General features: G+C 54.0%; 3 protein-coding genes and 1 long non-coding RNA gene across 8 annotated transcripts in view; 1 reads left to right on the forward strand and 3 right to left on the reverse strand.

Annotated features, from left to right (window-relative positions):
* Positions 1-2,238: 2,238 nt before the first annotated feature.
* Positions 2,239-25,571, reverse strand: FGD2 (FYVE, RhoGEF and PH domain containing 2). Of its 4 annotated transcripts, none has more exons than XM_036074335.2 (16): positions 25,316-25,571; positions 21,627-21,861; positions 19,691-19,771; positions 18,842-18,990; positions 16,985-17,141; positions 16,632-16,770; positions 16,031-16,089; positions 15,639-15,785; positions 14,844-14,936; positions 8,428-8,507; positions 8,312-8,342; positions 7,733-7,825; positions 6,985-7,116; positions 3,723-3,869; positions 3,031-3,177; positions 2,239-2,676 (listed from the first exon to the last, which is right to left on the reverse strand). In XM_036074335.2, exons 1-16 carry the CDS (start codon positions 25,378-25,380, stop codon positions 2,461-2,463), a joined length of 1,971 nt encoding a protein of 656 aa, XP_035930228.2. In that variant the 5' UTR covers positions 25,381-25,571; the 3' UTR covers positions 2,239-2,460. The 4 variants fall into 4 exon arrangements, with proteins under 4 accessions (XP_035930228.2, XP_035930227.2, XP_077911521.1 ...); XM_036074334.2 differs by having other exon boundaries at positions 8,428-8,510; XM_078055395.1 differs by lacking the exon at positions 25,316-25,571 and adding an exon at positions 23,098-23,141.
* A 4,456-nt stretch (positions 25,572-30,027) lies between these two features.
* LOC144379088 (uncharacterized) lies at positions 30,028-40,173 on the reverse strand. The gene is made up of 2 exons (XR_013441276.1): positions 39,813-40,173; positions 30,028-32,223 (listed from the first exon to the last, which is right to left on the reverse strand). It is a non-coding gene; the product is annotated as an uncharacterized LOC144379088 (long non-coding RNA).
* On the forward strand, positions 40,163-58,688 carry MTCH1 (mitochondrial carrier 1). Of its 2 annotated transcripts, none has more exons than XM_036074341.2 (12): positions 40,163-40,508; positions 44,383-44,467; positions 48,462-48,568; positions 49,076-49,153; positions 49,539-49,596; positions 49,944-49,995; positions 51,708-51,767; positions 53,873-53,966; positions 56,138-56,185; positions 56,375-56,442; positions 56,735-56,810; positions 57,867-58,688. In XM_036074341.2, the coding sequence occupies exons 1-12, from the start codon at positions 40,188-40,190 to the stop codon at positions 57,936-57,938; spliced, it is 1,119 nt and encodes a 372-aa protein (XP_035930234.1). In that variant the 5' UTR covers positions 40,163-40,187; the 3' UTR covers positions 57,939-58,688. The 2 variants fall into 2 exon arrangements, with proteins under 2 accessions (XP_035930234.1, XP_035930233.1); XM_036074340.2 differs by having other exon boundaries at positions 40,165-40,508; positions 53,873-54,017.
* A 2,683-nt stretch (positions 58,689-61,371) lies between these two features.
* Positions 61,372-68,520, reverse strand: part of PI16 (peptidase inhibitor 16) — an 11,948-nt gene continuing 4,799 nt past the window's right edge. Inside the window, exons 2-6 of the mRNA XM_036074339.2 lie at positions 68,250-68,471; positions 65,811-65,920; positions 65,226-65,314; positions 63,812-64,489; positions 61,372-63,620 (exon numbers count right to left, since the gene is read on the reverse strand). Coding sequence (XP_035930232.1) covers positions 63,499-63,620; positions 63,812-64,489; positions 65,226-65,314; positions 65,811-65,920; positions 68,250-68,471 — 1,221 coding nt within the window. The 3' untranslated portion in view covers positions 61,372-63,498. The remainder of the gene's footprint in view (positions 63,621-63,811; positions 64,490-65,225; positions 65,315-65,810; positions 65,921-68,249; positions 68,472-68,520) is intronic.

The raw sequence follows: 68,520 nt of genomic DNA on the forward strand, positions 1-68,520 counted from the left end.
GCTTCCACCCTCACCCCGTTCAGTCTAATGCAACAAGAGACAGGAGGGAGTCTGTCAAAACAAATCAGATGTCCCCCCCACCCCCACCCCAATGACTCTCCATCTCACTCAGCTCTCAGCGGGGCCAGCATCTGACTCCCCCAACCTCACCCCTAGTTTAGCGATTATCAGACGTCTTCTCCTCTTATCTCCTTCCTGCCCACTCTGCTCCAGCCACACTGACCTCTTCAGGTTCTCTGCATGTGCCAGGTAGGCTTCTACCTCAGGACCTTTGCACTTGCTGTCCCCTCCTCCCAAAATGCTCTTCCCTCCGATATCTGTGTGGCTCTCTTTCTTACTTAAACACACACACACACACACACACACACACACCATTTTCCTGTTTCCTTTCTTATTCTTTTCTTCCACTAGGGTGATCAACTATTGTGGTTTGCCTGGAACTGAGGGGTTTCCTGGGACCTGAGAACTTTCTGTGTTTTTTTTAAGTTTTATTTATTTAAGTGATCTTTACACCCAACATGGGGCTTGAACTCACGACCCCGAGATCAAGAGTTGGATGCCCCCCTGACTGAGCCAGCGAAACGCCCCTGAGAAGTTTCAGTTTTAAAACTAGGAAAGTCTGGGATGATTTGTCACTCTATTTAAGCACTTATCACATCTGATAGGCTCTACATTTTATTATATTTATTTTGTTATATAAGAATATAAACTCCATGAAGGCAGACATTTTTGTCCGTCTCATTCACTGCCATCTCCCCAGTGCGGGAACTGCATTTGGCTCCTATCAAGATGCTCAACAAATATTTGTTCAATGAAAGAATGAACTCATGGCCAGCCTGGTTCCAGAGAGATTGTGCCAATGAGGTTTTCTTGGGCTTTTTAAAATACCCTACGGCAAGGAGGTAGCCTCAGATTAGGGGCAGGCAAACTGCTGGGCCAGGAATGGGGCAAAGATCTATGGCTTGTCCATTTTGCCTTTTTTTTTTTTTTAAGATTTATTTATTTGAGAGAGAGAGAGCGTGGGGAGGGGCAGAGGGAAAGAGAAATGTTAGCCGACTCTTCCCTGAGCTCAGAGCCTGACGTGGGGTGGATCCCACGACCCTGAGATCATGACCTGAGCTGAACGCCTAACCGACTGCGCCACCCAGAGGCCCCCCCGGTCTTGCCTTCTTTAAGGGCAGAGCCCAGCTGTGGCTCGCTGGCCTGACGGAAGGGGCAGCGCGTCAGGGCCCACACTGGGACCACTGCCACCCCCTAGTGGTCCCTTACGGAAAAGCAGCTTCACCCCCAAGCCTTGGGCCAGACAAACGCGATCCCGTCCTCTCCTCCTCCTCCCACCTTTTCCCTCTTTGCCACTCTCCTCCCCTCTCTGCTTGCCTGGTGGAAAGCGCTTTGACGCGGCTCTGTCACCCACCAGCCGTAGGACCTCGAGCTAAACCTCTTCGGGACTCAGTGTCCTCATCTGGAAAATGGGGATTATAACCCTTGAGGGTGAAATGAGATAATCCACGTGACACACCCAGCACAGTGCCTGGCCCAGTAGATGTTTATTATTTATTATTCTAATTATTATCATGTCTGGCACTTGACAGGTGCTCAACCATTGCTAGTTTGCTCACTCTCTTCATCTGGGTAGCCCGAGCTGAGATTCAGGATGATACTCCTAAAGCATTCCCGTGCCTCCCTCATCCCAGACCAATGAAATCGGAAATCTTTGTAATGGATATGGGCATTGGTATTTTTTTAATTTTTAGTTTACTTTTATTTATTTTTATCTTTTTTTTTTAAAGATTTTTTTAAATTTATCTGAGACAGAGAGAGAGCATGCCCGAGTGGGGGGGGGAGGGGCAAAGGGAGAGGGAGACGCAGACTCCCCACTGAGCAGGGAGCACAACATGGGGCTGGATCCTAGGACCCTGGGATCATGACCTGAGCCAAAGGCAGACACTTAACCGACTGAGCCACCCAGGCGCCCCTTCATCGTTTTTTTTTGAAGTTCCCCAGGTGATGCTAATGTATACAGCCGAGGAGGAGAACCATACTGGTGACCAACAGTCCTGGGTTATCTGGGACTTTCCAGGTATTAGCACTGTAAGTCCCACACCCCAAGAACCCCCTCAGCCCTGGGCAAACAGAGATGCTTGGTCACCCCCTCCCCCAAGGAACAGACCCACGTTTTCTGAATCCCAGATCAAGACACACAGTCTGGGCGCCAATGACTGGAAATCGGCTGCTTGCTTGTTTTTTCAAGTTCATTTATTTTTTTTTAAGTAATCTCTACACCCAGTGCTCAAACTTACGACCCGGAGATCAAGAGTTGCATCTCTACAGACTGAGCTGCCCAGGTGCCCCTGGAAATCCGTTATTTGACAGCTCAGCTTAGAGTGGTGGATCACAGAGGCCGCAGGGTCAGCCCGGGCCAGGAGCCAGGTTCTGAAGGGGAGAGGGGCCGGCTGGGGGTCAGTCAGACAGGTCTCCATCATTGGGTCCCCTGGGGCTCCAGCCACTGGCCGCCCGCTCCATGGCCTTCACCCAGCGGTCCCTCAGCTCCTCAGTTTCGGCCTTGAAGGTGTAAAGCTGGCCTGACTGTTGCAGCTGGAAGACCCGGGGGTCTGCCTGGGTCCCTGCAGTCACCTGGTAGCCCAGCAGGGGGACGGAGGTGTGAGCCCGCATGTCCTGGGAGGGGAGGAGAGAGCCATGGGCCACTGTCTTTCTGGTCAGCCCCACCGCCTAGGACAGCCAATCTGAAGGTAACAGCCACATACCCACCTCTCACTCCCCAAACACCCATGAGGCAGGGTGGACTGGTGGGAGGGCTTCAAGGAGGAGGAGGACTGGCTGCCCGCTGGGCAAAGCTGTTGTGACCTGGAGTCTGGGCCCAGCTCTGAAAGCCACTAACCCTCTGGCTGGAGGGAACCACATCCTCATTGGGTCTCAGTTTCCTCCTCTGGCATATGGGGCCAACAATACTCCCCATACCCATATATACCGCCAGAAGGCCGAGGTTTGGGAGGTAGGGGGTGGCATTACCTGAGGGGCAGCGTAGACATAGAGGACGAGGGGGTCATCCCTGGGGATCACACACCAGCCCCGGGGGCCACTCTTGCCCCACTTGTCCCCGACCAGCTGCAGGAAACTGCACATGAGGCTCTGCTCGGACCCTGTCGTGGACCCTTTCTGAAAACCAGAGAAAGAGAGAGACTGTTGGGGAACGGAGCACCCACTGTGTGACAGACACTGGACCGGGGGCTTGACAATCCCTATTTCTAATCCTTGCAGCACCCCTACAAGGAGGGGTCATTTGTCCCTGAGCCTCAGAGAGGTCCCATCAGGGCCTTGTCCGTGGCAGAGCTGTGGTCAAGCCCCAGCCAGCCCGAGCTTGGGGCAGGTGCTGGGGCTGCTTATCACCTGTGAGTTGCCCCAGGGAACAGAACTGGGGCCTGAGAAGGGAGAGGCCTATGTGGTCTAGTGGGCAGGGAAGGCATGAGCAGGGAATGGGGAAGACTGGAAAGTGGGCAGAGGTCCGCAGAAGGGAACCGCCTTGAAACCTGGGAGCTGCGTTCAGCTGAACGTGCGGGGTCTTCCCCCACCTCCCTGGGACCGCGGGCAGACAGAGGATGGGGAGTGTGACCACGGCTGGCTCATTGCTCAGCCCCGAGGACAGGGCCAGCACGTGGTGGGTGCCCGCACACATTTGCTGAGTGGGGGCCCTTGGCCCTCACCTCCAGGATGCCCCGCCTCTTGTCCTCCTTGTCCTCAGGGAGCACGTTTCCAGTGAGGAAGGTGTAGCAGTGGAAGCAGACGCGGTTGGGCCTGTTGTCATCGTATTTGAGCTCAGCCCGGTAGTCAGAGCACTTGGCGCACACCACCTGGGGGCGGACGGGCAGGAGGGGCTTGGGGTCTCAGGTGAGGCAGGGGAGGGCGGCATTGGTGCCTTGGCCTGGGAGGTGGGGGCATGAGAGCACCCAGGGACAGGAGGAAGACAGAGCAAACTTCGGGAGAGGAATGGACGCAGACACAGGGGGTGCCCAGCCTGGTGGCCATGGCTTTGGGGGGAGAGCTCAGACTGCGCTCCCCCCAGCTGGGGGCTCAAGAGCTGGCCCCCCCTGTAGGTGCCTCTCAATTCCCCTTTTGTGAGGGTGGCTATTAATCCCAGGGGCTTCCCTGCACACACCCCTGCATCTGATTCACTTCTCCAAGCTCTCTCTCCCCTCTGCCATCTCCCTTGATCGTCCCAGACTCCCGACCAGGTGGGCAGCGCTGGCGCGTTCATCCTCACCCAACAGCAAGGGGGCAGTGACCTGCCGAGGGCCACTCCACTCACAGGCAGCAGCTGGCCCTCCCCAAACAGGACAGGTATTTAAAGTTCCATGGTTTAGCTTTAAGATTCATGCAAATTTTGCATTCCACTCAAGTGTGTTCTAATATAAAATTGAAGGGCTGGTTGTTTTTGCCAGGAAGGACTGTCATGTGCATTCGGTGGAATGCCTCCCCCACCCTCCCCCCCGGCCAGGGTGGAGAAAGCCCCCAGGCAGACCAACATGGATCATGCTGGGGAGGCCAGAAGAAAGAGGCATGGCAAGACTCGGAGAGAAGCATGGGGGCTGCAGGATAGAACTTCCAGGGAGACTGGGCTGTCACCGTGAGCCCAGGATGTAGGGTTGGAAATAAGGGGCCAGACACAGAGACCAGGGGGCTCATCTGGGTGCCCAGTACAGCACACGGCCTGGGAGGGACCCACAGGAGAAGGCCTGGCCTGCCCCACCCTCACCAGGATTCCCGTCTGGCAGGTGGGGAGACAGAAACTGGGCACCCAAACCACTGAAAAGATGACTCACAGAATACAAAGGTATGTGCAGGCATGAGAAACCCCGAAATTGGACCAGGGATCTCTCATAGAGCCCCACACAGGGAGCTTCAACTACCTTGGGAATATTTTATTTTGTTGAGATTTACATTTTTTTTATATTGCTAGTGTATTTATTTTCTCCTCCACCAGCTTTTTAGTCTGAAAAATTTCAAACCTACGGACAAGTTGGAAGAATAATACAATGATACCGCCCCCACCAAACTCACTGATTGTTAACATTTTTGCCATATTTGCTTTCTCTCTCTATATATATATATGTATTTTTTTCTGAATCATCTGAGTATAAATTACAGTCGTCATGACACCGCACCCTCAAATAAATAGCTGGTGTCTCCTAAGAACAAGGGCATTTTCTTGCCTATTCATTATGTCATGATCACACTGGGGAAATTTAACATCGATATAGGATTACTGCTTGTGATCAAATTTTCCCCAAATTTCCCAGTAAGGGCCTCTGTGGCTGGTTTTGTTTTTCCCATCCATGATTCGATCAAAGATCGTACATTTCATTTAGTTGTCAGAATGTTATATTTCTTCCCTGTACCTTGAAAGTAGGTACATGGGTATTGTTATTTTTTGTGCCTCTTTGTATTTCTTAACTATTTTAAATAATTTTTTAGGAACTACTTACTAAATTGCAAATGTGAATTGACTCAACCCTTATTTACAAACGTGAATCACCAAGAACAGTAGCTAATCCCCAGAACCTTTCTATTTGGCTCTGATAGAACTCATCGCTTACACACACACAGGTGTGTTCCCAGTCCTTGAAATTTACTCTATGCCCCAACTGCCATGTAATACATTTTGGGGACACCTCCCTGACCAGCCCCAACCTGCCTGGCTGGTCTCCTGTCTCCTCATTAAAGACTGAGGTCGTAAAGGGCTTCTCTGTTTGCAGAGTAAACGGAGGGGGTTGTCAGGTCAACAGAGAACAGCTCAAGTACAGCAGGTGCTTAAAAAGCCAAGCAAGATCTGCCTCTGATAACCGGGCCTGAGCTGGTAAGAGGAGGGGACAGGTTCCTTCCTCAATCAGCTGGTGCTGCTCCTCTGAGTGAGCCCCGCCTGAACTGTTGAGGAAGGAAAGGAGGAGCTCACTATCACCCTGGAGGCAGGTATTATAATCCCCACCGCCCAGGTGAGGAAACCGAGGCACAGTTAGCCACAGAACTGAGCAGGGGCTGGAGGGCCGAGGACTTCCCCGGAGAGGAAGGGCCCGTTAGCCAAGGTCGCTCAAGAAGACAGGAGGATAGGCTTGGGGCTGGTGGGGTGGTGGGTGCCAGGCCTGAGGGGGGCTGAGAGGTGTGCACGCCCCACCTAGAGTGGGAGACCGTCTCCTGGTGCTGGGTCTGGGGCTCTCGGGAAACGGTGGTAAGAGCAGATGAATGCGTAGGGCCAGCTTTGGGGAGTGTCTCGAGCACCTCGTCTAACGCCTGCGAGCCTCATTTCCCCACGTGCAGAACAGGGATCACAGAAGCCCCTGCGTCACAGGGGGCCACCGTGAGGTCCACACAAGGCCCCCCACGTACCTGGGCCAGAGTCAGTGCCCAGCGCCTCTCGGTGGCATGGGTTCAAGCCGGCAGAGTTGGCGGGGAGCCCTGAGTGGCCAGGAGCCAGGAAGGTGGAGGCAGAGGGGGGACAGGTGAGGCGGGGGGGACAGGTGAGGCAGAGGGGGGACAGGTGAGGCAGGGGGGACAGGTGAGGCAGAGGGGGGACAGGTGAGGCAGAGGGGAGACAGGTGAGGCGGGGGGACAGGTGAGGCAGAGGAGACAGGTGAGGCAGAGGGGGGACAGGTGAGGCAGAGGGGGGACAGCTGAGGCAGGGGGGACAGGTGAGGCAGGGGGGACAGGTGAGGCAGAGGGGGGACAGGTGAGGCGGGGGGGACAGGTGAGGCGGGGGGACAGGTGAGGCGGGGGGACAGGTGAGGCAGGGGGGACAGGTGAGGCAGAGGGGGGACAGGTGAGGCGGGGGGACAGGTGAGGCAGAGGGGGGACAGGTGAGGCGGGGGGACAGGTGAGGCAGAGGGGGGACAGGTGAGGCAGAGGGGGGACAGGTGAGGCGGGGGGACAGGTGAGGCAGGGGTGGACCGGACAGGTGCTGCCGGGACTACTCACGTAGCCGCAGGCTCGGCAGTGGTGGCGGCGGCGCGTCAGGGCGTTGAAGGGCTCCCGGCAGCGCATGCACATGGTCACCATCTTGTCCCGGACCCACTGCGGCGCCCGGAGGCCCAGCTCCTCGGACTGCAGCTGTCGGGCGGTAGGGTGGGCGCTTCAGGACCCCCTTCTGGCCACGCGCCGAGGCCCTGGGGCCCTCTGTTCACCTGCTGCTGGCAGGGGTCACGTGTGCTGTGCATTCCAGGGGCTCCCACGTGAACTCACAAAGACTGTAACGCTGGGTCAGGTACTATGACCGCCCCTCGTACAGGTAAGGAAGCTGAGCCCAGAGAGGTCGAGGGACTCAGCAAGGACACCCAGCAAGCCAGAGTTCGGAGCTCAGAGTGGAAATCAAGCCCCAGACACTCTCCCTCTCCCACCCCCTCCGCCTCCCACCTTCCCTTGGTCTTAACATTCCTTGGGCACTTTCAACCCAAACCTGCCCGCCCCACAGCCCGAGCCACCTAGACGGGAAATCCTTCCTAGGGAGGGTTGCATAGAGAGGCCGCCAAAGGACATTTTTGCTAATGGGAGAACCTTTGGCACTGAGCCTCTGATGTGGGGGTGGGTGGGCTTTCTCGGGTCCCTTTAAATCAGTCCTGGTGGGTGACACTCCCCTGCCCTCCAGGCCAGGCTGGGCAGAACAAAGAGAGGGAATAAGTTTGTGTGAGGCTGGTGGCTCAGCTAGGGAAGTAAAGTCCTCATTTACCTCCTGCTCCTGGGTGTCTCCCTCAGGGCCCTGGACCGCAGCCTTGAAGGTTTCATTCCGCTTCTCGATTTGGTCAATGGCCGCTTGGCAGGCCTAAGGGGGCACGGGAAGCGGTTAGGGGGCGGCAGGGAAGGTTCGCTCATCTGTCCGTCCACTCACGCTGTCAACACACATTGCTGGAAGCCTACTGCGTCCCAGTTGCTGGATTCTAAACACACCCTGGCTGACTCAGGGGAGGAGAAGTTGTTGGCCCCAGACTACGGATGTGAAAACTGAGGCTCAGGGACATTAAGTGACCTGCCCAAGGCCACCCAGCAAGGCAGTGAAAGGTCTCATTCCAAACTACCACAGAGCGACTCCTGAGGAAGCACAGGGAGCAGCTGGGCACGCATGCACACGCATGCACGCACACACACGCACACACATGCACACACGCACACACATGCACGCACGCACACGCACACACACGCACGCACATGCACGCACACGCACGCACACACACACACTCCCCTCCCTCCCCCTCAGCCTGGGTGGGTAGGCTGGGTTCAGAACCCCAGAGGCCCTGGAATGTTCTGATACCTGTATCCAGGAAATCATTTCCTCCTGGGACCTGCTCGGAAAGTGAACACAGGTGTTGAGGAGAGCAGCTGCTGCCAGTTTTCCCGCCCTGGCCCGGGCCCCAGCTCCATGCCTACCGGGCTTGCAGCTCCAGAGTGCGCTGCTTCCCCGACACCAGGAAGGAGTAGGGGAACTCCGCATCAGTCAGCTCCCGCACCTGCTTGGGAACCAGAGGGAGATAACTCGATCAGACTTGTCACACCCTGCCCCACTCCAGGCACCGTGGGGTGGATGGAGGTGGATCATGCCCAAGGAACAATTCGAATTTGAGGGACAGGGATCAGGACCTTCTCCGCGGCCTCCCAAAATCTGCAGGGCCAGGCAAATGCACCCGCAACAAGGATGCACTCTGAGCAAACAGGATGTCAAGGCTCCTGGAATTTTAGCAGCAGCTAAGTTGACTCCATGTGAGGTCGGAGTGACAGTTCCCGACAAAGGATTCACCAAAAATGGAAATTGGGTCATAAATTGGGCTTGGAGACACAGCTTTTTCAAGAGCAGACCTAAGGCCTAGAATAAGACCCTCTATCTCATACAGTGAAGGAAGAAATTGGTTGCCCAATCCAGAGATCCGACAGACCCCCCACTTTCCCATCTTTCACTGTCCTCCCAGAACCCCACAAGTCCACGGCCATCGTGAAGGCTGCCAGAGAGAGAACCCTTACTACGTGCCGGCCACTGAGCTCAGGGCTCTCCATACACGTTCGCATTTAACTGGTACAACTGCGGATCCCAGCGATCAACCCTAACGCTTAGCCACTAAGCCTCCCGAGGGCAGTGGCAGCCAGTGGTCATCTTGCAGAGGTCTCTAGGCTATCTGCCAGTTTACAAGAAATATGGGGGGCCGTGGGATGTGTTGAGTGACACCTCAGGGGTGCAGTCAGCAAAATCCAGACTGTGAGAAACGCTCCCGGAGAATGAGCCGATTTCTTCAATTACTACATGAGAAGAAAGAGGAAGGAGGGGATGTGTAATGATTAGAAGGGATGTCAGAAACACATCCCAAGTGATGCAAACATATCAGCTGTGAGAAGACATTTACGAGGATCTTAATATCATTAAATAACTAGTATTAATTTGCTAGATGTGATAATGGTACTGTTGTCACCTTTTATGGCAAAAAAAAAAAGAGTTCTTATCTCTTTCAGACACATACTGAAGTATTTATAGGTGAAATGATTATGGGTCTGAGATTTGCTCTTAAATAATCCCGTGGAAAGAGGATTAGGAAGGGGATGATGGAGAAACAAGACTGGCTTTGAGTTGACAATTGCTGAAACCAAGTGATGAGCATACAGGGGTTCACTGTGCTACTTTCCCAGCTTAAAACTGTCCATAAGAAAAAGTTAAAGAAAATCTTCACAGTGATCTTGGGAGAGAGATGTTACTGCTCATTTAGGAGATGCAGAGATGGAGCCTTAGAGAGGGCAAGAGACCTGCCTGAGCTCACACAGCAGGTAAAGGACAGAATGAGGATTCGAATTCAGGGTTTTGGCCCCCAAGGGGAAGGGGGAAGAGCATCTATTTCCACCCCAACCCCAGAGTCCTGTAAGCACAGACCTGTCCCAGTGTGAAGGGTCACAAAGGGAAACTAAGACGTAGACAAGAGCCCTGGTGTGGGGAACTTTGTTGTTCTACCTGCCACCTGAGCCTTTCTGCTGGATCCCTGCCATGTGGTGACCAGGCCTTCACACACCCTCAGGGCGGCCCACCGTGTCCCAGGGAAACAGTCGGGGTATGTCCTTCCTCATGTTAGGCCCGCTCTACCCTTTGGGCCCACAGAATCAGTCTGATCCCTCTAGAAGGGGCCTAATGTGATTTGGACTTGAACCCATGGCAATGGGGAGGCTCTGAGGGTTGATAAATGGAGAAGCTCATGTGGAAAGAGGTGTCTGGGAAAGCCACACCAGCGGCTGTGTGCAAGGGATGAAGAGGGGCTGGATCTGGGGAAAATGGGCCTGCCTGCGCCTGGGAAGAGAGAAGGTTTCTCCCTGGAGGACGATATCAGGGAACCTGGCAAGACTCCATGACTAATTGGTGAGGGAGAGGGAAGAGGGAAAGAAAGGAGACATCTAAGGTTTGGGGCCCAGAGGTAAAAAGAAATATGTTGCTTTTAAGTAGAAAAAGGGGAACCAGAGGGGCCGGGACCACCTCTGCAGAGGGGCAGGATGAAAGCTTCTAGAGGGCATTCCCAGCATCTGCTGTGCCCAGTCTCGACCACTCCCCAGGTTTGGACCGGTTCAGGCCCCTGCTAACCCATACAGTGCCTTTGTGCTAATTAGAAAAAGACACCCCTTCTTCAAAACACTTTACTGACATCTGTTGGCAAACTGCATGATATTCAGATTTTGTTGGAACAAGACGCTTGACTGCCATCTGCCGGACAATGAGAATTGTAAATAAACAATCCACGATGTCGGCTGTGGATGAGGTGAGCTCATCTTAGGGCAGGTGTGCTTGTGCAGTGCCCAACCTACGTAGTTGTACATGGAGACTCTAGGTATGGATGCGCCTGCACCCCTTCCTTCTTCCCAGGCTGGCCTTGTGCAGGATGGTACAATGTTAGGACCAACTCGGACCTGAGGGAGAATCTGCTGCTGAGAACTAGGCCTCCCTGCTATCCAGAAAGGAGGCGGCCAGGGGGTCATAGGCCAGTGGGAACCGTCATGGGGGTCAAAGGCCAGACCTGCCTTCAGACTGCAGACTCGGAAGATGGTTCCTGCCTGGCCTCTGCCATTCAGGAGAAGGTGCCGTGCAGCCACTGGAGAATCCAACACTCCGTGCGGGAAATGTGCTCACTGGGATTGGCAGGCGCCAGGAACCCGGCATGTACTCGTGCTCTTGGTCCTGTCTCTGTATTTTCTCTTTAGGACTGTTTTGGCCTCTCTATTTCTTGGCTTTTCTTTTTTTTTTTTTTTTTTTTTTTTAAAGATTTTTTATTTATTTATCTGAGAGAGAGAATGGGAGACAGAGAGCATGAGAGGGGGAGGATCAGAGGGAGAAGCAGACTCCCCGCTGAGCAGGGAGTCCGATGCGGGACTCGATCCCGGGACTCCAGGATCATGACCCGAGCCGAAGGCAGTTGCTCAACCAACTGAGCCACCCAGGCGCCCATATTTCTTGGCTTTTCTATCTGTCAATCTCTGCCTCTTTTTTTCTATGCTTGGGTCTCTGCCAGCCCTAAGACAGGGTTGCCTGTCTCCATTTCTATCTGTTACTCTCCATAAACCTGCCTTTCTCAATCTCACTCACCAAGGCTCACGGACACACAAGCCCGCACACACCCTGGCCTCTGGGACATTCTGACCACTCAGGAAGGGAAGCTGGATGCCCTGGGGTGAGGGGCTGCATTCATAAAAGACCTCAGTCAGGGGCGCCTGGGTGGCTCAGTCGGTTAAGCGTTGGCCTTTGGCTCAGGTCATGATCCCAGGGTCCTGGGATCGAGCCCCGCATTGCGTCCCTACTCTGTGGGGAGCCTGCTTCTCCTCTCCCTCTGCCTGCAGCTCCCCCTGCTTGTGCTCGCTCTCTCTCTCTCTCTCTCTCTCTCTCTGTCTGTCTGTCACATAAATAAATAAATCTTAACAACAACAACAAAAAGACCTCAGTCAGCTCAGGCACGGGGAGGAGGCTGGAATCCCCACAGGGAGCCCAGTTCCCCCCACTGGACTTCATCATGCTCAGGCTTCACCCCATTTCCAGGCCCTTAATTGGGCCCCAAATGCCAGGCAAGCCCAGTCAGGAGCAAGGGCACGTTCCTCTCTGCTGAGGGCTCTCAGAGGCCCAGGGGTTCTCCAGAGGATGGAAGGTCCTGGCTCAACTCCTACCTGCACCTCCCTCCTGGGGCAGATCCTGGGAGAGGGAAGAGAGGGGGTGACAGGGATATGGGATGGGGGAAATGGAAGCATACCAGGATAGGCCAGACTTGACTTCTCCTTCTCCCAGCCCCAGCCCTCAGGACACACTGGGGCTCATGAGTGATCCGAGAGTTGTCAAGAAAGATCCCCCCTCCCTGACTTACTCCACTATGAATGCAATTCTGCACAAGCTTTGCCCCTCTGACTTGAAGCCTTAATAGGAGACAGTCCAGTATGGTGATTAAGGACTCTAGACTCTGTTTTACCTGGTTTGATTGCTCAAACCAGGATTTGCTGTGCGACCCCCAAGCAAATTATAACCTTTCTGGGCCTTGGTTTCCTTTCAAAAGACTTTTAGGGGAACCCTCTTACACTGTTGGTGGGAATGCAAACTGGTGCAGCCACTCTGGAAAACAGTATGGAGGTTCCTCAAAAAATTAACAATTGAGCTACCTTACGACCCTGTAATTGCACTACTAGGTATTTACCCCAAAGATACAAACATAGTGGTCCAAAGGGGCACCTCACCCCAATGTTTATAGCAGCAATGTCCACAATAGCCAAACTATCGAAAGAGCCCAGAAGTCCATCGACAGATGAATGGATAAAGAAGATGTGGTGTATATATACAATAGAATTACTCAGGCATTGAAAAGAATGAAATCTTGCCATTTGCAATGATGTGGATGGAGCTAGAGGGTATTATGCTAAGCGAAATAAGTCAGTCAGAGAAAGACAATTATCATATGATTTCACTCATATGTAGAATTTAAGAAACAAAACAGATGAACATAGGGGAGGGGAAGGAATAATAAAATAAGATGAAAACAGAGGAGGAGACAAGCCATAAGAGACTCTTAATCATAGGAAACAAACCGAGGGTTGCTAGAGGGGAGGAGGTGGGAGGATGGGGTAACTGGGTGATGGGCATTAAGGAGGACACTTGATGTAATGAGTGCTGGGTGTTTTATGCAACTGATGAATCACTAAATTCTACCCCTGAAACTAATAAAAAAAAGACTTAATTTTTTTAGAGCAGTTTTAGGTTCACAGCAAAAGGGAGAGGAAGATACAGAGATTTCCCATATACCCCCCCTGCCCCCCCCCACAGAACCTCCCCATTATCAACATCCCCCACCAGAGCGGGACATGTGTTAGAATTGATGAACCTACATGGACACGTCATGATCACCCAGAGTCCACGGTTCCCATTAGGGTTCACTCTTGGTGTTGTACATTCTGTGGGTTTGGCCAAATGCGTGATGACAAGTATCACTATAGTATTGCACGAAATAGTTTCATCGCTCTTAAAATCCTCCGTGCTCCACCTATGTGTCCCTCCCTCCCTGCTAACCCCTGGAAACCACCGAGCTTTTTACTGTCTCCACAGTTTTGCCTTTTCCAGAGTGTCAGATGGCTGGAACCACACTGTGTGTAGCCTTTTCAAATTGGCTTCTTTCACTTAGCAAAATGCACTGAAGCTTCCTGCCTGCCTTTCCATGGCTTGAGAGCTCATTTCTTTTTATCACTGAATAATATTCCATTGTCTAGATGTGCCACAGTTTATTTCCTTATTTTTTTTTATGGGACTAACTACAGATATCCTCACACACAGGCATATACCTAGTTATTCATTTGTAGTTATTCACTGAAAACGATCTAGTCGTCCCCCAGTAGCGGGTGGGCTGAATGAATCACGGTACTCTGCACACACGGGGATGCCCCGCAGCTACCTGCAGAAGGGGGAGGGGGCTCCTAGTGATACTGACGTGCACCGATCACCAGAGGTAGCACTTAGTGAAAAAAAGCAGAGTGCAGAACAGTGTTCATGGAAAACGGTTTCACTGTATGTGGAACGTAAGTAAGGAAGCAATAATAAACATATAATTAGTTGGTGTCTGTAAAGACTGCCCCCGGAAGGCCTCTGAAGAAGCAAAGTCTGTCTCCAGGAAGGGGACTAGGGGTTAGAGTGGGGAGGAGACTTCTCATTGTATACACTTTTTATATTTGATTTGGGGATGTGTATCATCTATGTTCTTAAGTAACAAAAGTGTTGTTTTTAAAAGAAAAAAAAACCCAAAATGCAAAGGAAAATAGCCCCTCCACTATAGGGATACATGAGAGTCTGATGAGGTGATGCAGGGCCCGATCCACGGGGACCAGCCAGTCAGTGCACTATTATGGGCTGCTGTCCATTTGTAGCCATTTCTGGCTGGCGACACACAGGGTCCTGCGGTGGAACTGACAGGGTAGCCCCTTACTACTCCAAGTGTGCCCTGGGAGCTGGTTAGCAATGCAGAGTCTCAGGCCCCGCCCCAGACCTACTGAATCAGGACCTGCATTTTAACAAGACTCCCAGGGGCCTCATGCACATGTTAAAGTTGTCAAAGCACTGGGGTAGTGGAGAGGGAAAGCAGAGAGAGGCCAGGCCGGGGTGGGCGCTGCCCCAAAGAGTGGGCCGGGCCTGTGGGTGCCCCCATGGGAGAGCTCCAATCCCAAAGGTTTCCACCTCCATGTTGGCCCAGGATCTGCCAGATTTAGGTTCCTGGATTGAGAACCCAGCACGGACCCTGCTTCTATTCCCCATACTCGAGCCCACCCTCGGGATGAAGCCTGACAGTGGGCGGGGTGCCTCTCACCTTCATTCCGGCCACGTCGATGCGGGTCCTCACCTGGAACTGGGCGCCCACCTGGATGACCTTGGGTATACAGTAGAGCAGCATATTGTTGAACTGCCGGAGGACACAGAACAGTGAGTGGGGGTGTAGTGGCGGGCAAGAAAGATAAGGGGGGCAGGGCTTCCCTGCGAGTGGGGGGAGCACCCCGCGTCTCCCTGTCCTCTCGCCACGTCCCGGGCCAGCTCACAGGAGTCACAGGTGTGATGAGGAAGGGGTTGCCTATCTAGCCTCCAATCCAACGAGGATGGTCACTGAAGGGTCGCCTCGTCTGTGGGCATCAGACTTATAAGGCCTTACTCACGGGGGCTCAGGGCCGCAGGGGCTTATGGGACATTGCAGCTCCCTCCCCCAGACCTCCAGGCAGGACCAGTTTCCAGATTTCCAGGAGACCCCCTGGCTTCTCTAGTGCAAATCTGGGTAGTTCTTCTTAGCAGCTAACGTGATTCTCTCCTGCTTTGAACTCCCTAGAGCACAGTTTAATACTCAAGGTTTGGAGCCAAACAGACTGGGTTCCAGTTCTGACTCTGTTGCTTCCTAGGGCCTATCTGAGAAACCCCTCGGGAAATCCCTGAGGCCTAGAGGCAGCATGTGACTTGTCTAAAGTCACTTGGGTGCCAAAGCAGAGAAGGACAGAGAAGCAGGCTCTTCCCTGTTTCTCCTTCGGTGCCAGGTAGACACCAGGCAGGCAGGACCTGGGGCGGGGTGGTCCCTGGACTGCCCTCTCCAATGCAAGGGGGCCACTTAGCATCCCCGTACCAAGAAAAGGTAGCGCTCCATGGGGTCGCTGCGGCGAAAGGAGATTTTGAGGACCGGGCCTTCGCGGAGCAGGGTGTTGGAGGGGTCCACTATGTCGTCCTCGAGACCCAGGCGCTGGTACACGTCCCACAGGTCCTGCAGCCGCTCCTGGGACAGGGAGTGCACCCTCAGCCACGGCCAGGCAGGACCCACCTGCTTCTGGAAGGTTTGCCTTGTGTGGACAGGGACGGGAGGCGAGGGGGAGGACAGCAGTGGGCCAGGTATCCCGGGGTGGGATCAGGGGATGAGGGGAGAGAGACCAGGCTGGGCTGGGGGAGGCCGAGAGCTGCAGGGAGGAGGTACAGGGCCCCTGGGGACGCCTGCCGCTCCCACCCTGAGGGCCGGCTGCTCACCATCTCTGTGATGGCTGCGTTGGAGTGCTGAGCGGCTGAGAAGATCATGTCGAGCGCTTCTGAAGGGAGGTGCAGGGCCAGAATTACCTCCTGAAAATGTGGGGCTGGGGGCTGAGGCAGGAAGTCCTTGAGGCTTAACAAAGTGGCCTCAGGGCCTGCTATGAGTGACCATAGGACCAACCTGGCCCGGCACATGAAATGACTGGATGATGGGGGCCATTTCCCACCCAGAGTGGAGAGACTGGAAGCCACTGAAAGACAAGGCTTAGGCATTGGGCTTCTGTGACCATCTCATTGCTCCCCAAACCAAGACAGACCCAGGGGGTGCTGTGGAAAGAGCACGGGCTTTGGCATAATACAGGCATAGCTTCAAATCCCAGCTCTGCCCCTTTCTGGCTGTGTGACCTTGGGCAAGTCACTTGATCTCTCTGGGCCTTAGTGTCTATAAAAAATGGCTAATAGTATAGATAATGTCTATGAAGTGTCAGCAATCAATGTTGATAGCTGATAGTTATTCCGACCATTTTAGCAGGTGCTCAATCAATAAAGGGGAGTGGCTCAGGCCTCCCCAACCACGTGCATTCCCGGGGGCTGTCCTCACTCTGAGCATCAGCCCGGTCTGGGGCCTGGGCTGGCAGCTTCTGGACGTACTCCTTGAGCAGTAGCTCGTAGCGTGGGATTCTCTGCACAGGTTCCAGCATGTGGTGTTGCAGAGTCAGGCTGCTGGAGGCCTCGCTGCTCTTGGGGAGGGATGGGAGGAGGAAGAGGGTGGGGTGAGAGTGGGGAAGGGCGGGTTGGGCTGCCAAGAGGGTTGGGGGAATGGGCGGGGCAGGCTGGCGCGGGAGCCCGTGCAAGCAGCTGAGCCGGAGGTGCCCCAAATCCCTCGGGGAAACTGAGCCAGTACACACTGGGGGTGGCGGTGCGGGCTCGGCCCCAGCCCTCACCCAGCCTCACCTGAATGCGGGTGATCACCTCCTGGAAGGGTGCAGACTTGTCAGTCCAGGTGGCCAGCAGCTCAACCGCTCGCTCAAAGTTCTTGACATACTCACTGTACATCTTCAGGAATGGAGCCAGTTTCTGGATCACGTCCCCGATGCGGGGGGTGGCGGTCCTGCAACAAGGCCACCCAGGTACTGCCTTCAGCCTGAGGACCTCCTCTGTTGACTTGACAGGGTCAGCTTAGGCCAGGCTCTCTAAACCCACCCCCCCAAACAGTCCTTCCGCTGCCCTCCTGGGTGCAGGCATGGGGGCACGTCATCCTCACCCACACGTGTGTGGTCCGACCCCCTCAGACTCTGGGCCCCTGAGGGCAGATGCTGTTCTCTTCCACCCAAAGACCCAGCATAGTGGGCCCACAACACATATCCTGTGACCACTTGAGGCTTCTGACATAATGGCAGCAGAGACCACAAGCCAAGCACTGTCCAAGACACGCGGCAGGTTGGATCCCACTTAATTCTCACAGCTCTGTGGGGGGTGGTCATCGGCCCATCTTAGAGATGAGCGAGCAGCCTCAGAGGGGTAAGAACATATCCAGGGTCATACTGTGGTAGGACCGGAAGGTCAGGCCAGGGGCTGTGACAGCAGAGCGATGAGGGGCCCCACGATCACTGAAGCTGGCCTGCCGAGTTTGATTCCCAGCTATTCCACTTACTCTAGCTGTGTGTTCTTGGACAAGTCACCTAACCTCTCTGTACCTCCACTTTCCCACTGGGAAAAAATGGGAATGATGGTAGGCATAGGGTCATCTTTAAAAACAACAACAACAAAACCCAGGGGTGCCTAGGTGGTCAGTTGGTTAAGCGTCCGACTCTTGGTTTTGGCTCAGGTCATGATCTCAGGGCCATGGGATCAAGCCCTTCGTCCAGCTCTGAGCTCAGAGCGGAGTCTGCTTCAGATTCTCTCTGCCTCACCCTCCTGCTCACTTTCTCTCTCAAATAAATAAATAAAATATTTTAAAAAAAAATCTTTAAAATAAAAAAATAAAAATAACAAAAACAAACCAACCATTTTATTGTGAAAAACTTTAAGCCAAGGTAAAGGAAAAAGAATATAATAATGAAACCCTAGGGGCGCCTGGGTGGCTCAGTCAGTTAAGCGTCTGCCTTTGGCTCGGGTCATGATCCCAGGGTCCTGGGATGGAGCCCCGCATCGGGCTCCCTGCTCCACAGGAAGCCTGCTTCTCCCTCTCCCACTCCCCCTGCTTGTGTTCCCTCTCTCGCTGTGTCTCTCTCTGTCAAATAAATAAATAAATAAATCTTCATAAAATAAATAATAATGAAACCCTATATATCCAACACTGGATTTAACAATTACAGACATTTCTGTTTGGTTGAAGAATTTTAAAGGACACCTCAGTCCTCACAGCATTTCTTTAGCAAAATACATAAAGCAAGTAATTCCATCACCAAATGCTTCAATGGTCGTCTCTGAAAATGAAGAGTTTCTTGCATCATTGCAGAGCGGGTGGGTTTGAAGATTCAGTGAGTTCATAGGTGTGAAGCCCAAGGCCGGGAGTGTAGGAAGCCCTCAGTTAGCACTGGCTCTTTCCACTGGCTCCGAAGTCCCTCAGCCTAGTGGGGACTTGACCCCTCCCCTCCCCCAGGACACACATACACACATACACACAGCCCCTCAGCACTCATGTGTCCAAGCCCCTTACTGTGAGGACAGACTGAGCCCAGAGGAGGAGACTGTCATGGCCACACAGCAAGGGTAGGGGGCCAAACAGGCCAACCCCTGTGCCCCGGGGGGCAGCACCCTGACCCGGCCAGGGCTGCGGGGCTCAGGGGTTCGTGGAGGCCCTCTCACCAGTCGTCCAGCCGCCGCTGCAGCTCTGGGAGGAAGAACTGTGCGTGGAACTGGTAGATGGAGGAGATGTTGGAGAAGATGAGCCTGACCACATCCTCGGGGAAGGCCTTGCTGCTGCGGGCCTCCCTCAGCAGCTCCTGGAAGAACACCTGCAGCCGCCACGGCCAGTCACTAGACCCGTGGCAGAGAAGAGCCACCCGCACAACCGCCCAGGGGGAGACGGGCACAGCCTGGGGGCTTTTGGGGCCACTCCGCGGTCTACTGGATGTTTTTGCTTTTTCAGTCTCCCATCATCCTCAAAACAGCCTCAGGAAGGGATAGAAAGGGCTGTATTCTGGCCACTTTACAGATGGGCAAACGAAGGCCTAGAGGCTCAGGGACTTGGCCAGGGGCTGGCAGCTGGTGAATGTCAGAAATGGGCCCATCTTGCCCATTTCCAAGGTCTTGGACTTCCCCAAGCTAAAGATCCTGTTCCAGATGCACAAATATTTAACCTTCTGGCTTGGGGCTTTCTTAAGAACGTGTGAAGGGGTAATAACGGTGAGGATGTTGGGCGTGGGGGTGAGAGATGAAGATGCTGTGTGGGGCCGGGAAGGCCATGTGTGCTCTGCTATACGCAAGGCCAGCCCAAGTGCCGGGGCTGGAATGGTAAGTGGCATGAATGCCCTAAATCCTGATTTCTGCCCCAACTCCAGCCAACAGGGGTAAAGGACTGAAGCTTCCTCGGATCACATCCCAGGTCCTAACTCTCAGCACCGGTGAGGCATACAGAAGGGACAACAGAGGTGGGGTGAGGAGACCTGGGTGCTGGGGCTCGGGGCAGGATAGGGTGGTGTTCTGACCACTGACCTGGTCTAGTAGATGGAGGCGTGCCACATAGGCCTTCTCTGTCTCCAGGAGCTCCTGGACGATCTTCTTTTCCTCAGGCTCCTGCAGGTGGGTCGAGGGGGAGAAGGAGAAGGAGAGAGACAGCTTTGGTCTCCTCTGATGGGGACCTCGGGTGAGTCTCCAAAGATGTCCCTGTGAATGCCCACCACCTGGCGCTCATGCCCTCCCACAATGCATCTGGGCTGGTGCTGGGATCGCTTTAACAAAGAACGGAGCAGGAGTGAGGCTGTGCCAGTTCTGGGCCTAAGGCCTAAGAGGCCTGGAAACTTCTTGGAAGCTTATGGTGTCTTGGGACTCATGAACCACCACATCTGGAGGTCTGGCTGCCCTGATGGAGAGGCCACGTTGAGAGGAGAGGCCCAAAGACCTCACTCATAGACAGAGAGCCAAGAGCCCAGCCGTGCCAGCACCCCAGCTGAACCCAGCTTCTACTGTCCCTGCCCAGGCACCAGGCTTGAGAATTGAGATACCTTGGGCACTCCAGCACCGGCCACCATCTGACTGCAGTCATGGGAGAGACCCTATTATGGACTGAATTGTGTCCCCCTCCCCAAATCCATAGGTTGAAGCCCTAAACCCCCAATATGACTGTATTTGGAGATAGGGCCTTTGAGTTGATAATTACCGTTAAATTTAGAAGTCATAAGTGTGAGGTCCTAATCCAATAGGACTGGTGTCCTTAGAAGAGGAGGGACAGACACCAGGAGAGTATGTTCATGAGGACACAGTTACAAGACAGCCATCGATAAGCCAGGACAAGAGGCTTCACCAGAAATCGACCCTGCCAGCACCTTGATCTTGGACTTCCAGTCCAGAATTGAAAGGAAATCTAGTTCCGATAAGTCACCCAGTCTGTGGTATTTTGTCATGGCAGCCCCAAGCTGACTACCACAAGCCCCAAGTGAGACCAATAGAAGAGCCATCCTGGAGCATTCCAGTCAACCCACAGAATTGTGAGAAATAATAAACTATATTCAGCCACCACATTTTGGAATGCTTTGTTATGCAGTGACTGGTAACCAGAACATACTACTATGATCACCCTCCCCATTTTATAAATGAGGGAACAGGCACAAAGATGTTAAAGTGCTTTGCCCGAGGTCACACAGTTAGGAAGCAGAAGAGTTGGGGCACGATCCCTGGCAGTCTGGCTCCAGAGTACCCGGGATCATACAGCCTAGCCCTTAAACTCCACAGACGACCAAACCGACACCCTGACCGGGGAGGTGACCTGTCCAGGATCAGTCTAAGGGCAGGATTAGCACTAATATTCCTGGACTTGGATTAATAACCCCCTCAAAGGAGGATTATTTGCCTCCTTCGGTGGGTAAACTGAGGACACACCTGGGAAGGGTACCAGGTTCACAAAATGGAGACCATTCTAAATTGTGTGGCCTTGGACAAATTCTTAAAGCTGAGTTTTTTTTGTTTTGTTTTGTTTTGTTTTTTTTAAAGATTTTATTTATTTATTTGAGACAGAGAGAATGAGAGAGAGAGAGAGCACATGAGAGGGGGGAGGGTCAGAGGGAGAAGCAGGCTCCCTGCCGAGCAGGGAGCCCGATGCGGGACTCGATCCAGGGACTCCAGGATCATGACCTGAGCCGAAGGCAGTCGCTTAACCAACTGAGCCACCCAGGCGCCCTTAAAGCTGAGTTTTAATGTCCTTGCCTAAAAGACTCCCACAGTGAGGGAGACTGAAATCATGCCAACAGTGGAGTGCATTGTAGGCATTTAATCTAAGGCCATTAAGAGGGGAGAATCTAGCTTTCAACTGATCTCTGGTGACACAAGACCCCCACTTGGGGAAGTGCTGGCTTTGGCTGGGAGAGAATTTGCCGGGAGGAGGTCAGTGAAGGGGTCCCCCCAGCTCCCCACTTCTGCTCTAGCCCCCAGGCACCTGCGTCCCTGGCCCAGGGTGGGTCCCAGGCTGGCAAGATTTCCTCCAGGCCCCACTGGACAGCTTGTTCTTCAGGGAGCTCAGGTACCTCCTGCTGACCGTCCTGGGCTCGGACCCCTCAAAGGTCTCCCCAAGGTTGGGCTCCGTCCACGGCTCTGCAGGTGGGGGACACCTGCACCCAGGGTGGCAGTGTTCAATCTCCAGCTTGCAGACTCTGGATGCTGCTCCTGGAGTCCTGAGGTGAACAAAACAGATCTGAGGGTTTCCTGGCTATAGAATAGGAAGAAGGATAGCAATTACCTGGTGGGGATCGAGGGGTGATTAATGCAAATCACAGGTCTGAAGTGGCCCCGGAGTGCCTGGCACTCAGGAGGAATTTGCTAAGTAAAACATCCACTTCCTTCCCCATCAGCTTCTTGGAGGGAACTCCAGTCTTCAAAATGAGTCAGCATAGACTTTTGTTTTCTGTGCAACTACATACTTCCCTCTTTAAAATGCAATGAGGAACCCTCTGCATACAGTGCTTTCTAAGTGGCCCCAGATCACCCTCAGCTGTACGCCTCACATCTGGTTTTAGTCTCTGCAGCAGGAAAGGCCCTAAAATCTTAGTAACTTATATGGAGAGAAGATGGGAGCCATGGAACAGTACAGGGAGGGCAGAGTTGCTAAAGCTGGGGCTTTCCAATGGGAATTGTGCCCTCTCTATACCTCTAGTGGGGGGAAAAGCCAGTCTGGAAGCAGTTTCCTTGTTCCTCCAGGAATGGGCCTTTGGAGTGTAACTTTGTGTGTGTTTATCCTACCTACAGGGTCTATAGGCTAGTTAAATTCTTTAGATAAAAGAGGCCACGCTTACTGAATATATCCCATGATTTGGGCTGTGCCCATTCCCTTTGGTATGGAAAGGCTTGCAATGAGACAGACGGGCTGGTTGGTGGAGGACACAGACAGGTACAAAGTCTCCAAAACTCTGAGAAAGGTTTTCATTACTCTTGTTTTGCAGCTAAGAAAACCGAGGTACAGAGAGCCTAAGTAACCTGCAGCTAGGGGGTGGCACAGGTGGGATTCAGATCAGGCATGCTGGCTCCTGAGCCATCGCCCTAAACTGCCCCTCCCCATTTGAGTCAAGGAGAAACAGGTCCAGAAGGTCAACATATCCGCCCCAAGTCACACAACTGGTTGGCGGTAGAGAGAGGATTGGAAGCCAGTCCCCAGTGGCTCCTCATGGGCTCTTCCACCCCTGTCTGGCACCCCGGTGCCCGGTTCCTCAGCCTGCGGAAATAGCTGGGCCTCAGGCTTTCTGTTCTACATTTGGTTTCAGCTTCTGCATTTCCCTCCAAGTGCCCCAGGCCAGCTTCTGTTTCCTTTTCACCTCTCAGTTTCAGATCAGCTAAGGTGTTAGGAGACCTCACAAGAAAGCCAAAACCAAGGCTGCTGGCACGGGGCCCCTCACATGGTAAGGGGTGGCTCTCACCCTGCGGACAAGGCCTCCTCTGACCCCATTCTGGTCTGCGGGCTGCCTCCTCCTGCCCAGTGTTGCATGGGCACAGCACACATGCCGAGGGTCTCCACCGGGCATGCCTGGCCTGTCGAGTTGGGTGGTGCTCTCTCCCCACACCCCAAGGGGCGGGTGGTGGGCCAGGATGGCGGTGCCTAGAGCTGTCCTCGGTGCTGAACTAGACCGTGCTTGGCAAAGAACCCTGGGAGAGGTGGGGTAAGGTCAGCAGCTCAAGAAGCTGAGCTGCCCTTCTAGGCCCACATCTATGCCACATCCGCCGTGAAGCCCCACAGAAGTCTTTGTCTGCTCTGAGGGCCTTCAGCACAGGATCTAGACTCCTCTCAGGATATCTATTGTCTGTGACCTGGCATCACAGTAATTCCATGAGCTTCACGTCCAAAGACAGAAATCCTCCCGGCAGGGATCATTCTTACAGCTCCTGTGTCCGCTACGGTTCCTGGGTGATGCTGTGCTGTGCCACCCACACCCCGTCCAGGACTGAGGCTCCCTTCCCCCAGCTGCTGGCGGTATGGTGGCTGACAGCTGTGGACTGGGCCGCTCTCTGGGAATTGCCCTCCCTAGAAGACAGCTGCCTCAACCCAAGTCAAGTCCACATCCAATGACTAGTCCATGTGGACTTGCTTTTGCCTCAGTTAGAACAACCTGAGGGACATCTCAGCTTCAGAGCTCCTTGGGACAGGATGGGGCCTCTGTTGCAAGTACGCACAGTTCAACTTCTCCCAGTGCTGCATCTCGCACCTGACAGGTGTCATTCCCAAAACTATCCCCAGTAAATCTACTGAAGCAAATTTCTACCTTAGAGTCTATTTCCAGGCAGTCCCTAACACAGTCCTGGGTTTAAGAAATGCCTGCAGAGGGACGCCTGAGTGGCTCAGTCAGTTAAGTGTCTTCCTTCAGCTCAGGTCATGATCCCAGGATCCTTTGGACGAGTCCCACATCGGGCTCTCTGCTCAGTGGGGAGCCTGCTTCTCCCTCTGCCTGCAGCTCCCCCTGCTTGTGCTCTCTCTCTCTCCCTGTCTCTGACAAATAAATAAATAAAATCTTCAAAAAAAGAAAAAGAAAAGAAATGCCTGCAGAGTAGATTAATGTCATGCAGACACAGACAGACAGACAGATAGATACACACACACACACACACACACACACACACACATACACACACCACCCCTGCCAGGGCCACCAATGACCGCCATACATCTGACCCAGTTTTTTTCCCTTCAGATGGAAGCCCCTACCCACGAACCTAAAGCCTTCTAAGCCTCCCTGCCTCTCTGTACACCCACTGTCTCATCAAGAGTTGGGAATAGACATAGACCTACCCTCAGGAGGCTGTTAGATAATTTTTTTTTAAAGATTTTATTCATTTGACAGAGAGAAACACAGCGAGAGAGGGAACAAAAGCAGGGGGAGTGGGAGAGGGAGAGGCAGACCCCCCCGTGGAGCCGGGAGCCTGATGCGGGGCTCGATCCCAGGACCCTGGGATCATGACCTGAGCTGAAGGCAGACGCTTAACAGCTGAGCCACCCAGGCGCCCCAGGAGGCTGGTAGATAATTAAATGAAAAAAAGTCACACAAGTCAGTTAGAACAGTACCCCAAAGTAGGCTGCTGATACATCCGGGTTTGCCTGATAGTCTCAGCTTTTCCTATTGCCCCCTCCCCTCTGCCAAAAAAATTTAATGGCATCCACTTCCAGTTTTAACTGTGCCCTGATTTGAATGATAAATTATATGGCTGTCCTACTTATAAAGAGTGCGTGCTCGGTAAGTATTACTATTATTTCTGAGGGAGAGGCAATGGGTGGAGTCCTGCAGCCCAAACGCTGTGTTGGGCCCACCCACGCTCACTCATAACTACACACATTTGGACGCTCCCCAACATATCCATGCACACACCTTCCCCGCTGCCCAGCTCCTGGGGCCTGACCACACTCCTCTATGCGGCAAGGAACCCAGCCCTGCCCAGACAGGAGGAGGTGTCCAGGATGGGCCCAGAGAGAGAACTGCTCACTGTGAGGGCCCAAGGCAGCCGGGGCACTGATCCTCAGCCTGGAGACTGGGAGGGTCTGTGCTCCAGGGTCTGGCGGTGGGCAGAGGGGGGCCCCGGCCAGACAGAGGAGCTACGGGAGGCCACCAGTTGGCCCTGGCAACCCTTGCCACCCCCACCACCCCATACCTGCTGTTCTCAAACACAGTCACCAGATTGGACACAGATGCCAGCTTCTTACTTTCTCCCTCCATTCTGCAGGCCTCCACAGTGGTCCCCAGCCACCCCTGAAGCAGGGAGGGAGGCCTCCAATCAGCACCCTCAGCCACCCCCACCTGGGGTCACGGAGGGGCTAAGGCATCCTGGAATGTGCTCTGGTCTTTCCAGAGGGCTCAGTAGGCCTGCTCCCGGCTTCAGAGGAAGGAAGGAGGAAGTGGTCCCAGAGCCACAGCCCCGAAGGGGAAAGGCCCGTGCTTCCTCACAGAGGGAGGAGCCCACTCGGGCCCCACCCCTCCCTCACAGGGTCTGACCTTTCACTCCTGCACACCTCATTCCAAATGCCACCCTAAGCGGGCAACGGGGCCCAGAGGTAGTTTCTGGAGCCAGCCCATGGCTGATCTTGGCCAACCATGCTTTCGCATAAGGCCCCGTGGATTTTACTTGAGGCTTTCTCAGCAACTTCTTTTCTGCATCTGACCAGCTGCTCACTGCTGTGAGAAAACCACTTTTTTTTAAATTAAAAATAGATCACAAACCTGTTAAGGGCTAGCAGGGAGGAGTACAGAGCTGTTCTCGCCTCCCCACTGGGGCTCTCATTTTAATGGCTGACCCGTCTCCACCTCCTTGCCCCAGGGGAGAGCAGCTTCCTCCCTGAAACTCTGATAGTAACAGCTAACGCATACTCTTTTTAGTGCTTGAGAAGCATTTTCTCATTTACTCCCACAAGAGCCTTATGAGGCGGGCCCTATTACTGCCCCCATCTTACAGAAGAAAAAACTGAGGATCAGAGAGATCAAGTAACTTGACCAAAGTCACCCAGTAAGGACACAAAAGAAGTCAGATTTCCAAAGCAAAGGTGAGCGGCCTACAATTTCAGCAGAGATTTGGTTGAGAATCGGAATGACCACGTTCTTGCTGCAACATCCTCAGACTTCCCGGCTCTTAGCATGCTGGGTTGTCTCTGCTGGAAGCTTCCTCTACCACCCGGTCTCCCAGCCCTTCCACAACAAATGCCCATCGCCTGTATTCCCCTGATTCCAGCCTTACTGGCCTTCAGGGCTCTCCCACTGGGTTCTAGTCTCACTGGTCCTGAAGCAGGCCCCCCCATTGAGACTCGTCTTTGTCCTGGAGCGTAGGGACTGAGCCTTAGTCATCTTGATACCCGACGCGCCTGGCACAGCTTCATGCCCCAGCACCTGTAAACCCCTGGGGCCTTACACACCCACCTGCCCCACCAGCTCAGAGCTTCGCCTGAGCAATTTCTTCTAAGCAGATGCCTGGCTCCTCCCCCCAACCCTAAACTTCACTAATCTTCTTCACTTTTTTTTTTTAAGATTTTATTTATTTATTCATTTTTCTAAAGATTTATTTATTTGAGAGAGAGAAAGGGAGAGAGAGCATGTGGGGGGAGGGGCAGAGGGAGAGGATCCAAGCAGACTCCCCACTGAGCACGGAGCCCAAGGTGGGGGGAGGGGGCTCGATCCCACCACCTGAGCCGAAATCAGGAGTCGGACGCTCAACCGACGGAGCCACCCAGGCACCCCAATCCTCTTCACTTTTTGTTTTCACTTTTTATTATGGAGAATTTAGAACACATGCAAAAGTAGACAGAATAATATAATGCACTCCCATGAACCCAGAACCCAGACCCAACAACCCTCAACTCATGGCCAGCCCTGCCTCATCTGCAGCCACATTCACTCCCCCTTATCATCTTGAAGCAAATCCTAGATGTCAGACGATTGCACCCATAAATATTTTGGTGTGTATCTAAAAGATAAGGAGACATATATATACTCACACGCACACATCCATATATGGTAATATTTTTCTATTTATGCATACATACATACGTTATATACATGTATATGTATATACATAAAACAATATTACCATACCCCAAGAGATAGTTACCAATAATTCCTCAATATAATCAAATACTGAGTCAGCATTCAAAGTGCCAATTTCCTCATAAACGTCATCTGCTATGGACTGAGTCCTCCCCTAAAATTCATCTACTAAGCCCTAGCCCCCAAGGTGTCTATATTGGGAAATAGGGCTTTCAGGAAGTAATTAAGCTTAAATGAGGTCATATGAGTAAGGTCCTTTTAAGGACTGGTGGCCTTCTAAGAAGAGCAATCTCTTCACACCCGCCTCTCCCCACAGCCTGCACACTCTCTGAGGGGAGGCCACGTGAGGCTAACCTGGAAGAGAGACCTCACCTGAAATAGAACCCCAGTGCCTTGATCTGGAACTTCAAGCCTCCAGATTGTGAGAAATAAATTCGTGTTCTTTTTAAGCCTCGAAGGCTGTGGTATTTTGTTACGGCAGCCTGAGCAGACCCATCCATCATCATTTTTTTTTTTAATTAGGAGCGAGGGGCACCCGGCTGACTCAGTCGGTAGAACGTGTGACTCTTGATCTCGGGGGTTGTGAGTTCGAGACCCACGTTGGGGGTAAATAACTTAAAAAAAATAAAAATAAAAATCAGGATTCAAATAAAGTCCCCATGTTACAACGTCCCATCTATGAACTCTCTTTCCATTCACAGGTTTCCTTCATTCTTTTTGTTTTCCCACACAATACAGCTAAGGGGACACTGGTTGCTGGCCCTACAAGTCCCGTGGTCAGGACTTTGCCGATTGCAGGGCTGACCCCTGGATTTCCTATCCATGGTGGTGCGGTCCAGGGGCTTGCTTAGATCTAATCTTTAAGCCCCACTTTTCCTGGACGTCCTTCCAGGTCTGGGGAGGCCTCTCTCCTTGGTGCTCCTCTTCCCTCGACTGCAGGACTCAGTTGCTTCCTCTGCCTCCCGCCAGACTATACACCAGCTCCCTGTGGGCAGGGCATGTCCTCAGGCCCGGATTCCCAGCCTGGCCCAGTGTCCAGAACATAGTGGGCCCTCAGGAGGCACGTGGAACGGACAAATGTTACACCCTGAGCCCAGAGGCTTGTCTCAGCCCTCAGTGCCTTGGGCTTCTAGAGCACAATCTAGGCACGACCTGCCCCTCACGTGGAGCTGGGAGGGTGCACAGGGGCACCGGCAGGAGGCCACCTAATAGCCCAGCTCTGAACGTGGCACGGGCACCATCAGAGCTGCATCGGCCCAGGAAGGAAAGCCATGATGCCCGAACAGTCTCGCAGGGCTCGGGCTCCCTGGTGCCCCCACTTCCCTGACCTCAGCCCCTCACTGCCGGCCTTCCTGCCTGACTTGCCTCTCACCTGCCGGCAGCACCCGAGGCTCCACGCAGGCCCTGTGGCCTCACTGACCCACAGCCTGCACCACGAACTCGGAACCTAGCCCCGGGCTCCACAGGCCCCTCTTCCTGCCCTCCCCCCTCAGCCCGAGTATGCCCAACACCTTCAGGACATCACCAGGGGCACGTCCCACCTTCGCCGCCAACTCAAAGCCAGAAAAATCCCAAATTCCTTGGTATGCCCTCAAGACCCTCCCAGTCTGGCTCTGATTAACCTTCCCAGCCACTTCTTCCAGGTCTGGATTGTGACCTTGAGCGGTGGTTCTGTGCTGTGTCACCCGAACTGAGCGGAACCCAGTTCCAGAATGTTCTCCCCGGCAAACTGACCGTGGATTCAGGTGGGGCTGCCGCCGCCACGCTGGCTCCGGAGGCCATGCCAGTGTAGCTCACGCTTGTTGAAGCGGGTCTGTGGGTTCTCCACCCAGCTCCCTCAGCCTATCTAGCTCCCGGGACAGCTGGGTGGTTAGCTCCAGGACAAACGGTACTGGCTGCTTCTGCAGGTCACCTGGGTCATCGAGGTTGGTGGCTTGGAGGTGGCGGCCCGTCCATCCTGCAGACCCCCAGCTCTTCTTCACTGGTTCAGTCCATTCTTGCTTCCCCCATTTCACACCCGTCTTCCTTTCCCCACTGCTCGCGTGAGGAGCTTAGACTCAGAGGCATCGATTCTTTTAGTAGCTTCCCTGGGGCGCCCGGGTGGCTCAGTTGGTTAAGCATCCAACTCTTGATTTCCTCTCGGGTCCTGATCTCAGGGTTGTGGGACTGAGCCCCAGGTCGGACTCGTGCTGGACGTGGAGCCTGCCTGGGATTTTCTCTCTCCCTCGCCCACTGCCCTTCTCCCACCCTGCTTTCTCTGTCAAAAAATAAAAATAAAAGATTCTCTTTAAGTAGCTTCCCTGTCATAGAAGGTCAAATCCCATATCTATCACTCCTGGTTGCTCTGATTCTTTCGTCAAATCCAACCTATTTGCTTTGGGCCAGTAACTGAGCTTCACTTTTCCTCATGTGTGAAACGCGGATCATTAGAGGGCCAACCTCCCGCGGTGGTTGTGCTGATTAAATGGGATAGTAACATGTAAGGGCTCAGAGTAAGGCCTGGTACAGAGTAGATACTCAGGGAATGGTGCCTACAAACATTCTTGCTCCTGACCGAAGACCTTTGCTATGGTTACCCCGTCTTGACCAATCAGTTCCTTTTCCCTGGAATGTCTCTACTCTGTCAACAGCCTGTTCGCTTCCTCCAGGAAGCCTTCCTTGTTACCTACCACTGGCATTCCTTTCCCTCCTGAGAGACCCGGTGTTCCTCTTTATTTATTTTGATCTCTTCTGCCCCACATTATTAATTCATGCATGCAGTTACCAAGTATTTCTTGAGCACCTACTCATGTGTCAGACTTAGGATAGAAGTTATAGATGAAACTCAGTCCCTTGTCCCTTAGCTCATAGTTTAATGAGGAAGATGGGCCTGTTAACCACTAAAATATAATGTGGAAATGCTTTGAACAAGGGACCAAAGAAAGGGCATCAAAGTCTGCAGACAATAGTGGGTGCTATTAAGGAAGTCTTCCTGGCAGAGGCAACCTGAAGGGAAGGATGAATTAACTCTCCAGGTGGACAAGGTAGGAAAAGGCATTCAAAACAAGGAATAGAAGCACCTGGGTGGCTCAGTCAGTTAAGCATCTGACTTCGGCTCAGGTCATGATCTCGGGGTCCTGGGATGGAGCCCCTATCAGGCTCCCCATTCAGCAGGGAGTCTGCTTGTCCCTCTCCCTTTTCCCCATCCCCCCCCCTGCTTGTGCTCTTTCTCTCTCTCTCAAAATAAATAAGTAAAATCTTAAAAACAAACAGAAGGAACACCATGTACAAAGGGGTGTGGACTTGAGAGACCAAGGCTAGACCGGGAAGAAGAGCAGACAGTCTAGCACATCTGGGTGTCCTGGCACTGGGGAATGGAGGGACACAGGCTGAGGGGAGCCCAGGGGTCTGGCCCTGGCGGGGCTTTGTCTGCTGAGCTGAGGTGATTGTGAGCCAAGGGGAGTGGGTACAGAGTTTTAAGCAGAGGAGTCCCTGATCCTCTGGGCAGGAACACGTCTCCCTCTGAGTGGGGGCAACATCTCCAGGGCCCTTGGAGTCCTTGGCATGGGTAAGTCTCATGTTTTCACTCCTCTGCTTTCAAGCCCTAAGGAGGCTGGAAGAGCTCAGTCCCCTGCAGCCCAGACAGGGGGAAAGCTGGAGGGACAGAGGCAGGGAGGGATGCCCAAGCAGGAAATGCACGGCTGGGCAGTCACGGCTGGCTGTCAAGACCGCTCTGCCCTGAGAGGCAGAGGACTTTGTGTGCAGACTAGAGGCATCCAAAGGGTCTCTTACTGGCAGCCCTGGAGCAGCAGGGGGCATTCGGGGAGAGGGGGCTGCCAGGGAAGAAGTGTCAGAATTTAGGACCTGGATGCTGTGTGTGTGTGTGTGTGTGTGATATGTTTGTGTCTGGGGTGTGTGGTGTGAGGGTGGTATGTATGTGTGGATGTGGTGTGTGTATACGTGTGTGCACACACAGGAAGTCTCCAGGGGTTCACGAGGGCATAGCTTTTACACGGGGGATGAAGACTCCCGAGGGGAGCATTTCTCTTTAGCGAGCCAAGGCCAGGAGGGGACAGACCGGTGTGTTCCCAAGCATCTGCCCCCAACCCCGCCCCCAGCCTCAGGCAAGCACAGCACCTGCTGAGAGCTTAATGGCCTGTGACAGACAGGCTGGCGGGCATGGGATAATGTGGCTCCAGGGAAGATGCTGGCAGCCAGCTGAAACCTGCTCTTGACGCTGTGCGGCCCTGCCGCCCCACCCCGTGCCTGCCACCTCCAGCGCCCCTCCCCCCCATTTGTCCTCTACCCCACTACCGGGCTTTGGGAGGCCCCGTGTGGGGGCGGTGGGGGGGGAAAGGGGGGAAGAGGCCACACCACCCGTGTCAATGGCCTGCCTTGCCAGTCCCTGACTTAGGGGGAGGAAGCGGAAAAAGCTAGCGTCCCTCATAGACCCCTGTCCTCCCCCAAACAGCCAGAATTGATTGTCCCCCTTGTCCCTTGGGCGGAAATACCACCAAAGCCTTCTTGGAGGACTCGGCGCTGCCGCCGGCCCCCTTCAGCGGGCGTGGGCGCCAGGCCTCAGGTGGCCGTCTGCCTTCCTGCCCGTCACCTTTCCCAGAAAGCCTCCCCGATGCGGCTGCCGTATACCCCTGCCCTTTGTGGTCTGGGTGGTCCTCCGTGTTTTGGGGGTGTCATTATGCAGAGCCAGTCCGCCCCGAGGGGAACACGGGGAGGCCAAAGCAAACTCCATCAGCGTGTGCTAGCGGAGGGCTGGCCGCCGGGGCGGAGGGGCTGCTCTCGGGCCACGGGGTTGGCTGAAGGACAAGACAGCAAATGTGTCAGCCCTGACGTGGGTGGCCGTGGGAACGTCAGTGAAGAACAGAACGGCTCTTTCTTCTTCAGCGTGCAAACGATCAGGTTTCCCAGTCGGCATTCTCGTGGATTGGGCAAGGTTTGTGCCAGCGCTGGCACCCACCCCACTATTCAGGAAGGACTCAAGGTCACCAGAGGCGGACATCAGGTGGGGCCGCGGGAGGCGGCCTGGGAAACCTGGAATGAAGAGGGAGGCGCGGTTGTGCAGGAGACAGGAGATAGGCCCCTGGGAGGCTGCGAAGGGGCAGAGGGAGGGATTGTGTTTCTGGGGGAGGAGAGGGGGGCCCCTCCGCAGAGCCAGGGCCCGGGCGCCAGAAGGGAGCCAGCCGGGCAAGGCCAGAGCCCAGGAACGGTGCCAGGCCGCACCCGAGTGGACGCCCAGGGCGTGAGCACACGGCGAGCGTGTGGGGCCTCACACCCGGGGTCACTCCTTTTCTCTCCACACAGCTGTGGGCTTTTTCTCGAGGACTGCTGGGGCCTCCACAGCAGCTCACGGGGAAACACGAGCAGTCTGGAGAGGACTGACAGGCTTCCGAGAGGAAACAAGAGAACAAATTGTTCCTGCACAGCCCGCTGCCCTGCCCACGGCGACCTTTCTTCCACGACCCACTTCCCAACCTGAGCTACCTCTTCCCATCTTCCCACACAACAGCGGGACTTCTTCTCTGCCTGTGAGCCCCCCACTAATGCACCTGCTCTGTTACTAAGCTCCCTCTTACACGGTTCTGGGAGTGCTATTCCATAACCCCCCACGCACGAGCCCCCTCAAATCCAGTTCTCCCATCAAAGAGCGGCACGATTCCTTCCTTTCTTCCTACCAGCTTTCTCCCTTCCTCCTTTCCAACAGACAGCCCCTGTCCTAGGAACTTGGGAAAAGACAACAAAGGATATGCCCAAAGCTTGCCTGAGGCCTTAGTCCTTACAAAAGCCTGAGAGGGCAGGACCTCGGCTTATTTATCTCTGGGTCCCCGGAAGTGAGCACAGTGCCTGCCAAGTAGTAGGCCCTCCCCAGATCTCTCCTGAGTTGGCAACAGGACATTCTGAGCACGTCGGAAGGGGTCGTGGGAGAGTGCAGGGTTCTCTTTCCTCAATCTTCTGCCCTCTCTGAGTTTGGCTTTCGGTCTCCCCCAGCTCTCTCCTGAGTGCTCCGATGTGAATGAGCCACCACCGTCCCCAGGTCCCCACAGGGCAAATCTGAAAGAAAGCCTGGCTGAATGTCCACTACTCTAGTCTTAGTTTCCCCCACTATTTTCAAAAGCTGCCTTCCACTGATCTGCATTAGGGATATGTCTAGTTTACGTCTCACTGGGAGTCATAGCCAAGGCCACAGCCAGCAGCCTGCAGGCCCTACCTACTCCCTGACCTCATTTCTACCACTCTTCCCTTTCTCACTCTGCTTAAGCACTTGGCCTCCTCTCTGCCTTCCAACCTGCCAAATGCTCACTTCAGGGCCTTTGCACTTGCCATTCCTCCTTCCTAGAACTCTCTTCTGCCAGATAGATATCTGCATGGCTCACCCCCTCACCTCCTTCAAATCTCTGCTTTAATGTCATCTTCTCACCAAGGCCTTTCCTCTTTCCCACATACTCCCCAGATTGTAACCCCATCACACATTCCCAGTCCCCCTTCCCTGCTTTATTTTCCTCGTTTCTCACTTTCTCATATACTGATTTTTGGGTTATGTGTAGTGTCTGTCTCCCTCACTAGAATGTCAGTGCAGGAAGGCAGGCGTTTTTGTCTATTTTGCTTACTGCTATATCCCCAGCATCTACAACGATGCCTGGCCACATAGTAGGTACTCAATAAATATTGGTTGAAAGAATCAAGAGGAATTTTTACTTTCTGTCCCTCTTGAGCTCTCACAGGGCAGAAGCTCCAGGGCATCCAGCTGCCTGCCCTGTGAGCCAAAGCTCATTCTGCCTCTGGTCCCTGCTGGAACCCCAGCCCCAGTCTTCTGGACAAGACGCCTCTTCCACTCCATCCCCAGCAGTAGGGTTGGGGTAAGCCACACCTCCTTCACTGCCCTGCCCCTTTATTACAGGCAGGAATGGGAGTTACAACCTGAGAAGGGAAGAACACTGGCCACTGCCCATGACTTTTCCCCTAGTCCAAGGGTAAGACACCCTAAATAGTGCTTCCTGAAAAAAAAGGTGCACACTGGAGTTACCAGTACGGCTTTCTTAAAACATTGTATTTTTTATTTATTTGTGTGTGTGTGTGTGTGTGTTTTAAAAGGTTTTATTTATTTATTTGACAGAGAGACACAGCGAGAGAGGGAACACAAGCAGGGGGAGTGGGAGAGGGAGAAGCAGGCTCCCCACTGAGCAGGGAGCCCGATGCGGGGCTCGATCCCAGGACCCTGGGATCATGACCTGAGCCGGAGGCAGACGCTTAACGACTGAGCCACCCAGGCGCCCCTAAATTGGGGAATTTTAAATGAAACAACCCCATCCTTTCACTTAAAAATCCTGATGCTGCCAACATGTTGCGAATCCCCGTGATAAAGTCACTGCCCCGCTGTATCTCACAAGGCTGACCCCGGTACGATGGTCAGGATTTCACACGATCGCTTTGGGGCAGCGTCCACCACCCTTCACATTCAGGATAGTAGGAAATTGCTGGTTCCCGAACCACACAATGCTTAACAGCTGCTCGCTCAGCTCTGTCAGGACTCCCCTGAAGCTTCACAAGAAAGGCTGGAGCCCGTTCCCACTGGCTTGAGCAAGTCAGTCGTGCCTATCTCTTCCCAACTCCCCGCCCAGGGACGTGTCACATTAGCAGCCTGAAATCAGTCACGGTGAGAGTACTTCCACCTCGTGAATTGGCAAGTGCTACAAATCGGAATTTTTTTCTTCCTAGAGGACCCGTTATCGAACGGACCAGCATGCTACTACATACAAAGATTCAGACTCTGCCAAGGGCTGGTAGGGAAGCAGGAGAGAAGGGAGTCGTGTTGTTTTTCTAGTGACGTAAGGACCCACATGAATGTGTACAGTTGACATTTTGACAGCATCTTCCCCTAGATACCCACTAAGAGGAAACAAGAATCTTAGTCCTGAAATAGTTTTTCCTCAAGGAATCATGGTCATACAATAAAATGCCCAGGTTTTAAGAGTACAGCTTGGTGAGATTTCCCAAGGGCATCCACGTGTGTAATCACCACCCCAATGAAGATGAACGCGTCTCTACCCCCCAGAAAGTTCCTCATGCCTCTTTCCAGCCGTTCCTTCCCCATAGGCAGCCACTGTTCTGATTTTTATCTCCGCCGATTAATTTTGCCTGTTTAAGAACGTTATATAAATGGAACCATACACCAGGTGTTCTTTCGTGTCTGGATTATTTCACTCAGAATAATGTTTTTGAGGCTCATCTGTGCCTTTGCCTGGTATCAATAGCTCTTTCCTTTGCAGGGCTGGATAGTCTCCCATTGAATGATACCATCTCTCTCTCTCTCTCTCTCTCTTTTTTTAAAGATTTTATTTATTTGAGAGAGAGAGAGTGAGAGCGAGAGAGAGCATGAGCTCCAGGGAGGAGGGACAGAGGGAGAGGGAGAAGCAGACTCCCTGCTGAGCAGGGAGCCAACAGGACCCTGGGATCATGACCTGAGCTGAAGGCAGCCACTTAACTGACTGAGCCACCCAGGCGCCCCTGAATGATACCATCTTAATCCCCAGATTCACCCAAAGCTCTGGACAAGGGCCCATTCATGTTTGACTTTTATGGATTGCAGCAGAAGAAACTTCTCCCCATCTCTTAGGACAAATAGATGTTGGCCATGAGAGATTCAGATAGACGCACCTTTCTCTACCGAGGGGAGAATGGTAGGGCAGAGCACAAAGCAAGCAGGCATTTGATCCTTTGACACCAGGGTGAGCACGATGCTCAGCAAGATGCCACATCTCCCCATGGTGCAGAGGCCCTAATTCCCCTCTCCACACCTGCACATTTCTTTTTTTTTTTTTTTCTTTTTTTAAAGATTTTATTTATTTATCTGAGAGAGAGAGAGAGTGAGAAAGAGAGATCATGAGCAGGGGGTAAGGATAGAGGGAGAAGCAGGCTCCCTGTGGAGCAGGGAGCCTGATGTGGGGCTTGATCCCAGGACCCTGGGATCCTGACCTGAGCCGAAGGCAGACGCTTCAGCGACTAAGCCCCCCAGGCACCCCTCCACTCTTGCACATTTCAGCCCAGCCTGTCTCCCATGTTTCTCTCAGAAGGCTTAGTGATTCCTCATGCCAATACATTCCTGGTGACCTGCACAATATGCCAGGATTCCTGAGATGATCAGTTATAATGTACCTTCTTTTGGCATAATTAGAACAAGAGGTGTTTCCTGAATTGGGTGGCTCTCTCTTAGCACGCTTCTCTGCTCCCCTAATTCAGAGAGTCCCCTTGGACAGGAACTGCTGGGCGGTTACCAGCTACTGAGAAGCTCCTTACTCCTTGGGTGGAAGCAGTTCTACACCACAAGGTAACCAACCTGCTTTGCACAGAACCCCAGGGCTCCATGACAGAAGGCAGGCCAGTGCTCCCCACCCCCACCCAGAGTGAACAGAGTGAACAGAGACAGCAGCCAGAATGTTCTCACCCAGAACTAGTAAACAGGGAGCCTACATCTAGAACGAGCCCATCTTCTTTAAAGCAGAGTAAATTCTCCAATATCTCCAATTCTCCAGTATCTGCCTTACCCCTCCCCATGTGAGGCCTGAAATCTCATGCCGACCCTTAGCATCATCTCAAGTGCACTCCTAACCTGGTTAGTGTGATGTCAACCTAGTTGCAATAATGGGTACTTAGTATTTTGTATTCTCTTTTCATTGTAACAATAGTTCCCCACAAGACTCCAGGGATTGGTGGTTTATATACTTGGCAATTCTCAAGGTCTACAACAGTCTTATTCCTTGTTAATTTTTCTGCTGTTTATCCTACTTTGGGGAATATGGGTCTTCCTAAAGTTTTCATTCTGTAAGTGGTGCTACCATAATAACTTTGTGCAATTTTTTTTTTTTAAAGATTTTATTTATTTTTTGACAGAGACAGCGAGAGAGGGAACACAAGCAGGGGCAGTGGGAGAGGGAGAAGCAGGCTTCCTGCAGAGCAGGGAGCCCGATGCGGGGCTCGATCCCAGGACCCTGGGATCATGACCTGAGCTGAAGGCAGACGCTTAACGACTGAGCCACCCAGGCGCCCCTTTGTGCAATTTTTAAAAGTATTTTTGCTTATTCATTCGTTTTCTAGAAAACATTTAGTGGGTTTCTACCATGTGCCAGGCACTGTGCCAGCATGAATAGGACAGTCCTGCTCTCAAGGAATTTACAATCTAACAAGGGAGACAGACAAGAAAGCAGGCAGCCACAATACTGTGGTAAGTAATTGCAGATGGTAATGGGACCACAGGGGGCCACTAATCCAGCCCAGAGCTAACTGCTTTATAGTTCTAAGTACTATTAAGTACTTAAGTATAGCTCTAAGTACTATTTCTAGGTTGCTCAGCAGAGGGAATCCTGAGCAAGATTTTCTTTCAGTCATTTCAATAAGTATACTTCTCATTTCTAAATGATCTGTTTGATTTCTTTTCAAATATTCCTGTTCTTTTTTCACACTGTCCTTTTCTCCAGTACTTCTTAGTCTTTATTTTTGCCTTCACTTGAAAATACATTTCCCCCCTTAAAGTCTCTTCCAGATTGCCTTATTACGTCAAGTTCCCAGGAGTATTAATCCTCCTGTTTTGCCCATTCACTTTCATGATGGGATGTGTTTTGAGTGGTTTGTAGTTTCTTTACTGTGAGGATTTTTCCTTCCTACTGGTGTCCCTGTGAGCCCTGGGTTGTGGAAATACAGTTATGGTGCAGTTTGCATTTGCTTCTGCTCAGATTCCTAGAGATATAATTGCTTTAGCTGATCTACTTTTACTTTAATTTCTTTGCTTAGGGAAATTGTTCAATCACTTAAAACCAATTTACTGAACATTTACTCTATGTATGTCCCCATAATCCCATATTCCGTGTGGAGGAAGATACAAAACAATGCAAGGCAGCTACATTGTAGACCACACAACACAAGGTAGCTGCCTTCCATGGAGCCTCAGACTCCAAGGAATAAATACACACAAAAAGTTAGGTGACCATGTAAGTAAGACAGAGTAAAAGGCCTAGCAGTGAACACCAGTCAAGTCCAGAAGGAAAAACAGGTGGAGAAAGATGGTGAGGAAAAGCCCAGAAAAGGAGGTTTAAGGTGAAGCAAGCTCGCCTCCCAGCCCACCCTGCCCCTACCACGCCCCATCCAGAAGCCTGACTTCTGGGTGGAGAGTGAGTGTGCTGTTGCAATGTTACTTGAGGCTGTGAATGAACTTGACTTTAAGGTTTCTTTAAGAAAGCTAAATCAGAATCCAGGCAAAAGGAAGTCATTTAAAGTGCTCCTGGGGGTTAGCAGTAGGTTTGATGAAGGTTGTGTTTGAAGAGGAAAACATGTAACTTGAAAGGACTAGAAAGCTTTGTAGTGATTGAGACCAGAACAAGCCTGGGTTAGAGAGCCCAAGGAAGGGAAGGGGGAAGATGGGCAGGATTTGGGGTGCCTGCGTGGCTCAGTCGTTAACCATCTGCCTTCAGCTCAGGTCATGATCCCAGGGTCCTGGGATCAAGCCTCACATCGGGCTCCCTGGTCAGCTGGAGCCTGCTTCTCCCTCTCCCACTCCCCCTGCTTGTGTTCCTGCTCTCGCTCTCTCTCTGTCAAATAAATAAAATCTTTAAAAAAAAAAAAAAAAAAAGGTGGGCAGGATTTGGATGTGGGCAGTGTATGGAGTATTTATTGTCAGGAGTGGCATGGGGGAGGAAGGGGCTTTTTAGGGGGAAAGGGAGGGAGTCAGGGTAGACTGCAGGAAACCTGGACCAGGTGGTCAGAAGGTAGACGTCTATTCTAAAGCCCTTTTTCCCAAAGAACACAGGATAAGTACCGGCAAAGGGAGCGGGTGCCCCACTGCAGACTCTGGGATACTCAGTTTGTTCCGTATAAACGTTTATTGAGCACCTCCTCTGCCAGCAGGGCACTGTTTCAGGTGTTGTTGGGGGTGAGGGTGGGCACGGTTACAAGCAGGGACAGGGTACTTGCTGTAACAAATACCTTCTCCTCGCAGGGTTGTTACGAGGATCTTTTTTTTTTTTTTTAAGTAGCCTCCACACCCAGCACGGAACCCAGTGGGGCTGGAACTCACGACTCTGAGATTCAGACCTCAGCGGAGATCAGATCAAGAGTCAAGAGTCCCTGAGATTCAGACCTCAGCGGAGATCAAGAGTCAAGAGTAGGAGGCTTAACCAACTGAGGCACCCAGGGGCCCCTCCAGGATCATTCTTGAGTTAACCTGTTGAAAAGCACTTTAACATGCCTGGCATATAGTGAGCGTGATTTGAGGGCCAGTTATCATTGCTCATTTAAATATTAGACTTTCGATGCCTAGCACAGTGCCTGTGTATCCTCCCATTTAAAGACTGATTAAAACCCTCACCATGTAGTGAGGGAGATACACAAATACTTTAGGACAAAACACTTTCCTAACCGTGGGCTCTAAGGAACGTTCGCGAAGGCTCAACTACAAAGGAGGGTGACCACAGTCGCTAAGGGGCTCCTAGATTTGGTTTAGCGGGGAGGATAAAGGCGTAAGACACGACTGGACAGCGCGGAGGAGCTCCGGCTGCGGGAAGAGGCCTTGCAGGCCGCAGGGCCTGGGCTCCGGGCCGCAAAGGGGCGGGCCCAGAACTGCGGAGAAAACTCACCAAGCCGGCGAGGGGGGCTTGGAAGCGCCTCAGGCCATATTGGGGGCGTCTGGCTGGCACAGCCGTCGAGCCCCGCCCCCGCCGCCTTCGGGGGGGGGGGTTCCCGGGGGAGCGCCCGGGCCGGCGGCAGCCTTCACACTCCCGGAACTCCCGGCCCGGGCCGCCCGCGACCACTGACGCCCGGGTTGCAACCCAGCCTTGTGTCAGGCCCCAATCCGGCCCGCGGGCCGCACCCGGCTCGTACCACCCTCCGCGCCACACACCCGCGCTCCCCCGCAGCCGCGAGTGGTGCGGCCCGGCCCCGCCCCCTGACGCCTGCTAGGGGCGGGGCGCCCTCCCGTCACGTGACGGGGAGTGACCTCGCCGCCCGGCGCCATGGGGGCTTCGGACCCGGAAGTGGCGCCCTGGGCTCGCGGCGGTGCCGCGGGGATGGCGGGAGCCGGAGCGGGAGCGGGAGCTCGCGGCGGAGCGGCGGCGGGGGTCGAGGCTCGGGCTCGCGATCCGCCGCCCGCGCACCGTGCACACCCGCGCCACCCTCGGCCTGCGGCACAGCCCTCCGCCCGCAGGATGGACGGCGGGTCCGGGGGCCTGGGCTCCGGGGACAACGCCCCGACCACCGAGGCTCTTTTCGTGGCGCTGGGCGCGGGCGTGACGGCGCTCAGCCACCCGCTGCTCTACGTGAAGCTGCTTATCCAGGTCGGGGGCCAGGGCGCCGCAGGGAGGTGGGGGCTGATGTGAAGGTGACAGGCCGGGATCTGGAGGAGGATGGGGGCGGGGAGTCTGTGGCGACGGATTTGGGGATAGGGGCGAGGACGGCAGGTTTGGTGGGCTGAGGGAGTCGGGGAGAAAGGAAGCGTTGAGGGGCTTGGGGGTGAAGGAAAGGGGGGGAAGGGGTAGAAGCGACAGATTTGGGAGAGGATGGAAGGAACAAGGAATTTGGTGGGTGCAGGGAAGGGGTCGAAGGAATGGAGAGAGGGGTTTGGAGGATGAAGGCGATGAACTTGGAATAGGAGGGAAGGGGCAGCATTTTAGGGCGAGTAAAGAAGTAACAGAATGGGGGAGGGGCGGGGAAGTTTTGGCGAATGGGCGGGGAGGAGGATTGGGGGCCAAGGCGGAGTATTTAGATGAAGAGCACATATTTAAACGCGGGTGGGGGGGGGTAGCAAGAGCTCTGGATTTGATAGAGATGGATTTAAAGCTGTTTGAGGGGACAAAGGACTGGAGGCCAGGGCCAAAAATTTAGGAGAGAAGAAAGGGCATCAGACTCGGGGGGAGTGGGGGTGGGAAGGAGACGGTGGATTTAATGGTGAGGGAATTTGGTGGGAGAGGGCGAAGGCAAAGGATTTAGCAGGGGAGAGCTATGCGTTTGCAGGAGAAGGGGGCTCTGGATTTGATGGCGACGACAGATTTGATGGGAGGAGGTGGCAGGGTGACGCGTTTTGAGGGAGGGGAACAGATAGGGCGACGCAGTGGGGGAGAGGTGTGATGGCGATTTGTCTGGAGAGGGGACCGGGAAGGAGGAGACTTTTAGGGGGAAAGGGATGACGCATTTGGAAAAGAAAATGAAAGTCATAGTTGGGGTCGGGAGATGGGACTCGTAGTCCTTGTATGGGGGCGGGGGATGGGTTATGGAGTGTTGGAATTGGGCAGAAGGGGCAGTTGGGACATACAGTGGCGGGATAGGTAGAGGCTGGCAGAAACTGAGGCCAAGGTAGGGGTGACTCTGGAATGGAGCCATGCAGGGGCACTTGGCATATGGTGGTGGCCAGCAAGGCCTTGCAGATGAAGTGGGCTGCTTGAGAAAGGGAGACACTGAGCTGGAAGGAGGCCAGGTAGAAGGAGTGCATTTGGCAGAATTAGGTGGACGAGACTGAGATGGGCACTGTTTAGATGGGGGTGGTTCCAGCCTGGACTGATAACTGAAGATTTCGCCTAGAATTTTCCAGTTCGGGGGGAGGATGGGGGGTGAAAATTGACACGGAGGCCAACCAAGATTTAAGGTTTGAATTGAAGCGAATGGACGCCAGATTTACTGTCTTTATAACTGGACCGAGAGAGTGGGAGATAAAGTTGGCATGGGAGCAGTTGAAATCTGGGGTCTGAGGAACGGGGCAGTAGATTTTTAGGTGTGACTGGGAATATGACAAGGAATGAAGAGATTCAGTCGGGGACATGAGGATGCCTGACTAGCATCTAATGGTGACTGAGATTTGGAAACGGCTGGTGGGGGAAGATTGAGACTGGCATTTGGTTGTGATTTGGGAGCAAGGGCTGCTTTACTTAGGGAATTAGGATTGTATTTTTAGCAGTAGAGATTACAGGTTTGGGAGAGAAGGTGGGCGCTTTGGAACTGATGTTACCTGAGAAGTAAGGGTATCAGGAGCTGAGTTTTTCATCTGACGGAGTGAGATTGGGTCAGGGCCTGGGTTTTTAGGGTGGCAGATAGGAGGGTCTGTGGGGTAGAGGATGCTGGAGTACATAAGGAATTGGTGGGAGCAGGGGTGTGTTTCATGTGAACAAAGTGAGAAGCGGCTTCATGGTGGATTTGGTGTACAGGTTTGAGAAGAGAATTGAAATACGAGTGATTTGAAGAGGGAATTGGGCATGATGGAGACCAAAGGGTGAAAAGAACTGGGTAGGTAAGGATGAGTGAGCCCAGTCCGGGTGACAGAGGTAGTCTGTCTGATCTGAACCCAACTGGTGCTGAGTTAACATGTTTTAGGGTGAAATCTTAATGTGTACAGCTTGGGAATCAGCCATAGTTTGCAAAAAGGCAGCTCCCGGTTTGGGGGGGCAGGTGGCAGGATTGGAGTGGCAGATTTGGGGGTTGGCTAGACCAAATGAACAAGAATGTGGGGCCTCCGATTGGGGTTCGTCCGAGTCAAGTTTCAGGAGTTGGAGATCTGAGGGTGGTGAACTGGCTCTGCCAGTGTCGGATGCAGGGCCGCAGCTCTGGCTGTGGGGGCACTGGGTTAACAACAGATTTGGGGGTGAAATAGGGTGCATGTGACTTGGGCACAAATCAGGGAAACTTGAGGATGAGGGGGATGGGGCTGAGATGTGTGCCTTTTATAACCCCAGGTGGAAGTTAAAAAAAATAGACTCAACAGATTTGGGGGCTCTGGGGTGAAGGGACACAGCAGATTTAGAGGTGCGGGTGGAATGGCTAGGACTCCCAAATTGTGACTAGACTGAGTGAGAGCAACAGAACAGTAGTAGCTCAGACTTGGAGTTGAGGCTGTAAAGAGAATACCGCCTATAGAAGTGAGAAATTAAAACTTAAGTCAGAACCTTCGAGCATTTATCCGAGAAGGGGAAAGGTCTAGAGGGGAAGGGCTAACAGCTTGGGTCAGCTGGCTCATCCCTTTCCCTCAACTCCCCTGGGCTAGAATTTTTTTTTTTTTTTTAATAGAAGGTGGCCGTCATGGAGGGGGTTTCTTCATTTACAGTCAGTGATCGGTCGTGTAGCTCATCACATCCACAAGAGACAACCAGAGCTTTCAAAAACACTTGACTAAGGCGAAGAAGAGAAGAAATTGGACCAGGAAAACGCCAGAAGCATACCTAGTCCAGTTGTTAAGGCAGAGCTTCCCAGCCCTGCCATTTCTGCTCCCTGCTACATCCCAAAGGAGCTGCTCTGGTCCAGGGGCTTGGCTGGCTTCCTTTGAGGGACAGGGCTTGTGTCCTGGCCCCCTGCCCGGGAAGGGGACTTCTCGCACCCCACTTAGGAGATACCTTGCCTCCTGGCTGGCAGCAGAGTCTCTCTCCTCATCAGTTGGCAGCATAATAAATGGCCTCACCCCTCAGGAGAGACCCCCTCCCCCAAAGGGGTGTGGGTGGCTGTGTCTTCTCTCCTCCCCCATGAGTTTAACGGATACTATAATTATAACGAGCGTCTACACAGCAAGAATTACAATAGCCCTACAGAAACGAGGGGGTCATTCTGTCACAGGGATACGAAGTGATCAAGATTAGAACACAGATGAGGAATTGTTTGAGGAGCAACCGGTTTGCGCTGCCTGGGAGCGAGAGGGACAGATTTGTCGGCCTCTGCAGTGGGTGCAGTAAGGAACTTGAGTGTGAGGTGCACTCTGGGGTGGGTTACTTGGAGCCGAGCTGTCTGAAGTTCGGGACTGAGATGTGGGTGTGATGTGTTTGGGTGTTGGCACATTTGGGATTGAGAGTGGACTGAAATTTTAGCCCAGAGATGGGAATTACCTGAGATTTATTCTGAGGTGAGTGCAGGGTTCGAAGTACATAAAAGGGGGGGGTGGTTTCCCGCACTGGAAATGTCTGGAATTTGAAGGTGAGAATGTTGGGGGACAGGGTGACTTGGATTGTGGTAGGGGTCGGATCTGGGACTAGACGTTTCCATTGGTTGGGAGCTTGCATGATGCTGGTGGTTCTAGACTGCCGATGACATTTCTGGTATGTTTTTCCAAGGAAAACACCCAGCAGGAGCAGCGTTGGAATTTGTGGGCCGAAGAGGCAAAGGCCTGGGGGCATGAGCAGCCGTGAGCTGGATCAGCAGTAGAATCTGACCTTCCTTTTGTATTTGTTGATTCTGAAGGTGGGTCATGAGCCGATGCCCCCCACCATTGGGACCAATGTGCTGGGGAGGAAGGTCCTCTATCTGCCGAGCTTCTTCACCTATGGTGAGTCTGCTTCCCAGGCAGGAAGGCCCCCATGGACAAAAAAGAAGCGTCATCCGGGGAGCAGGCCCAGCTGGCCCCGGGGAACACACAGGGCAGGGCAGCGTGGCACCTGTGTCGTGCCGGCCGGGAGGAGGGGATCGAAGTGTCACCAGAAGCAGCAGGTTGCTGGGGTGGGAGCAGGTAGACAAGATGGCTTTGGTCCAGCTCTGCCGCCTGCGGTCTCCCGGACACCGGCCCCTGTCATTTCTGCCGCCCCAAGTTGTGCCTGGAAGTGGGGGTCCGAGGAGGTTTCCCTGTGCTTTTCGAGCAGTCCGGCCCTGTTGCCAGTTTTTCTGCTTTCCTGTTACCTGGCGGCTTCCTGGGTTCCTCTCCTTCCTCCTCTTTCCCCTGTGTTCCCCAGGCGGTGGGCCCCACTGAGCATCTCCCCACACTGGGCACGAGCAGCCAGCCCCCGGGGCGTCGCACTCTACCTCCAGCCTGCCCTACCCGCCGCTCGGGCTCGGCAGACCGCCTCACTGCCCTGCGCTCCTGGTCGGCGAAGTCGTGGCAGCTTCTTCACCCAGGCCCTTCGTGCAAGCACCCCGCAGCCCCTGCCGTGGTCTGCTGGCTGGAGGTCTCTCCCCAGAAGCCCACCGCCCCGGGGGAGCTCGCGCCATGCCACCTGAGCCGACCTGGCTGTGTCTTACTGCTCGTCCCCAGGCCCCCGGCTGGCTCAGGCCGTTCCAGTCCACCATCGCTGTCTCTCTCCCAGTGCCCACCCTCCCTGGACTTCTCCAAATGTACCCTTGCTGTCCACGTTCACAGCTGGGCTGATCCCCCTCAGGCTTCGTCCACTTCTTCTCTTTCTTTTTTTTTTTTTTTAAGATTTTATTTATTTATTTGACAGAGAGAGACACTGAGAGAGAGGGAACACAAGCAGGGGGAGTGGGAGAGGGAGAAGCAGGCTTCCTGCCGAGCAGGGAGCCCGATGTGGTGCTCGATCCCAGGACCCTGGGATCATGACCTGAGCCAAAAGCAGAGGCTTAACGACTGAGCCACCCAGGCGCCCCCACTTCTTCTCTTCATACCTGTTTGGTCAGTCCAAAATACTCTCTGAAAATCTGCCAAATAACCTGGGGCTTTGCCTCCTGTCACCTTTTTTTTTTTTTTTTTTTTTAATTCCACACACTCTTGGCAGAATCTGATGTTGTGTTTCTCTTCCATTTTTGCCACCATGATGTTGAGTAGCCCGGGGCCAGGCCGAACATGTCATTTTGTGGGGAAATGTGTTTGTATTTGGTTTTATTTAGAAACAGTCCGTGAAGGGGAGGGGGAGGTCACAGAGGTAGGCAGGCACCCAGACCATTGAACAGGGAAGCCAGTGTATAAAGGTGAAGCTGGGGTGGCGGGCTGTCAGCCCCTCCCTTGTGGCTTCTCTGCGTGCTCTAGCCACGTGAGGGGCCCCAGGTTAGAAGCCGGACTCTCTCCTTGTGTCACACAGTCCTTCCCAAAAGAACTCAGGGTAGAGGGGTCTTGACCCACATCTTGCTTCTTGCAAAGATGAGCCGAGTTCTGAGGTGCTCCTGCTCACCCCGTGTATATAAATGTTGTTTCAGTCCAGATATTATAAACAGATGGCTGTTGGGCGTGAGCGAGGGGACTCAGCTGTCTGTCTCCTGTCTAGACAACATCCACTCCTCTCCAGGTCATGATGAAAAGTGCCACAGCTGTCGTGACATTCTTTGGTGTAACAGAGAGTTTTGCAGGGACTGCAGAGAAACCATGGAATGACAGAGCCCCTGGCTGGCTGTGGGACCCTTTGGGCCCACAGAGGCCCCCGTAGGGATTTTTGCATACCTTTCTCTGCTCTCACTTATTCATAAATCACCTCTGAGATGAGGAGAAATAGGGGTGCTTACTCCTTTTTTTTACTGGTGGGCAAATCGGGTAGAAAGAGGCTAAGTGACTCAGCGGCGTTCGCACTGAGGCTTTACCCCGCCTGCATCTCTTTGTTGCCTGGAGCCCCCCTCCCCCAAAATAAACCTTCCTCCTGCCTGTTCACTCTGTGAAGCGGGGCACCCTGCCACGGCATCCAGTGTCCGGTCCCCTCCTATTCCTCTCTTTCCAGCCCCACCCCCATCTCAGAAAGCCAAATATGCAGGGAACAGGTGCTCTCGGGCCCCAAGGCGAGCCTGTTCCAGCAGTGACATTGAATTTGCTGGGTTGGCAGACAGGTTGCTTTGGAGAGAAAGGCTCTTTTGCTGGTTCCTGCCACTGGGTGGTGCTAAGGAGCTGAAGTCGGGTCTGGAAGGGGCGCTCAGGGGCCGAGAGAAAGTTCTGCTAGCTTCTAGTTATGCGGGTTTATAAGAACACATCAGCTTCTTTTTTTTTATTACTATGTTACGTTAATCACCATACATTACATCGTTAGTTTTTGATGTAGTGTTCCATGATTCATTGTTTGCATATAACGCCCAGTGCTCCATGCAGAACGTGCCCTCTTTAATACCCGTTGCCAGGCTAACCCATCCTCCCACCCCCCTCCCCTCTAGAACCCTCAGTTTGTTTTTCAGAATCCGTCTCTCTCATGAGAACACATCACCTTCTTGAACATAGTTTAAAAGGTTTCATTTGAGCACCTGGCTGGCTCAGTTGGTAAAGCATGTGACTCTTGATCTTGGGGTTCTAAGTTCGAGCCCCACATTGGGTGTAGTGGGTACTTAATAAAATCTTCAGGGGTGCCTGGGTGGCTCAGTTGGTTAAGCTTCCGACTTTTGGTTTTGGCTCAGGTCCTGATCTCAGGGTCTAGGATCCAGCCCCACACTGGGCTCCGTGCTCGGCATAGATTGTGCTTGTCCCTCTTCCTCTGCTCCCGATCCCCCCACGTGCAAGCGCTCTGTCTCTCTCTCGCTCTCTCAAATAAAAAAATAAATAAAAATCTTTTAAAAAAATAATGAAACATTAAGAGAAGTATCCTTTTAGAGGCCCTAATGAAAAAATACTGGGGCACCTGGGTGGCTCAGTCAGTTGAGCCTCAGACTCTTGATTTTGGCTCAGGTCCTGGTCTCAGGGCCATGAGATGGAGCCCCACTTCAGGCTCTGCGCGGAGTGTGGAGTCCACTTGAGATTCTCTCCCTCCTTCTCTGCCCCCCTCCTGCTCACATGCACACATGTTAGAATGCTGGCGCGCACTCTCTCTCTTTCTCTTTCTCTCCAAGAAAGAAAGAAATCTTGAAAAGAAAAAGAAAGAAAAAAACACTCATTCAGGTAGGGTCTAGCTTCCCTGGCTGCTTATGTTTTTTCTCTAGAATAGTTCACCGGTGCCCGTTTTGGTTACTTCTCCACTAGTTATGTCGCCCCCTCCCAACCCCCACCCCCTGCTGTGATTCATAAATGCTAATGGGTACCAGGTGGGAGCCTGGGTGCAGCACAGTGACAGTATGAGGGTGGCCCTCTCCGTGGTGTGCTTAGGGGATGCCCTTGAGCCTTTCTTCCTTTTTCCCTTTTTTCCTCCCTTAGGTTCCAAACTTTATTGTTGCCTGTGAGCACTCTCTGCCTTTTTCCTTTTTTTCTTGCCCCCAAGGAAAACATTTTTTAAAAAATTATTTTTCCAACGTGGGGCTGGAACACACAACCCCAAGATCAAGCGTTGAATGCTCCTCTGACCGAGCCAGCCAGGCGCCCCAAGAAAAGCATTTTTTATAAGCAGCAGAATTGGTTTCAGGGTTGTAGCACTGAAGTTGCTGAGTTGAAAAACTGTAGCTGAGCTTGCCAAATATTTCTGCAAAGTTAAAATTCGTGAATTTGTTGGTCGAAAATACATTTTGAAGGTTTTACACAAAGAAATGGGCTAGAGAAGACTTTGGCGTTGGGGCCCGATCGCTTCTGGGGTTTTGGATAGATAGCCGCCCCTTCCGTGACTGAGGGACAGGCCGCATCTGGTCTGGGAGTGAGTGTGACCCGGGGTGGGTATGTCTGGGCCGGGCGTGACACGGCCACCTCTGCTTTCTTATAGCCAAGTACATCGTGCAGGTGGATGGGAAGATAGGGCTCTTCCGAGGCCTGAGCCCCCGACTGATGTCCAACGCCCTCTCCACGGTGACTCGGGGCAGTATGAAGAAGGTGAGCCTGGGGCGAAGCCAGGAGCCGTTCTCTGAAGTTCCCCCAAGCTCCCTGCCAGCCCCAGAGACAGCCATGGGCGCTGGTCCATTTCTCCTTTCCCCGGCTACACCTCGCACCGTAGCCGGGCTCTAAACCCTGGTGGCCGCACACCGCATCTCCTTGATTGGGAACGGTCCTGCCCCCTAGTCCTCCCGCTTGCCCACAACTGTGACACCAGGCAGGCAGGGGCTCCCCGCCAACCCCCCGAGCTCCAGGCCTGGGGTTACCGAGGTGGACCCAGCTATAGGGAAAATAGTAGGAGCTGGTTCCTGCCGTCCCTGTCCCTTCAGTGTGACAATTAAGAGGCATAGCTGTACTTTGCTTTTGGCCCTTTTTTGTTTTTGTTTTTTTAATTAAGCTTGACACCAGTATGGGCTCGAGCTCGAACTCAAAACCCTGAGGTCGAGAGTCGCATGCCGGAGGACAGAGCCAGCCAGGTGCCTCACTCCTTTGTTTTTTGTACCTCAGGTTTTCCCTCCAGATGAGATCGAACAGGTTTCCAACAAGGATGACATGAAGACTTCTCTGAGGAAAGTAGTGAAGGAGGTGGGTGTCTGGAGTTGGGAGAGGGAGAGGCCCTGGGAGGGGAGTCTGATTATTTCTCACGGCCGAGTCGGCCGGGCCGTTGAAGAGACACAGGTTTGGCTCCTCGTGTGTGCGTGGCTAGGGTGGGACACGGAAGGAGTCCTGTAAGGACGCTGTAAGGAATACCACAAAGCCTCTCGGCCATCGTGGGGCCTAGTGCAAGACTCAGCAGCACTCCTGGGTGGAGGGGATGGGGGGGTGGCTGACAAGTGGGGTGATCCCAGGTCGACTGACCCCTCTGGGGGCTGTGGGATCCCAGTTTTTCCCCTGTAAGAGCTTGTGGTTCCCCTTGAGTGCCAGTCCCGAGAGAGGGCAGGCCGAGTCCCCACCCTCTGCTCTCTTGCAGACCTCCTACGAGATGATGATGCAGTGTGTGTCCCGCATGCTGGCCCACCCCCTGCATGGTGAGCCACCCCACTGGACACGGCTTCTCAGCTGTGGGGTAACCCCTCGCGGACCGAAGCCGGGCGGTGCTAGATCACCGGGAAGTATAGTCGGGTGGGGGTCCTCCGCTGGAACTGCGCTGAGGAGAAGTTGGTGGGGAGTCCTGTCTGGAGGGAGCCGGGGCCCTTCCCAGGCAGAAGAAACAGGATGCCGTGGTCACGGGGTGTGACAGAGAATCCCGGAGGCCCTCCTCCCCCTCCTGCGCTGACACAGGCCACGTGCGGTTTCCACGGCAGTGGGGACCCCACCGCTGAGTTGCCAAGGGCTTTGGCCACCGTGTCACCCTTGTGTGTTTCTTTTTCCTCAGTCATCTCAATGCGCTGCATGGTCCAATTTGTGGGACGGGAGGCCAAGTACAGGTGGGTAATTCTTCCAGAACTGGCAGGAGTGGCCCTGTCACCACTCAAGAGTCTGCCAGGACAGGCCACGCTGGGGTCAGGTGCTGTCCCTCTTCTGCCCTCGTTCTGATGTGCTAGTGTCCGAGGAACATGGCAGGGGCATTTGCTCCTCTCCGTCGCCCATCCAGGGCTGCCCTGGCTGATCCCGGCGGCCCTGCCGTGGGGGTGAGTGAGAGCAGAGTTGGCTCGGATTGTGCCCCTTGGGACTGAGCTAGGGTTCCATCCTGGACCCCCTAGTTATGCCCTAACCATTTAGCTCGTTCCATTTTCTGTTACGAGGCTGTCCCCTCTGCGGGTGTGGGCCTGTCCCCTCGGTTGTTCACCACATACTTCCCCAGCCTCTGCCGTGCCCGGCCCTGAGCTGGGAGCTGTGGGGACATAGCTGTGGGGCTACAACCCTCCCCCGTGGCAGTTACGCCCTCCCTGCCCCTACGAAGCTCAGTGCAGGACAGCAGGCGGCATGTGGCAGGAGGACAGTCTCTGGGACCCTTCCTAAGACTCAGTTCCTGGCTTCCGTTTTCTGCAGCTGTCCTGTGGGACCACTGCCCCAGGGAGCTCCAGTGCCATGGCCTCATTTTGGGTTCACTAATGGGAAGTTGGCCCATTCTCCTAAACTGAAACGTGATGTTGGTCGACAGGACCGGGAGGGGATGATCTGGCTCAGAGCCCCAGTGGGCCACGCCACTGTTAAAGAAGAAGGGCTGTGGGGCCTGGCAGGGCTGGGTGCCTTAGGAGCGGCGCTAGCCAGGGCTTTGGCTCCCACCGTCTCCATCTTTCTTTTAGGTTTCCTCTGCCACCTAGGCTTTGGAGGAACTCCATGTAGGACGGGCCACTTGGCATCACGAGCCACAAGTCCCAGAGATTGCTCTTGAGCCTCCTTTGCATTTCATACCTAAGGCACCAGCCTGTCCTTTGATCTCTGAGCTGCTGGGGAGGGCCGGGTGCTTTTGCCCAGGCTGCATTGGGCTGTCTGGTGCCAGGGTCTCCTGCAGGGCTCCGTTTTCCTTCTCTGCCCTCTGGGCAGGTGGGTTCCCCCCCCACTACCACCCCTCCTGCTCTCCCGCTGTCGGGCATGCAGGCTACTCTGCTGGAAGGTTACTCCAGAGAGAAGCACTAGGGCCAGGCAGGAGAGAGCCCTGTTGTCTTTGCAGTAGCCCACACTGGAAGGCTAATGCCCAAATTCCAGATCCCCAGAAAGCAGCAGTAGGGAACTGCTGGGCTTCTGTCCTGGGGGTGAGTGGGTTTCCTGTCTCCATGAACTGTGTAAACACCCCTCACCCCCAAATAAGAGCTCTCTCATCTTTTTTTTTTTTTTTTAAAGATTTTATTTATTTATGAGAGAGAGAGAATGAGAGAGAGAGCACATGAGACGGGGGGAGGGTCAGAGGGAGAAGCAGACTCCCTGCCGAGCAGGGAGCCCGATGCGAGACTCGATCCAGGGACTCCAGGATCATGACCTGAGCCGAAGGCAGTTGCTTAACCAACGGAGCCACCCAGGCGCCCTCTCTCATCTTCTGTACTTGGGTTCTCCCTGGTAACGGAGAATATCCCCTCCCCATCCCCGCCAGGACTAGACGGCTCAGAGCAGGGATGGTGGGCTCTCCTCCACACCGGGGGCTGGGCTTCTCCAAGGTGACCGGGGGACCTCATTTCCCTGTCTTCCCTCTTCACAGTGGTGTGCTGAGCTCCATTGGGAAGATTTTCAAAGAGGAGGGGCTGCTGGGATTCTTTGTGTACGTGAGTTTCTATACCCCGTAGCTGGCCACGTGGCACAGCTCTACTAACAGACACGTTCTCGACCTCTCAGGCCGTAGCTGCGGGCTCAGACTAACCCCGGGGTCTGCCCCTCCCACGTAGCTGCATCCGGCTCCGTGGAGCTCCGTGGCACGTGTGAGCCGCGGATGACCGGGACCAAAGCTGCTCGGCCCTTTGCAGATCACGGCTCACACAGACATGGTCCCATTTGTTCAGCACATGGGGGACACGGCCTGACTGGCCCCTTCGCCTGACACTCCCTTGGCCCTGGGGTTGGGAGTGGGCTGATCTTCCTAAGCCAGGGCACTCTGTTTAACATGGCGGGTGTTGCACAGAACAATCTGGATCTCTGGCTTCTCCTAAAAGGTCAAGACACCGTTCTGCTGGGCCTGTGTTTGTGCAGAGCGGTCCGTGGCAGGGGCCCATCACCTCCCGAGACTCACAGACCCCTGCCCTCCTGGGTGTCTCCCACCCACCTTACGTCACCTGGAACACAGAAAGCTTATACTGAAAAGACTGCGTCCGGATACAAGCAGACCCCAAAGCCACTCCCGACAGCTTGCTGTTGTTTTTGCCTTGTTAAGGTCTGGGCAGTGACAGACACGCTGATAGGTACATTACATACTGGATAATGGCGTTCTCTGTTCATTCCCTGTGGTTTCGTAGTTGGTCAGGGGTGTTTATTTAGGATCTCACTTAACCAAGAAATGACCATGTAGGTGCACGTGTGTGTATGGACATATCTACTAGATGGTTCTCACCGGGAGGGGATTTTTGCCCCCAGGGAACACTCGAAATGTCTGGAGACATCTTTTGGTTGTCACGGTTGGCAGCTAGTGGGGAGAGGCCAGGGGGGCTGCCAAGGATCCTGCAGTGCAGGGGTCAGCCCCCCGCAGCGGGGCACTGGCCGGTCCTCCGTGTCGGGAGTGCCGGGATTCCAAACCTTGATTAATACACGCGCACACACACGAACTCACACTCAATGTATTCATGCATATATATGCGTACATACACATATGTATAAATATACAGGGATAAGTATTTGCTCATGTGATGGGTACTTCAGACCATAAAATGACGAGTGACCACGTCTCGCAGTTTTCATGCTCATTGTGTAGAGTCCTCGTCCCGGGTGTGAAGAGATTCTGACACAGCACATGCCTACCCGTCGGGTTCTGTTCGTCACATATTTGCAGCCTGGGTGACACCTGTATGGGTTACAACACCGAGAGGGCACCAGAGTGTGTGTGAGGGGTTAATCTGAGCACAGGTGGACGCATCAAGATTGGAGATTGCATTCGTGAAGTTTCAATTTCTTCATATCCCTTATCACCTAGATGGGTTGCATATATTCTTTTGAGCTCTTCAGGTATTTTCAAATAAGAGTTTCACAGATTTCAGAAATCTCTGCCACCCCTCCCAAGAGATAGCCACTCTTCTCCTGGAGAGTTTTCTAAGTCGCTCCATATCTAAACAAGCAAATAAACACATTAAAAGAAACACCAGTAGCACATGGGACCCACTGATCTCAGGCTGGCTTTTTGCCTGTATTTTCGGGACCTTCCATAGCAGTGTGGAGGGCTGTTTCTTCTGAAGGCCGTCACTTTAACAGTCAGCCTTCCTTGCAAAAGCTTGTATGGAATGTCTTCAGTGGAACATTCTAGGGGTGAAGACGACAGACGCATCAAGCGAAGTGTTTTGTGAGAGTGGGTCAGGTGAAGAGGCCAGGAGAAAACTAGCTGTGTAGACCCTGTTTCATAATCTGCATGTGAAAATCCCAGATCTAGCGACATTCACGTTTTGAGGTCTGGCGTCTGGTTTGAAAACCACTTGTGAAACCAGAAACTAATTTGTGGCATCAGATGTGGCCTGTGACAACCCCCCACGGAGAAGAGGACACGGCCTTCCTGGTGTGGATAGCTGCAGGTCCACGTGGCCCCTCGCAGGCTTTTGTCCTGAGGCTGTACCTTGGATATGCTGACGTTTTGAGCTTGGAACATCCCTGCCTCCTTCCTGGGCATGGAGCCCCCAAGAAATGGTCCCCTCCCTCCCCCTGCTCATCTTTGCTCACCTTGTTTTTTAGCGGCTTAATCCCTCACCTCCTGGGAGATGTGGTTTTCTTGTGGGGCTGTAACCTGCTGGCCCACTTCATCAATGCCTACCTGGTGGATGACAGCGTGAGTGACACCCCAGGGGGGCTGGGAAACGACCAGAATCCAGGTTCCCAGGTTGGTTGGAACAAGGACTTGTCAATCTTTCCGTGTACTGCTGCTATGCAGGGTCTGGGGCAGACTCAGGACCCTGGGATCCTTAGCACCAGGCCCTGAGGGCTAGAGAGGGTCTCTGGGGAGTGGTCTAAGAGGACCCCCCCTTTTTTTAAGATTTATTTATTTTAGAGAGCATGAGCTGGGGGAGGGGCAGAGGGAGAAAGAGTCCCAAGCAGACTCCCTGCTGAGCTTGGAGCCCGACACGGGGCTCAGTTCCCAGGACACTGAGATCATGGCCTGAGCTGAAGTCAAGAGTCGGAGGCTTAGCTGACTGAGCCACCCAGCACCCCGTTAAAGGACCTTTTGTCCTGGGGTTAGCTTTGCCTCTGGGGAGAGTGGGCTCAAGAGAGAGGAGATTCAAGATCCGTAACCAGACCTGGAGGAGTTCATGGAATGCCCGTCCTCGGGCAGCTTCAGAAATAAAACAGACCCCAGCTTATCCGAGGCAATGACCCAACGATGAATCAGGAAACCAGGACACAGACTAGCTAATAACCCTTTAACTTTTGCTTAATGTTTTAAGCTTTTTAGAACCCTTATGTGAACATTATGACATTTGATCCCAACAGCACCCCAATTGTGAAGGGAACGGTGCAGGTGTAATTTTACTGGTAAAGAAGTTGAGACCCAGAGATCGAAAGGCTCTCCCGAGGGACTGGGCTAGGAATCAACAGGGCTAGGACTAGGTCTTCCCCTGTATTGGGCCGAGGGCGCTTCCCCCGCCTTGAGGCTTTTTAGGTCGCCTGGCAAGGGTCCAATGCAGGCGCACCCCACTATTTTTGTTAGCAGTGGTCTGCACGGACCTCAGCAGGCTGGGTCAGGCACGAGGAGGCGTTGGTCCTTCTAAAAGGTCCTTGTTTAAGAAAGGTGTCTAGGGACCTGATGGGTTGACTGGTTCAGCCTGAAACAGGATGAGTTGGGGAGCAGTGATGGGGCAGGGGATTCCTGGTAGCCAGACATTCTAACAGTGGGATTGCAGGCCCAGGAGGATAGGGGGGCGGGGACCTGCCTGTCAGAATCACCTCGGGGGGTGGGGTGGGGGCTCATAGTCTGCCTCCGTCTGTGTCTGGGCATGTGTCTGTGTGGTGAAGAATGTCCCACCCCAGCTAAGAGCCTCTGCTCAGAGGGAGATCGGGTCTGGCCATTTGACTTGGGTAGGTGAGTCCTATTGGCCTTTCAGTGTAAGCAAATTCAGGTGGTTCCTTAGAGACCAGCTCTCCCACGTATCCCGGGCCCTGCCCTTTCTCGGGGCCTCGTGGATGGGGGAGCTGCTGCTGTCGCACGCACAGCAAGCCTGTGACGCTGGCGGTGGGGCGTCCCACAGCTGATTGGCTTTCTCCAGCTTTATGGAAAGGGGTTTTCAAGCGCTCTTCTGTGTGTGGCTTAAAGGCTAAGACGAGGCTGCCATTCACGCAGAGGGCTGGGCAAGCCTCCATCCAAGGTGACAGGGTAGCCACCTGTTAGGATGGCCATGCCGCTGGAAGCTGAGGGACAGGGAGTTCCCCCTTCCTGGCGAGGGGCTCTCTTCTGGGCAACGTAGAGTCCAGATCTTGGGAGTCCGAGGGGGATGAGAGCTTGGTAAGGTAGCGGGGTGGCAGTAAGCTTAGAGTTTCCCCTCACCTTTGGCTGCAGGACCAGGATTCTGTGTCTGGGGAGTTGGGGTGGGTGTCCGTCTTCCCATTAAGCAAGCACTTACTGAGCACCGTGTGCCAAGCCCTGGACACTGATCAAGGCAGACACGGGCCAGACTCTTGGAACTCACAGCTCGGTGGGGCACACAGGCCGGCAGCTCCTCTCCGTCCCTGGCTGAGTCTCGGAAGTCCCGTTAGGCCTCTCCCCCCACTTCCGCCTCCCAGGGCTTCTCTTGGCTCTGGCTCAAGGCCACAGAAGCCGCTGGCAGGCCCTAGGAGGGAATGCAGTATACACAGCAATGTGAGGGGACCTGAGCCCAGAGGGGGTGTGAGGCCAGTGTACGGGGTGAGGCTGGGGGCCCGCAGACCGGGCAGCATGGGGGCAAGGGTGCTTATCTGAAGGGCAGCCCGAGGTATCTGTAGCAAACTAGTCTTCCTTTCTGTCTCCAGTTCAGCCAGGCCCTGGCCATCCGGAGCTACACCAAATTTGTGATGGGGGTAAGTCACGCTGGCTCAGCTAGCTGCCCTTTCTGCGGCCCTGTGGGCCTGGGTGGGGCCTGGGCGGCCAGCTGTCGCGGTGGCTGGAGGCACGCCTGGGTGTCGGGTGTTGGCACGGCATGCCCTCGCTCCCCGAGGCGGGACCGGTGGTGGTGAGGTCACTGCCGCTCAGGTCTCCCTGGGTTTCAGATTGCAGTGAGCATGCTGACCTACCCCTTCCTGCTGGTTGGTGACCTCATGGCTGTGAACAACTGCGGGTAGGTGTGCAGCCCTCCCCCCAGGCACCCTGCCAGGGCTGTGGGGGCTGGGGGGGTCTAGCTCAGCCTGTCCAGTGCTCTGCTTTCTCCCGCCTGGTCTGTGTGTAGGCTCACCACCCCCGACCGCCAGGTACCCTAGCATCTTCTGGGATTCACCGCGCCCCTCTGGGCTGCATCCGTGATTCGGGATGTGGGTGGTGGCAGCTCCAAGCCATTCCTTGAGATCGCCTTTGCCTTGGCTGAGCCATCTCCCATCGTTCAGTGGGTCTGACATGCTCTCCTTCCTGGGCAGGCTGCAGGCCGGGCTGCCCCCGTACTCCCCCGTGTTCAAGTCTTGGATCCACTGCTGGAAATACCTGAGTGTGCAGGTAAGCAAGCTCCCAACAGAGAAGGTCCCCCACCCCCCCATTCTTCCCCCACACCAATCAGGTCAGATGGTTTTGTGGGCTTTATATTGAGTGGAAAGATGAGAGATTGTCACGGGATCCAATTGTCGTAGGGAGGATAAAGAGAATATAGACTCCTGGTTTAAGGCATTTTCATTAAATTTTCATTTTATTTTAGAAAGGACGTGAGGTCGCTAGATCTGAATTTACTTACAGATTTTATAGTAGACACAGTCTCCTTTTCTTCTTCAACTCTTAAAAGACTCGTAGAAGGAGGACTCTGAGGGAGCCCACGGAGTAGGTGGTGAAGCCCAAGATCTTAGTCCTTGAGTAACACAGCTGAAAACACGGTGGCCGCCGTGTCCAAGGCCGACCCCTCCCTTCCGCAAGACATCCCGATGCCCTCAGGAGAACCTGAGGCTTGAGCTGGGCCACGTGGCAAGGGTGCCAGTCTCGGGATTTCGTGTTCTTGGCCCAAGCACCCTCCTGTTGGCCTGGAGCTCTTGGGCACGGAGGTCAAGGATCCAGGCCTCTGGCCCAGGGCAGATCCTTGCCTTTGCCTAGCCGTGGTTCCCCTCGGAGTAGAGCGGGGCAGTGGTCTAGGGAGGAGCCAGCACACAGACAGGCCTCAGGGCTGAGAAGAGGACAGATGAGAGGGAAGCAAGGGGGGGCGAGAGGCAGACCCCGTTCTTCCCAGTGGCTCCAGTCAGGTCTGCGTGCTTCATATCCCATGGGCGTTAGGGAGTCCCAGAAGTCTCTGAAGCCAGAAGGGCGACGAGTGTCCTCTTTGGGGGTTCCCTACTGGGGAGCCCCAGCGACACTGGACACCCTGTGACGGGAAGCGAACTGCTCCCTGGTGCTTCAGCGCAGGGCATATTCTGACCTTGCCCTCTAAGACTGCCAGCCGACGCCCTCCACCCCTGACCCTAGGGTCTCTGTGCCGCTGACCCCTCCTTTGCCTCATGCTGGCCTTGCTCTGGGGCGGGACGGGAAGGATGGCCTCCCCAGTCACTGACCTGCCCATTCCTTCCAATCCAGGGCCAGCTTTTCCGCGGCTCCAGCTTGCTTTTCCGCCGGGTGTCATCAGGATCGTGCTTTGCCCTGGAGTAACCTGAATCCCCTGAAAAAAACACCGTGTCTCAGCCTCGCCACCGCGGGTGGGGCCTGATCACCTCGGGCACCTGTCAGATGAGTCCAGCCCGGCCAGCGAGGCTTCAGTTTCCATATTTACCGTGTGTCTGTCCAGCAGTGGGGGTCGGGTCGGGGGGAGGCTGCACCCAGTGGATGGGTTACCTGTTAGACCTGGGGAAGGTGGGGTGGGGCTAGGGAACTGGGGCAGAACCGCCTTCCTTCACAGATTTGCCGAGTCTGTCCTATGCAAGGGCCAGAGAATGGCTCGTGGAGGCCCAGGTAGGATGGGAAAAGGCTCACGGAGTCAGATCGCCCCCCCCACCCATCCCCCACCGCAGTCAGCCCCAGCCGTCATCCTGCAGCTCAGCTGGGAGCCTGCTCTCCTGCTTTGTAAATAGGGCATGGTCCCCTCGCCCGAGGCCACCGGCATGAGCAGGCCTGTGCTAGGAAGCTCTTGCTGGTGCTGCCCTCGTGTTCCTCAACACTACTCCTCAGACACAAAGGCGGCACCTTCTGAACGTGAAATCACGTGACTGCTCCGAATGTGTCTCCCTCATCACATGCTCGTGGGTTTCGTGGTGAGGCTTTACGTGCAGGATCTGGTTCCCTGCGCGGTTGTGAACACCCGGAAGTTAGGCAGGCCAGTGTCTCTCGTACTGTTCGGTTTAAAAGTTCCCGATAAGATCTGACCTTGTCTCCCTCAAATAAATGTATTGGTGGTGATTTGGAGTTTTGTGGGGAGCGTGTTATTTTTATGGACGTAGCAGCTATCCGCAGGGTCCTCCTCAGCCCTCCCTGTTTGTGTGAGAAGGGGTCAGGGGCGGCTCAGCCTGGGGATGACAAGTGCCGGGCCTTGGTGTAGACCAGCGGCGGGGGAGGCCGGTGGATGATCTTGTGAATTACACAAGGTCAAGATGCCAGCTCACGAAGCCACGGCTAGGGCATGGGCCTACGAACAGGAAGGCAGCGCCTGGAGGGGCCCTCCCGGCTTCAGAAAAGGTTCCACCCGCACCCCGTCAGCTCAGCACCGCTTGCCCATGACAGTCCCGGATTTTGCCGAGTCATTTGGTATAGTGGTCGCATGGTTACAGCGGAAGGGGTAGAGTGGGCCCAGCTAAAGCACCGAGCTCTGCCTTCTCTGGAGAAGGCAGAGCTCCCTTAATTCGCTTCTTCCCAACACCGGGTTTGTAAAACCAGCAGAACTTACAGACGGAACCCCTCGGGACCACGGGTTTCCATCTGATGGGGTCTGAGTACCAGTTGGGGTCCAGCTGAGTTCCCCAAGTGTTTCTCTGCCCTTGTTCTAGGGGAGTGGTTTCGGAGAGTTGGGGGTCTGGTGACTTTGGTCCTGCTTCTCACAGGGAAGGCCCCCCGGCATGCTTTGGCAGAACCGATTTTCCCCAGCAGTCTAGTAGCCGTTGACTTAAGGGCAGTTTACTTTGTGTATCCTTGATCCCCGAGAGCGCAGGAGCGTGCGTGTGTGGGCGTCCTGTAAGGGGCCGCTGGTTGGGGCCTCTGAGGTCCCATACTCACTTCAGACTGCCGGAGCGCCCGGGAAGGGGAGCGCAGGTGAGGAAGGGGCGCGGGCCTGGCCTGGCTGGCACCATTTCTTTAGAGAAGGAAGGCCCTCAGAGGCATGGCTGCCTCGCGGCCTGTGACCTTTCTCCAGCGCACTGTGGTTCCCCCACCTAGCACTGTTGGGGGGCGACTTTTCTTCCTGTTGCTCTGCCCTCAAATCCTAGTTTTTTCACTGATTCCTTCCTGTGGTCCCCCAGAAGTAGGGCACTCTGGAACCTGAGCTGAGCTGGCGTTGGAGACCCTCCCTCTGACAGCCATCCCCTCGGACATGTGGAGAGGCCGCCTCTGGTGAAGAGTGGGCCGTGGGTGGGCGTGGCGGTCACCCCGAGGAGAGCCAGTGCTGCCCCCGGGTAGGACCTGGGGACTTGTGAATTTCAGGTTCCGGGCTGCACTTCCCAGGCTGTCTCCCACAGCCAGAAACGGCCAGAAAATCCCTCTGATACTGTCTCAGTTTTTAGTTGAGCAAAGTACAGGTTGTACCCCTAATGTTTTTCAGTTCAGTATTCATATGTGGATATTGTGTGTGTTAAATGTCCCCTTTGCGGGACCCTTCTGTGTTTGAGGGCTAAAGTCTCACCTACCTTTGGAGCACCTGGTATTTCCCTGTCAGTCTGGGAACTAGAGTGATAGGGTTTTTAGCTGAGAAAGGAGATGGGGTTGGAGTGGGGTAGGAGGGGAGCTGAGCTGTCAGCAAAAGGAGGGGTGACAGGAGTGGGAATGTCCTCGTGGGGAGTAAGTCTCCATCCACTCCTCCTGGAAAACCCCGTTCTGATGGACAAAGCTGGGAAGGCCTCTCATCGGCCTTTTGGGGCCCCCTGTGGTGAACGAAGCCTCAGCTGGCAGTGGTGGCCTCTGCCGGGTCCTACTCTAGCCCTTACAGCTTTGCCAGCCCCCACATGCCTGGGAGCCACGCAGCAGAGTGCTGGAGCAGAGTGCTCCCCACTCTGGTCCTTGAGGCCTCAGAGTGCCGGCCGCCCTCCCCTCTGAACATGCCCTCCTATCTTCATGGGCTTGTGCTGACACATCCCCCTCTGCCCATTTGTCACAGCCTTTTCTGACTAGTGTGGGACACCATGTCTTGTTTCCCCAAAAATGAACTTCCAAAGAGGTCCCTGCTTCTGGTCTTGGATGGGTTCTCTTCATGTGAATGGAGGAAGAATCACGTTCAACAAAAAAGTGCTTGGACAACTGGATATTCACATGCGTAAGAATGAAGTTGGACTCCCACCTTACACCACATATGAAAATCAACTAAGAATGGATTAAAGGCTTAAATATAAGAATTGAACTATAAAACTCTTGGAAAAAAGCATAGGCGTAAATCTCTGACTTCGGATTAGGCAACGGTTTCTTAGATACAACAAGAAAAGAAATAAATTGGATATCATCAAAATTAAAAGACTATGTTCAGAGGACATCCTAAAGAAAAATTGAAAAGACAACTCACAGAATGCGAGAAAATGTTTTAAAATTATGTATCTGGTAAGGGACTTGTATCTAGACTACATAAAGAATTCCTATAACTCAAGACAAGTATCCCAGTTTAAAAATGGGCAAAAGAACTCTCTCCATAGAAAGCAGGGAAATGAAAATCAAAAGCACAATTAGATACTACTTCACACTCACTAGGATGGCTATAATTTTGAAAAGACCGATAATGGGTGCTGGTGAAGATGTGGAGAAACGGAAACCTTCGTACATTGCTGGTACGCATGTGCAATGGGGCAGCAGTCTGGCAGTTCCTAAAAAAAGTTAAGCATAGAGCGACTGCATTACCCTATGATACTGCTCCCAGGTATAGACCCAAGAGAAATGAAAACATATCCACACAAACTTTTACGTGAATGTTTATAGCAGCATCGTTCATAATAGCCAACAGGCACAAACAACCCATATGTCCCCCAGTTGACAAATGAATAAAATGTATTCTCTACAAGGGAGTATTATTTGGTAATAAAAAGGAATAAAATACCGTCACATGCTACAACATGGATAAATCTAGAAAAGATTATGCTAAGTGAAAGAAGCCAGACAGAAAAGGCCACCTATTGTATGATCCCATTTATACAAAATGTCAGAATAGACAAATCCATAGAGACAATAGATTAGTGGTTGCTTAGGGCTTGGGGTGGAAGGGGAATGAAGAATGGCTGCTAATGGGGAAGGAGTTTCTTTTTGGGGTGTTGAGAATGTTCTAAAATTGACTGTGCTGGTGGTTGCACCACTCAATATACTAAAAACCATTGAGTGGTACACTTTAAATGAGTTATATCTTAATTTATATCATTAGGTTATATCTTAATACATTATGACACACACACACGCGTGCACACACGCACACGCACACACACACACACGCGCACACACACACACACACTTTCCCGCCCTGCAGCGCTTGAAGGCATTCGCTTAACCAACTGAGCCACCCAGGCGCCCCTTTAAAATTTTTTATGATGAAGAACAGGGCCTATTAAAGTAAGAGTTAAAGGCTTATTTTCCAAAGACTTGACCTCTCTTAAACATCCTTCATAACTATTGGCGTGGTCCATCTACACACACACACACACACACACACACACACACACACACTTTCCTGCCCCGCAGCGCTCCGCGCAGTCCTGCTATGCTCCCCTGGGGGAGTGTGTCTGGGACTCCAGAACCCTTTCTCAGGATTCCTCCAAGCACCCAGGGCTGGCAAAGCCTTCTGGCCTGGTGTACCAGATGGGCCCGGGCAGCAGCACCCTGTAAAGAGGCTGTATGCCACTCCTTGATTCTGGGTCTAAAACCCAACTAAGCCTCCACGGGTGACCCCTGGAGATGGGGGAGTCAGCCCTTGGCCCTTCCTCCTTCCTGCTGGCTGCCTGAAGATTTGAGTTGGGGAGGGGGGCAGTTTATAGGAAGGAAAAGAAAGGTGCCCCAAAGGACTAGGTGGAGTGTGTGGGGAGAGGAGGTGTGTAGGAGGGGGAGCAGGTGCTGGGGCTGGAAGGGGAGCCTCTTCAGGGCCTCTCAAAGAGCCCTTCTTCGCCCGCCACCCCTCATAAGCACAGAGACTCGGTACTCTTACACAGGTTTTATTCAGGAGTCAGGGGCTGCTTCCCTTCCCTGGTCCTTACCTGCCCCCCGCCTCCCCGTGTAGAACCCCATTCAAGTGGGGCTTGTCCTTCATCTGCTCCTCACAACCCCTCTCCCCAGCTATACCAGCAAGTAGGGGGAGGGGGCACTCAGGGAGAACCCCCTACCTGCCGAGGCAGACAGTCCCAAGCCCGGTAGGCAGGGATCTCCCCTGAATCCCCCCGCCCCAGGATTGAGATGGGCGGGGCAGGAGGGGTCTGGGCCAGGTGGCAGGCCTCATGCCCCCAAGGCATCTGTGGATGAGGCACGGCCCCGCAGCCTTTCCTGCAGCCTTTCCTAGCCTTTCCTGTCCGGAGGGCCTTCAGCCAAGAAGCATCTTGTCTGGGGGGTGGGGGGCAGGGTGGGGGAGATGGCAGGAGGACAGCTGACCTCTTCAGCCTGGGAAGGCAGGAGGTCCTCCCGGGAACAGCGTCAGACTCAGATGGCTTAAGGAAGAAGCCAGGGGACTAGGAGGGGTCCAGGGGTTTCTGGGAAGCACTGAGATCCGTCCCTGGAAGAGCAGAACCACAGCCACAGGACAACTGGAGAATGAGCCCAAGTGGCCACAGGGACACTGCTCAGAACAACCTGCAGCTAGCTGAGGGGTGGACCTCCGCCCAGGCAGAGGAACGCACGGGGCGGTACCAGCAGTTGGCATTACAGAGGCCTCCTGAGGGCACGAGGGCACCGGCCTGCAGTCTGGCCAGGAGCTGGGGTCACCGGGGGCTACTGGGGCCACAGAGCAGGACCTGCCCAGGAAACTGTGGCCTCTTCCTCGGAGAAAGGCAGTCCAGAGTGGGCATGAGGCCAGGGTCTCCCCACCAGGCCTTGCCTTTGAGTGGCGGCCCCTTCAGAAGATTCCAGCCAGCACCAGGGGAGGCAGCAGCAGCAGTCCCAGAAGGGGGCCCCGGATGTGACCGGGGCCCGAGTTTAGCCCTGACTTGACGCTAGGCTTTTCAGGGCCCTCCGCACCTGTGGGGAGGGAGAGGCTTTGTCTCAGCGTGGATGCAGTTCTGCCTGGCCTCCCACCCTCCCTGCCAGGCATGCAAGTGGGGGGCCAGCAGCCAGGGAGGAAGCTCTCACTCAGAGGGTGCATGCTGGGGGCAGGGTGCCGACATTCTGGAGACAAGGAGGGAAGGTGGGACGAACGCTACAGGACTTACCTGCTAAAGATGACTGCAGAGCCAGGGTCCGCCCGCCCACGGCCTTAGCGGTGGCAGAGGTATTGGGGGAGTTGGACAGGGACTTGGAGGAGGTGTGCCCCATGTGGTCCAGTGTGGCCGGCAGCTCACCTGTCTGGTCCTGGCCTGGAAAAACTGAGGCCGAGACCTCACTGGAAGGAGACAACTCGGCCTCAGCCTTGCCCGCCTTCTGGGAGTGGGGCAGCGGCTCCCGTGTCCCTGCCAAGAATATCTTGGGGTGCAGAGAACTCTCTGGACTCTTGGAGGGCACGCTTGTCCCGCTGGCCTCTTTGTCTGCCAATTTGGAGATGAGATCATGGGTTGATTTGGAGAAGGTAGCTGGCCCCTCATCCAGGGAGAACCGGCTGTGAGTTGCCAAAAAGGAAGGGACCTCAGTTGTTAAGGAAGGTGGAGTCTCTGTTGCCATGGAGGGGGGATCTTCCGTTGCTAAGGAAGATGGGGCCTCGGTTTCTACAGCAGGTAGAGCCGTGGTTGCCAGAGGGCCTGAGACCTCTGTCACCAAGGAGGATGGAGTTTCCGTTGCCAGGGAGGAAGGGCTACTGCTTTTCCTAGAGCCTGAAGCCTCAGTTGCCAGGGAAGATGGGGCCTCAGTTAGCAGGTAGGGCAAATCCTGAGCCTCTTCCGGGCCTGTGACGGGTTCTGACAAGAAACAAGGCCTGGCGTTAGTGTAGAGCAGGACCCCACATCCCTCAGCCCACCACAATCAAGGCGAGGCGACCAAATGTCCTATGATGACACAGAAACACACATCCCCTCCAGCGACTACGTCCTTCGTTGATAACAAATGTTATTTTATTATAACATGATAACAGTGTCTCCTCTATCCACCTCCTTGTCCAAATCTTCCTCTCCGCACTCACACGACCACTATCGCAGGGACTCTCGAGCCGAGAGTCTGGGACTGCTGCTGCTGCCTCCCCTGGTGCTGGCTGGAATCTTGCCTAACGCGTCACCGCGTCGCAGGCCCGTCCCTTTCAAGTCCGCCTGGCCACGCCCCCCACTAGGCCCCGCCCCACCGGGGGCCCTTTCCTCTGGCCACGCCCACCACTAGGCCCCGCCCCACCGGGGGCCCTTTCCTCTGGCCACGCTCACCTCGCCCTACGCTCGGGGGCCGGCACACCCTGTCCCCTCCCGTCCGCTCGGAGGGTTAAAATCCGGTCACTTTGAAGGACAGGGCGCCAAAGTGCGCAAGGAAAGCGAAGTGGGCTTGGGAACCCGGATAGGGTGGGCCCGCCAAGGGCGCGGGAGGTCGCGTCCCGCCAGACCCCTCCCCCTGCCCGGGCACGGCTCGGGAGTCCGGGGAGGCTCTAAGGACCATTCTGTCGGCATCCCCTGTCGCCCCTTCCTTCTCCTCCCCACCCCACCCCCAACTCACCACAGAGGGACTTCTCGCAGCGGTGGCCGGAGGGACACAGGGAGCACGGAGTCCCTTCCTGGTAGGGTCTCTTTCCCTTCACGTTCCCCCTGCGGGAGGCGAGGACGATGCTGGGGGCGGGGGCGGTCCCTAGAGACCCCTGTCCCTATCCCTCATACACATACCTAGGCCGGAAGTACCCCTGGGTCTTAACTTGCTCCCAACTAGCTTGCTGGGCCAATGAGAGCAGACTCCCATAGGTGCCCTCGCAGCTCCCCCACCGGTATGGGGTATAGGCCCCGGAGTGGCCCCCTCCCACATTCTTTTTTTTTTTTTTAAGATTTTATTTATTTATTTGAAAGAGAGAGAGAGAGAGAGAGAGCATGAGAGGGGGGAGGGTCAGTGGCAGAAGCAGACTCCCCGCGGAGCAGGGAGCAGATGCAGGACTCGATTCTGACACTCCAGGATCATGACCTGAGCCGGAGGCAGTCTCCCAACCAACTGAGCCACCCAGGTCCCCCCACCCCCCACATTCCTAGACTGCCCAACTCAACCCTCCCCTTGGCTCTGCCCATCCTCTACCCCCAGGGATCCCTGGGCACTCACGGGGGCTCATAGTTGCAAACCAGCAGTTGGATATTGATCTCCTCAACACCCTGGAGCTTCTCACAGAAGTGGGAGCCACAGCCAATCCTCTCTGTCTTGGCCCAGACCACCTGAAGAAGGGGAAACCCAAGAGTTTAGCCGGGGTGAGACACCAGTAGCTAGCGTCTCTCTACACCAGTCTTCTATGGGTAGGGAGAGGAGGATTCCTACAACCTGTCAGATCCAAGTCTCTGAGGACACGCAGCTTCAGGACAAAACTCTGAACAGGGGGTTTGGGAAGAATTTGTCCTGAACCATACACACTATTTCACCAGGCCTTTCTCTGAAAACCTTCCCTTTGTACATACCCTCATGAATTCCTCCTGCGTGTTGTTTGTGTTTTGTTTTTGCAACTTCCTGTGCATTTTAAACAAGGGGTATATCCAAAGGAATGAATCTCAAATGGGAGAATCTTAGAAATCAACAACAAACAAAATCCAAGGAAGAGAACAAAAGGAACCATTTTGAATGTAGAACTTCCCCCCACATCACAGGTGGGCAGGGATCTGCTCTGCTGTTTCTAAGTCTGGGTCTCCTAGCTGCTAGAAGGAGTTCTGTCTTAAGTATAACATTTTAAAAGTCAAAACAGCCTTTGCGCACCACCATGGACTGAGACCAGCAGCCTCTCCTTGCTATTTGTAGGCCTTGTCTGCTCAGGAGTCACTTAAATGGAGGCCAGTTTTTGTTGTGAGATCTGGCTCCAGCTATTAATTCTGCATACATTCCCCCGGACTGTTTTTTTTCTTTTTTTTTTTTTAAGATTTTATTTATTTATTTGACAGAGAGAGATACAGCAAGAGAGGGAACACAAGCAGGGGGAGTGGGAGAGGGAGAAGCAGGCTTCCCCCTGAGCAGGGAGCCCAATGCGGGGCTCGATCCCAGGACCCTGGGACCATGAGCTGAGCCGAAGGCAGACGCCTAATGACTGAGCCACCCAGGAACCCCGGACTGTTTTTTCCTGCTTAAGTTAGCTGAGGATACCACTGCTGAGCATCTCCCAGGCAGAAATGACCCCAGAGTGCATGTGCAGTCAGCCCTGGAGAACGTTGGGGTGGTGGTAGGGCAGGCCCACTCCTGCTGGGCTCTGACAGCAATCCTAGCAGGAGGGGTGTGTGTGTGTGTGTGTGTGTGTTGGGGGTGGGGGGGAGTGTGAGAGGTGGCAGGGTATGGAGGGGAGGAGACAGGGAGGGCTGCTGGGCCCTCATAACTTCTTCATCTGGATGGGTGATGTCAGGATTTCCTTCCCCAAAGATTAGCACTAAAAATATCACTCAAAAGGAGCACTGGAAAGTGGAATTGGTGGAAATGGCTGGCAAGAAGTTTGTTCATCCTTTTTCTTTTAAAAAAATTTGTCATGTTACTGTTTGAACAATAAGCATTGGGTGGAGAAGAACAAGAATTCAATAACACCAGTGTTAATTCCCCTACACACCCATATACACACACCCCTACAGCACCCTCACCCAACATCTCTTACCTGGAAACTCAAACTTTCAAAATGCAGTGAGAACCCTGACACAAGCAAGAAGTGACTGCCTGGGGCAGGAAATGATCTCGAAGGCTCCCTGAAACATTCGCTCACTGACGATTTGCTCTTATTTTACACATGACTTTTAAAAGTAGAAGAAAAGTTAAACACACACAATTGTCTATTTGCTTTATCGGTCCCTGGCAGGTTAGAAGCAGACACCATGAGAAATGACAAAAGAGGGACAGCGAGAGAAGCCAGAAGTCGGGGGCAGTTACCACAGGGCAAACAGCCCTGCCTAACAGGCCGGAGGACAGGACCGCTTAGAGGTCGGTCAGAACGGCCTAGTACAACAATTACCGTCCACGACACTGGCTCTGCGACACCTAACTTAGGTCCCTTCAGTAGGAGGAGGCCGAGAGGGGCCACCTAGATTTTCAAACGATTGTGTTTCTTCAAGAGTCACCTGAAAAAAGGGGCACCTGGGTGGCTCAGTCGGTTAAGCAGCTGCCTTTGGCTCGGGTCATGATCCCGGGGTCTTGGGATCGAGCCCCACGTCTGGATCCCTGCTCGGCAGAGAGCCTGCTTCTCCCTCTCCCTCTGCCTGCCACTCTGCCTACTTGTGTTCTCTCTCTATCTCTGTCAAATAAATAAATAAAATCTTTGGAAAAAAAAAAAAGTCACCTGAAAATGGTTTAGGCAGTTTGAGGAGCAGACTTCGTCAGAGGCCTGGACAACACATGAGCTCCGGTGGAAACACGACTTCTACCAAGGGTCTCGGGGGCTTAGAGTGGGGGCTCCCTGGGCTCCGAGGCTGGAAAGGGAGAGGCGGCCCCTGCCCCGCCCACTGCGCACGAGGCCCCGCCCACTCGCCGTGTAGCCCCGCCCACTGCTCTTGCACCGCCCCATCCGCCCGCCCAGGGGCCTCGCACCTGCGTGTAGTGGCCGCACATCTGGCCCTGGTCGCAGGTGGCGGTGCTGAGGTTGTAGTGCTCGCGCTCGTGGTGCCACTCCTCCATGGCCAGCGGCACGTCCAAGCCCTCTTCCGTGATGGCGAACAGGTTCTCGCCGCGCCGCCCGCGCTCCTTGTTGTGGCCCCACACGCACTGGCGCGCGTAGGCCTTGGCGAAGGCGGCCAGCTCCTCGTCCCACCTCTGCGCGGCAGGTCGGGGAGGGAGGTGAGGAACGCCTTGGGCTCGTGGA

The sequence above is a fragment of the Halichoerus grypus genome, chromosome 9, assembly GCF_964656455.1.
Source record: "Halichoerus grypus chromosome 9, mHalGry1.hap1.1, whole genome shotgun sequence".
Classification (NCBI taxonomy): domain Eukaryota; kingdom Metazoa; phylum Chordata; class Mammalia; order Carnivora; family Phocidae; genus Halichoerus; species Halichoerus grypus.

Excerpts from the sequence above, each read along its gene's own strand:
- FGD2 (XM_036074334.2), bottom strand. The coding sequence starts at position 25,380 with ATGGAGGGAGAAAGTAAGAAGCTGGCATCTGTGTCCAATCTGGTGACT. Across the intron at positions 21,862-25,315 it reads ACTGTGTTTGAGAACAGCAG|GACTCCAGGAGCAGCATCCA; the intron begins GTATGGGGTGGT and ends TGTTCACCTCAG. Across the intron at positions 18,991-19,690 it reads GCCTCCATCTACTAGACCAG|GTGTTCTTCCAGGAGCTGCT; the intron begins GTCAGTGGTCAG and ends TGGCGGCTGCAG.
- MTCH1 (XM_036074340.2), top strand. The coding sequence starts at position 40,188 with ATGGGGGCTTCGGACCCGGAAGTGGCGCCCTGGGCTCGCGGCGGTGCC. Across the intron at positions 44,468-48,461 it reads GCCGAGCTTCTTCACCTATG|CCAAGTACATCGTGCAGGTG; the intron begins GTGAGTCTGCTT and ends GCTTTCTTATAG. Across the intron at positions 56,186-56,374 it reads ACACCAAATTTGTGATGGGG|ATTGCAGTGAGCATGCTGAC; the intron begins GTAAGTCACGCT and ends CCTGGGTTTCAG.